This window comes from Sciurus vulgaris (assembly GCF_902686455.1).
Source record: "Sciurus vulgaris genome assembly, chromosome: 18".
NCBI lineage: Eukaryota > Metazoa > Chordata > Mammalia > Rodentia > Sciuridae > Sciurus > Sciurus vulgaris.
In genome coordinates, this window is record NC_136479.1 from 33,349,004 (window position 1) to 33,413,651 (window position 64,648).

Here is a 64,648-nt window from a genome sequence, read left to right on the forward strand (position 1 = left end):
CAAAGTTCCAATTCCTCCTTAAGTCCCAACCACTCAGAAGCAAGATGTCACCACAAGTCCCAGACTACTCACTGGGCCAATCAACTGGTTCCAGCTCCATTCTGAGACTTCTAGGGTAACATCCTCCCATCCAGATCGCCCCTGGAGGATGGTGGGGTGTGGAGAGTTAAAAGATGACTTTAACCTGGATGCCCCCACCAGCCAGAGAAAACCAGTGGTGTTCAGCATCCTTAAGTGTCCAGAGGATGCAGCAAAGTGCCCTGAACTTTGATACCAGCCAAGGTTGAGTGTGGGATGGGAGACGAGGGTAGGTGTGATTATGTAGACACTTTACAGAGGAAAGTAAGTTCTGAGAGGTTCGGCAACTTGGGTCAAATGCCTTCCATCGTTTCCATCTGAAATGTCCCCCAGAGTCAGTGCTTGGTCTCCAGCCTGGGATGCTACTGGGAGATGGTAGAAACTTTAGAAGGTGGGCTTAGTGGCAAGAAGTTATGCCATTAGGGCCATGCCCTTGAAGGGGATATTGGGACCCTGTTTTCTTCCTCTCTTTCTTTGCTCCCAGTCACCATGAAGAAAGCAGATCTTTTCTCTTTTTTAAAAAAATTTTTTTAGTTGTTGATAGACCTTTATTTTATTCATTTATTTATATGTGGTGCTGAGACTCAAACTCAGTGCCTTAAATGTGCTAGGCAAGTGCTCTACCTCTGAGCCACAACCCCAGCCCAAGAGAGCAGATCTTCTCTACCACATGCTCCTGCCAAGTCATCCCTGTGCTGCCACAGACCCAAAGCAACAGGGCCAAGCAACCACAAATGGAAACCTTTGAAACTGTGAGCCAAAAATAAACCTTTCCTCTTTTTTTTTTTTTTTTTTTTTTTTTTTAGTGCTAGGGATTGAAACCAGGGCCTTGTGCATGCAAGACAAGCACTCTACTAACTGAGCTATAGCCGCAGCCCAACCTTTCCCCTTTTTAAGTAGTTTATCTTGGGTATTTTGTTACAGTAATGGAAATCTGACTAGCACGATCCCAAAGCTGGTAAGGGACACCATCAGGTCCTCTGACTCCAAGTCCAGATCTCACTGCCTTCTCACCCATTAGAGGTTCCATGAGACAAGCTATGGGAAAGTTCTTTGAAACCATAAAGTGAGTATTGGTGCTGTGGATTCCGGAGGTGTCCTTTAGCTCCTCCGAATTTTGTAAATGCACTTTGCACACTTACCTTCGGGTCCTGCATGTTGGATTTTTACCCTTGGTGCTGGTTTATTTCAGTCTTTTGTTTGGGAGAGCCAATTGTTTGTCCCCTTTCTGGACCAGATATGCTCTATCATCAGTGGATGGAAAAGGGGATCCCCCTCGTCCTACTCCCCTTCTCCTTCTCTCTCCCCTTCTTTCTCCCCAAGCCGCCCTGCTGAGGATCATCAAACCCAGGGCCTCATGCCTGCTGGGTGAGCATGCTATCACTAAGCTGCTCCCCAGCCCCAGCCCCGTCTCTTCAATTTGGCCTGCCCTCTGCTAAATGCCCTCTTCATCCCCCAACTTGACCCTGCATCCCCAGGCTTCTGAAGATCCCTGCATCCTGAGATTCTGGGGACCAGAGTTTCCTTCTCCAGATTTTTGGTTCTCCTGCCACTCTCCAGCTGTGAGTCTTAAGCTGAGCCTGTGTTTCTCCCTCATCTATCTTCATCCAGCGACCCCTCCTCTAGTTGAGCAATTCCCATCCCCAGGAGTCAAATCTTGACTGTCTTTCGGTCTGTCTTCAGCTCTCTTCACCACATTTGTACTTAGAAAGAGGAACAAAATAAAAGACCAGGATGCTTTACAGGAACTGAGCTGGATAGTTCATTTCCTTACAATCTTCACAAACATTTGATTTTGCAGATAACAAAGGAGATCGAAGTTTAAAGGGTTAAATAACTGGCCCAAAGACACAGCTGGAGAGTAACTAGGAGCCTTACTCAGAATTATAGCACTTAAAGGAATCATCCAGATCATCCCAGAAGGCAGGCTGTACACAGATGCCACACATTGGCCGGTGAGTCATGATGCAGCTTCCTCAGTTGTAACGAGGACGAGCCCTTGACGTCCAGTAAGGACTGAATCAGATATGTATGTGAAGTGCCTGGCACAGCGTCTCTGGCACGGAGATTCAGTTAATGGTAGGAACCGTTATCTAGCCAACTGGAGCTGTAATTCTCAAGCGGGATGCCTTGCAGCTTGTTCTTTGGAATCCAGGCACAGTAGAAGCCTCTCTTCTTTACTCTGCAGTCGGAACTCAGATGCTAGGATCACCCACGGGAGGTTCATGAATCAGGGACAGAGAAATGGAAAACCATGGAGCTTGGCCATGAACTCTTTCAACCAGGATGATGTCACAGTTATCTCTATACCTCTGCTACCTTTGATCCTGGCACATAGTAGGTGCTCATTGAGTGCTATGAATGAATGAGTGAATGTTACAGTCTGAGGGTGGGAACAGCAAGTCCAGATTTACCATCTATCTAAAGTTACCCAATTGGGTAGAGAGAAAATCGACTTCAGTAATTATCCATGCCTGACTGATATTGCTTAATCTGTATATTCAAGCTACTTTCTACCTCCTCTAATATCTATCTATCTATTTATATGTGTGTGTGTATTATATATATTTAGTTGTCGATGGACTTTTATTTTATTTGTATGTGGTGCTTGAAATCGAACTCAGTGCCTCACACATGCCAGGCAAGCGCTCTACCACTGAACCATAACTCCAGCCCATCCTAATACCTTGAAATAATTTCTACATATCCTATCATTTCACTGGTAAATATTTTGTATGTGTTTCTAAAAGCTAAGGACCTTTAAAGATAGATAACTTTAATATCATTATTACACCAATAACAAGCAAGTGTTCAAACACCGTATAAATGCCATTTAAAAGGTGTTGTCCCTTTACGTCGGGATCCAAATGACACTAGACATTGGGGTTGGGGATGTGGTGGGCAGTGTCTGGGATGGCCCCGTGATCCTGCCTCCTATATTCACACCCCTGTACGGCCCCCTTCCACGTTGTACCTGAGTGGGTCTGTGTGACCAACGGCATCAGGTGGATGGATGCAGTCACTTCTAGACTGAAAGGCTGCAGTTTTGTGTTGGCATCTGCCTTGGTTTGCATGTAGCTTGTCTCCCGATGGCCATGTGCTGGAAGCAGTCAGTCTCCAGTGTGTTCCTGTAGAGCAGGTTGGCTTCTAAGAGGTGGGACCTCATGGAAGGTCACTGGGGCTCAACCCTCACGAATGGGTTAATGCTGTCTCAAGGGAGCAGATCAGTCTCCCGGGTCTGCGTCAGAACCCTGGAGAATGAGTTCCCCTGAATCTTCTGCACATGCTCCCACCGTGGTGATGCTGTTCTCCATGTGGTCCTCACCAGAGCAGATAAGTTCTTGGCACCAGGCTCTTAAACCTTCAGAACTATGAGCTAAATGAACCTTTGGTCTTTACAAAGTAGCCAGCATCCTATATTTTGTTATAGCAACACAAAATAAGACGGCTTCCCTCTCTGTCTCTGCCTTTTGTCTCTTTCTATCTCTGACTCTCTGTCCTGTCTCTGTCATTTCTTCGGCTCTGGGGAAACCACCTTCTTTGTGGAGAAACCCAGCCTGAGGGGAGGTCCCCCCTGTCAAGGAACTGAGGTCTCAGTCCAACCCTAAGAACTCAGTTCCTCAGTAACTACATGAGAGAACTTGGTAGTGGAACCTTTGGCCCCGGGTGCTCCTCGGGAGCCTGCAGACCATCTCAGCTTTGGGCAACTGCATAATGGCATCAGAACTCCCAGTGAGCCCCTCCCAATTCCTGACCCCCAGAAACTGCAACAATATATGTTTGTTGCTTTAAGCTTCTGGATTGGCAGTTAAGTTGTTACAAATTAACAGGTAATTGACACAGTTGATATTTATTTTAGGTTTCTATTAGTCTACTTTTTCCTTTTCTAACCCCACCTCTCCCCCCCCACTCAGAGAGCACAAGCTCTACCACTGAGCTACATCCCCAGTCCCTGTGTCTTTTTTCCCCAACTTTGTTGTAGAAATAAGATGATTTGTCCTGTAAATCTTCCCACATTTGTCTTTTTTGTAGTGCTGGGGACAGAACCCCAGCTGTCAAGCACACTAGGTAAGTACCCAGCTGCATCCGCCCCGCCCCGCCTGCGCGGTCTGGCCACGCCCCCAGGATGTCCCTACACACATTTCTCTTCCCTGTTTGTGCTGTGGACTGTGCTGTCCATTACGGTGGCCATTAGCCACACGTGACTATTGAGCCCCTGAAATGTGTGGTACAACCAAGGGACTGAACCTTTAAGCCAACTTTAACTAATTGAAATTTTTAAAAGAGGTCACTGATTTTAGTTATTGGAAAACTTTCAGGAATGTTCAGGATAACTTCATCAATGGTGAATTTTCCTTTTTGATTGTGAATTTAGCATATTCTGTGTACATATCCAGATGGTCTGAATGTTTACGTCCTCCCCAAATTCATGCGGAAATCTTCACTGTGAAGAGGAAGATGTCAGGAGAGGGCTTTGGGAGGTGATGGGGTCCTGTGGGCCGAGCCCTCACCAATGGGATTAGTACCCTGATAAAAGAGACCCAAGAGTCACACTTGTTCCCCTCCCACTGCGGAAGGTTAGGTGAGTAGGTGTTGGAAGAGGACCCTCACCAGACACTCAATCTGGTGGTCCCCTGATCCTAGATTTCAGACTCCAGAACCATAAGAAATCAAGTTCTGTTGTTTATAAACCATCTACTCTATGGTATTTTGTTATAGAAACCCAAATAGACCAAGACTGTGATCAAGTATTTCCAACAGATGTTTAGCATCTATACTGAAATGCATTGCCCGTGTAAATTACAAACCAGATTTTAAAAACCTGGTTTAAAAAGAATCTAAAATCTGGGTGTAGTGGTGCACACCTGTAATTCCAGGGACTCGAGAGGCTAGGACAGGAGAATCACAAGTTTGAGGCCAGCCTCAGCAACTTAGCAAGACCCTGTCTCAAACTAAAACCATAAAAAGAACTGGGAAAGCTAGGTGCAGAGGCACAGGCCTGTGATCCCAGTGACTTGGGAGGCTGAGGTAGGAGGATGGCGAGTTCAAGGCCAGCCTCAGCAAAAGCAAGGCTCTAAGCAACTCAGTGACATCTGTCTCTAAATAAAATATAAAATAGGGCTGGGGATGTGGCTCAGTGGTCAAGTGCCCTTGAGTTCAATCCTGGTACCTCCCCCGCAAAAAAAATGGACCGGGGATATGACTCAGTGGTAAAGTGCCTCTGGGTTCAATCCCCAGTACAAAAAAAAAGAAAAATATCTCTATTACAATTTTACATTGATCACATATTGAAATAATATTTTGGATATATTAGGCTAGATAAAACGTGTTATTAAAATCAATTCCACCTATTTCTTTTTAAGTGGTGACTACTAGAAAAGTTTAAATTATACACGTGGCTCACATTACATTGTTTTTTGGGGAAAGAATCTCATAGGTGGTATTGCATTTTTCAATCAGGGGCTAGTTATCTTGATGGAATCTTATCAGACATGGATTATCAAGACTTAACTCCGTACATCCAGAGAAATGAAAAGTTGTACTCCATTTGTGTACAAGGAATTAAGATGCATCCTGCTATCATGGATATCTAAATAGAAAAAACAAAAAATAAATTAAAAAAAGACAACTCCAGTTTTAAAAATATATGGGGCTGGGGAGATAGCTCAGTTGGTAGAGTGCTTGTCTTGCAAGCACAAGGCCCTGGGTTCAATCCCTAGCACTGCAAAAAAAAAAAAAAAAAAAAAATATATATATATATATATATAATTTATATTACATTTTTTTCAGTACTGGGGATCAAAAGCAGAGGTCCTCTACTCCTGAGCTCCATCCCCAGCCCTTTTCATTTTTTATTTTGAGACAGGGTCTCACTAAATTCCCCAAGCTGGCCTTGAACTTGAGATCCTCCTGCCTCGGCCTCCAAAGTTGCTAGGATTACAGGCATGTGCCACTGCACCTGGCCCCAACAATTTATCAGGGGTTGGAAAGTGGTACTATTATATTATTTTGTCTTCTTTTATTTATTAGTAACTGCAATACTTCCAGAAAGAACACGTGTCCTTCTTTACTGTAACTACCCTGAGACATAGTTGAGAAGGAAAGACAAGATGAATAGTTCAATGCTTCCTTTTGCTAGTTTTCAGAATTGTGTTGGTTGCTCAGGACCCTTCAGGAGTGATCAGCTATTCTTTTTAGTAGCATCGTGAAGTCAGGGATTGAAACATGTTTAATGCATTGCGATCCAATGCAGTTACTGTTCTTATGGACCCCGGGTTGGACAGACAGGTGTTTGAAAGCAACACAGAAGCATCACAAGAGGTCTTTAGGAAGAGCTATGAACAAGCAACAGAGGGCCCTGACTCATTTGGCATGTTGGCAGGTCAGGGAAGGTGTGGTGGATGGAAGATGAATCTGTAGACAGAGGGGCAGGAGGGAAGAGCCTGACCAACGTCCAGGGCTGAGCAGTAGCCTGCTCCGCCAGAACACGCAGCCTTGGCTGCACGGTGAACCCATCCTGTGCCCTGGGGCTCCCCAGCCAGGGAAGGGTTTCCAAGCCTGAGCCGTACCGATTTGCCTTGTGTGTAGAGACCGCCCTCTGGTGGTCACATGGAGGATGGCAGGAGAGAACTCGCCCTGAGGCCCGGTGACCAGCGGAGCTCATACTGCTTCTTTAATTCCTGTACTCAAGTTAGACTCTTCCAGATGGTAAGGAGAAATCACAGAGCCTTGGGAGGTCCTGTCCATCTATATGGGCGGAGAGATGGCACAAGGAAGCTTCTGCATAGTCCTGAGCTCTGGGGCCCAGGCCTCTTGAAGAGGAGAGAAAACTCAGAACCAGTACCTTGGGGCAATCTAGTCTCCAGCACCGCCTCTCTGCGCACCTGGCATCTGCACTTCCCCGGGAGGAGATCCCACAGGGAATGCTTGCCACCACCCAGCACATCGAGGGATGAACCCAGCGGTCGGTGGGGGGGGGGGGGGGGGCACTTCACCCCTGAGCCACATTCCCAGCCCCGTCGCCTTTTTTAATAAAAATTTTTTTAGTTGTCAATGGACCTTTATTTTATTTATTCACATGCAGTGCTGAGAATCAAATTCAGGGCCTCACACATGCTAGGCAAGCGTTCTGCCACTGAGTCCTGGCCCCAGCCCATCCCCAGCCCTTTTTAAAAAGTTTTTTTAAAATTCAGAGACAGGGTCTCACTGAGTTCTTTTGGGCCTTGGTTTAAGTTGCTGAGGCTGGCTTTGAACTCACGATCCTCCTGCCTCGGCTTCTGGAGCTGCTGGGATTACAGGCGTGCACCAACGTGCCCGACTACAGCATTCTTTTTCTAATTTGCCCAGAGACCACCTCTGGAGGGTGCAGCCCCCAAGTGCACGCACAGGGTCCTTTTGGGTGGTGGAGCCTTTGAGAGGTAGAGCCTCGTGCGAAGTTGTTGGGCCCCTGGGGGCGTGCCCTTGAAGGGGGTGGAGGACCCCAGCCCCTTCCTCCGCCCCTCTTCAGCTTCCTGGTCATGGGAGGCGCAGTTCCGATTCACCAGATTCTCCTGAGGCCATGTGCTGACTCACAGGTGCCAGGTAACAGGGACAACTGATCATTGATTGGAACCCCCAAAACCATGAGCCGAAATTAACCTTTTCCCTTTATGCCTCGATTATCTTCCCTGGGCTTCTGTGCTTCCACTTTACTGTCCCTGTTTCTTCCCCCCGTAAATATCCATTGTCACAGACCCGGAGCAGCCCCGGGGCACGTTTCTAAAGTTGGGCCCTGCAGGCTGGAACCAGTGGGGACCATACCCTGTCCCCAGGCCTGGGCTGGAGCCGCTCAGGGTTACAGTCTGGATTCCTGACAGGGTCTAAGGCCTGACTCATCAGCCACACCCAGCTCAGTGACCAGACTGACAGCCTCTGAGGGTTCAGTGCCAAGTGAGACCTTGACGGTGGCAGCTGGTGGGCAATGGCGGACTGAGACTGAGGCGCATCTTCAAAAGGCCTTTCTGAGAGCTTTGCCTGGCTCCTGTCCTGCAGGCTGGCGCCCTGGTGCTGACATGGAGGTCCGGTGTCCAGACAGACAGGTGGAGCTGTGAGACTTGGATCCAGCACGTGGATCCTCCATTCTTCTCTGTAGGAGCTCGAGCCCCTCAGACCACATCCCATCCAAGATGACATGGAAGGAAGTGGGGACCAGACCACCTTCACCCTCGGCCAGGCTGGGATCGGATCCTGGAAGCAGAGCATGCTGGGGAGGCACAGGGGGGCCACACGGGCAGACGAAGGTTGGCAGTGTAGAGGAGAGGACACGGGCAACCTGGTGCCAGTGGCCATGCTGGCCACGCTGGCGAGATGAACGGGGATGTGGTACTCGTCCTGCTGAAGGGGCCCCAGGAGGATCCTAAGGGTGAGTCAGGCCTGTGTTGTCCAGGCTGTCTCCTTGGCCCCAGTCTTTCCACAATCCTTGGCAGTGCCCATCCTAGCACCCGCGTGGGGACACCATGTGCCCCAGAGCCAGCCTCATCTGGGTTCCACCAGCACCCTCTGCTTCCTGCAGTCCTCTCTCTCCCCACCCCCACGCCTCCACATGGAGATGACTTCCCTGCCTGCTTCTTCCCCTGTACCCAGAGCAGACCCCGGGTCCTTCCCTGATCAACTTGCCCAACTGGCTTCACAGGTACCCAGGAGCAGCTTCTGCCTTAGGAGCCGACCTCTGTCTCCAGAAGCAACCCCTCTTCCCCTACTGGACAGACCGGTCTTCTTTCTCTCAGCTGGACCACGCGGCTTCTGGTCCTCTCCCACCTCCAGCCAGTCCCTCTCCATACCCCACACCCAGGACTCCTTGGTCCTGGATTGCCGAGAGGGCCTGCCAGGAAGTGAAGTCCCTTCCACTCTCCAGTCCCTCCAGGCCCATATGAAGACCCCATTCTGCAGGGGTGGTCTAGCGGTGAGCATTGCTGCAGTTCAAAGACCCCATTCTTCACCTACCCGCCTCCCTGGAGAGAGGCACCCCCAGCTCATGGGAAGAGAAGGAAGGTCAGGGAGCTTGGCAGAAGGCCCACGGGACCTAACCTCCACAGCCCCCTGTGGCCTTTGGTGGCCAGTTTTCCCTTGAACTTGGTGCCTCTGTCCCTAGGGAGAAAAGCCCAGAGAAACGCACAAGAGGAAAAGCACTACAGTCTACATTAAGCTGAGGCATAAGGGTACAGTCGGAGTCTCCCTTAGCTAAGATGCTTGGGATGTGAAGTGTTTGGGATTTCAGATTTTTAAAAAAAATTTGGAATTTTGCATGTGCATGTGAGGTATCCCGGGGATGAGACCCAAGTCTAAACAAAATTACATTTCACAGACATCTTCGACACATAGCCTACAGGTAATTTTATAAATGATTTTTAGTGTAGCTGTCTTTTGACTCTGACCCCCACGCATGAGGTTGGAGTGGAATTTTCCATCCATATTGTTATGTCCACAGTTGGAGAGTTTCAATCTGAGAGCATTTGGGATCCAAATTTTTGGATTACGGATGCCCAACTTGTACAGTAAGTGGGCCCCGCTTCCCAAAGAAGCCAGTCAAGACCACTGGCAGTATACTCACAGCAGATGGTTGAGAAGTGACCCTTGAGCCCCTTACCCATGGAAGGGATCATTTTGGAGATAAAGGAGATGTCAGAGTGCTATGAGGCCTGCCTCCAGGGCCACACTTACCCTGACAAGATCAGCAACAGAGGCCCCAAGACTCAAGGAGCTTGGTACAGCCAGGCACTCTTAATCCCAGAGGCTCAGGAGGCTGAGGTAGGAGGATCATGAGTTCAAAGCCAGCCTCAGCAACTTAATGAGGCCGTAAGCAACTCAACGAGACTCTGTCTCTAAATAAAATACAAAAAAGGGCTGGGGATGCAGCTCAGGGGTTGAGTGCCCCTGGGTTCAATCCCCAGTATGAAAAAAAAAAAAAAAAGATAAAAAGTTGGTACAGCCCCAAAATCTGGACTGACTGGCTGCTAACCTGGAAGAAAAAGGATGGCCCCAGAGCCACCAGAGAAACCTTATAGGGAGGCCTCCGAAGAATCCATGAATGTCCCCTAGAAGGGGCTCCGGCACAGCTCAATGGCAGAGGGCTTGCCTGGCAAGCACTGGGCCCTGGGTTCAACCCCCAGTACCACACACAAACGGGTTGGGGAGAAGAACAAGAAAAGAAAAGAATCCATGAAGAGAAGAAATCAGCCTTCGAGATCTGGAGGCCCAGAGGAGACGGGCGATCTTGTGTTTGCTGAGAACTTTCTGGCTGCCTTTCTCCATCTCCCCCCACATGCCAACCACAGGTGGGGCTGGTAATGGCAGTCGGCCGGGGAAGAGAGGAAGTCATCAACTCCACGCCTTTCCAGCTGTCCCTCCTGGCAGCCAGCTCTGGGTGAAGATCGGAGTGTTGGTGACCACCTCCACTGATCCTGATCGCTTCTCAGCACCAGCTGAAAGTGAACGTAGAACTTAGTGCCTGAGGATGAGCAGATGAGTCAGGGACCTGCCAGATCCCCAGCCAGGGACAAGGGGAAATTCTTCCATGAATACATATTAGAGGACAGTAAACCAAGTTACAGTTCTGATTACATTCCAACAAGTCATTCTTGATTTAGACCTGGCTACCCGCACAAAGCCAGTCAGCAAATAGGACCGACAAAAGTTGATAGCCGGGAGCCGCGTTGCATACCTACAATTCCAGCAACTCGGGAGGCTGAGGCAGGAGGATTGCATGTTCGAGGCCAGCCTCAGCAACTTAGCAAGACCTTAAGCAACTTAGTGAGACTCCGTTTCAAAATAAGATGGGGCTGGGAATGTGGCTCAGTGGTTAGGTACCCCTGCATTAAATCCCTGGTACAAAGAAAGAAAACTATTAGCAGATGCTGAGGCCACGCAAGGACTCATAAACCATGAAGGATTTGTTTGTTTGTTTGTTTTTGTGATACTGGGGATTGAACCCAGGGGCACTGTACCACTGAGCTACATCCCCAGCTGCTTTTTTATTTTGAGACAGGATTTCACTAAGTTGCCCAGGCTGACCTTGAACTTGTGGTCCTCCTGCCTCAGCCTCCTGAGTTGCTGGGATACAGGCATGTGCCACCACACCTGGCTAGACCATAGAGCCTTCATGGTGATGGTTATAAGGATGAGAGAAAATTCACTGGCTCTTTTTGTATGCCTGTCTCTGTTCTCGGACCTTAAACCTTAATTCGTTTGACCTTCACAGTCCATACCACTGAGCCTAACGCTCTGCAGGAGAACAAAGCACAGCGAAATTAAATCCTGGCTTCACCTGAGCCACAGCTCCCAAGGAACTCTAGAAGCAAGCTCCATGCCTGGTTCTGTCCCTCGACCCAGGGGTCATCCCACGCCTCCACGCTCCCAGGTGCCCTTGCATGCTCAGTTCTGCTCATGATATCCCCCCACACACCCTGACTTCTCCCTCTCCCTAAATCCTGCTCACCCTTCAAAGCTATCTCCCCACGCAGCCTCCAGCTCCAGTGCTGTCCTGATGCCTGACAGCTCTTAGCTGAGCAAATGTCCTTATTTACAGAGGGGGTCAGCAAAGTTGAGAGACTTATCCAAGGTCACACAGCAGAGTCAACCCCCCACCCCCAACCCGATCCGGGAGGAGAATCCAGTGTCTGAGCTTGGAAGATGGTGGCTGTGCAGCCCACGGGGAAGGGTCACAAAACTGGACACGCTTGCTTCCAGAACTGGCATTTATTGGGGGACAGAGCGTGGCAGGAGGTGGAGGCGTCTGCGCCCGGGGCTCAGGGCTCAGCAGGACTCCACAGGGAGGCCAAGGCCAGGGTTAGAGGATGGTGAGCCGGGTAGATGCAGGGACACCACAGCGTCCCTTGTGGTCCTCAAACAGCTGCTCCAGAGCCTCGATGAAGAGCCTGTGGTAGTGGTCCACCTGTTTCTCCGTGGGGCTGGGGCACTGGGGCACGGGGATGGGCTGGCCCACTGCAGGGAGGGGGATCCCGGTGAGCAAGGGGCCTCCGCTGCCCACGCAGCCACGGCCACCCTTCCCTGCACATGGCACTCACCCACGGTGGTGATGGGCACTGCAAAGGGCAGCAGCCCCCAGGAGCTGGCCGAGAAGAGGCCGCGGCCCCAGAAGATGCAGGGAGAAAAGCCCAGGAGCCTCTTGAAGGTCACCTGGCACAGGTGCTGCCAGGAGTCCGTGGCAAAGGCCTTCAGTCTGAAGATGTCATTCTCCCCAAAGGAATACACGGGGACCAGGGAGGCCCTGGGGAGGGTGGCAAGAGCGGGAAGGGGTCTCCCAAAGGCCCGGGTGTGACAGACTCCATCCCCAGAGCATGCTGCTGAGAGGTGGGGAGGCCTGGTCCTGGGGGTGGCCTTGAAGGAGATAGAGGACTCTAAGCTCTTCCTCTCCCTTTCTCTTTCTGGTGTCTGCACAAGGCAAGTGGTTTTGTCCCCCGACACATTTCTGCCATGATGCGCTACCTTGCCACTAGCCCACAGCAGTGGAGTCAACCTATCACGGACTGAAAACTCTAAAACTGTGAGCCCAGATATTCTTTTCTTTTCTCTTTACAAGTTGATTATCTCAGTGATAATTTGTCACAGCAATGGAAAGCTGACTGTCCCAGGGGTGGTGTTCAAGCTCCCGGACAGCTCCCAGGTCAGCACCTTGAGGGTCTGCAAGGCCCTCGCCATGCTTCCTGAGGCCACTTTCCAGGGCCTTCTGAAGCAAGTGACTGCAAAGAATGAGTTAGAAGAAAGGGCTCACGTTTCATGACATGTGACTGTGGGGTGGGCCTTCTCATAGGCACTTTCCCCTTTGGTCTTTATGTCTACGACCTGGAGCAACATCCCTCCCTGTTCACAGGTAAAGAAAAAGCCCGGGGTCTGACCTTTGAGACAGGTTAGGGCTTCTGAGCCACAGGGCCCCTCCACTTGCACTATGACCCAGCCCGACTCGCAGGGGGCAGCCCGGGGTATCAGAACAGCACTGGGAGAGAAAAAGGGCTGAAGGAGCCTCCAGATTTGGGACATGACCTTCAGCTACAGGGACCTGGATGTCAGGGGCTGAGGAAGCATGGGGTCCTTCGGACGACCAGGGGCTCCCGCTGGTCACTCACCCATGCCTCAGGGCCAGGCGCACAAAGCCTTTGCGTTTCCTGAGTGTGATGCAGTGCTCCCCTGGGACCGCATGCAGGGCCTCCTGGGCACCCCCGATCAGGATGACCACCGCCTGCCCAGGCTGGGGCTGGGAGAGGATGAAGTCCAGGCTCTGGCGGCTCACGGGACACACTCCTGTGGACACGAGCGGCCAGAGCCATCACCACCTCCCGGTGACTCCCCAGCCCCTCACCCCACCCTCCAGTATGGGAAGAGTGACCCCACATTCTGTCCCTTCAAAACCCCACCTCCTGGGCTGGGGAGATAGCTCAGTTGGTAGAGTGCCTGCCTCGCAAGCACTAGGCCCTGGGTTCAATCCCCAGCACCACCAAAAACAAACAAACAAACAAACAAAACCCCACCTCCCCCAGCCCCGCACCAGCTTGCCCAACTGGTGCCCACGGCAACCCTACGCCCATGTCCGGGCCAGGTCCCCCTCCTGCGTGGGGGCCCTGGTGATGGGGGAGTTCTGGGGCTGGCAAGGGGCACTTTGGCCCAGGCATGGGTGCCTCCTCCCCTGAACCTCAGGCTCACCATTGAACATGATGTATTCTCGGAAGACTGGAAGGCGGAAGAGGCCAGCCAGTGCGGCTATCCGGGGTTGAAGCCCGGGAAAGAGCCGGGAGAAGTCGTTGCTGTCCGTGGAGAAATTACAGAAGATCCCCGTACCCATGATCCCATGTGGGTGGGAACCTAGCACATAGTTCCGGTCCGGGGGCAGCTCGGCTGTTTTCACTAGCTGTGGGGTATTGGGCAAGGTGAGGAGGCGGGACACCAGCCAAGAAGAGGTGTCCTTCCCCCAACAGGCTTCAGAGGTCAAGGTCCTAGGATGGGGTCAAGGACATGGGGGACCCACCCTGCTAGCCCCCAGCCCCACTGCCTGAGCTTAGGCAGCAGGGCACAGGTTCCAGGATAGGAAGGGTGAAGAGGCAGGACCGGTTGTGGAGAGTGGGAGGAGACCCTCCTCTGGGTGGTGACCCATCACCTTGATTGGAAAATAATCTCTCTGTTGTTTCCAAACAGTCCAGTTCCTCATCCACAGGCAGCGCCTTCCACCTGCAGGGTGGAGATGGGGGTGGCAGGGTCCCTGGCAGCACCAGCTCACCTCTCACCACTTGGGCCCCTCTCCCCAGCTCACCTCGGTTGGGTGTGTCCCAGTCCAGGTAGAGCCACACCAAGTAGAGGACAGAGAAGGACCAGAGCGATGTGAAGAGGAGATAGAAGACAAGAAGGGTGAAGAACAGGCCTGGGAGAAGGTGACCAAGAAAACCAGATTGGCTTCTGCAATTCGGCCATTAAGTCCAGCCTCTCCCCTCCCCACCACCCCACCCCCAATCCCAGCATTTCCACATCAAGCCATGGCCACCTCCTCTGGCCCTTTCCCTGTCCTTTGGCCCTCAGGCATCCAGACCAGCCACCTGGCCATCCTCCCTCAGGTCCCTTCTCCCCTGGCTTCCGGCGCCTGCCCCACCCTGTCCTCTCACCCATGAAGATGAAAGTCAGCACATACTGGTAGGCACCCAGGACTTCCAGCGCCTGCTTCTGCAGGGTTTTCACCTGCAGCGGGGGCTGGGACGGAAGGACGGTGGAGATGCTCATCCTAGCAGGACTTCAGGACCCAGAGATGAAGAAGGTATGGGCACTCTGGCTGGTGGCAAGTGTGTGGAGGAGTGGGGAGATGGATCTTTGGACCTGGAGCCTCAAAAGTCTCTAGGCTTCTTGGACTGATCTTTGAACTTCTTGGGTCAGTTGGTCTGGGCAGGCCCCTGGGCGGGGCTGGGAGTCGGGGAAGTGGGTGTGCAGGGGAGGGCGGCACCCGGCGCCGGCGCCGAGGAGTTGAGGTAGGGAGTGGACAGGTAGGAGCCCGCCAGCCCCTCACTGGGTCCCAGGCGACGTTGGGGGTGGGGGCTGGGTCCCAACCAGGCTTTCATCTCCACCACAGCCAAGCGGAGGCCCTCCACCGGGTTGTTTGAGGTCTCTGGAAGAGTCAGGGCTCCCCAGGAGTGCCGGGCGCGCCCCGAACTCACACACCAGGCACAAACACACAAACGCCGCGGCTCTGTTCCCATCTTTAATTCCACTCCCCCACCTGCGGTCACTGAGGGGAAGGGGCAGGGCCGGGAGGGCGCGCCTAGGTGAGGACCAGGTGCCTGTCTGCAGGGACTCCGTAGCGCTCCTTGTGTTCCTCGAACAACTGCGTGAGCCGCTCCACGTAGAGCGCGTGCAGCGCGTCCACCTGCGCCCGGCTGGGCCGCGGGCTTCGCTGCACCGGAATTGCTGCACCCACTGCGGGAGGAACACGACGAAGGGCCGGTCTCTAGGATGCTCGGGCCCGCCCCCCGCCAGCCGGCCGCAGGGATCTGCCGGGACAGAGTTCAGGGCTGGGGCGGTTGCAAAAGGCCGGCCTGGAAGACGAGGCCGGACGTGCCAGACGCGTGGCGCGGAGCCGAGACACCAGGCCCTAGGCAGGGCGCGGCGGGGAGGGCGCAGGGAGCAGGCGTTGGGGCCCGGGAGCGCAGGGGCGGAGGCCGGGGCTCACCGACGGTGTGGATGGGCGAGCGGAAGGGCATCAGGAGGCCCAGGCGGCCGTGGAACAGCGGCAGGGCCACGCTCAGCAGTGATTGCAGCGCCTCCTGCGCCCTCCGCACGCAGGAGCCCGGGGGGTTTGGCAACTGCCGGAAAAGCTCATTCTCCCCAAAGGAGAAGACAGGCACCAGCGAGGCCCTGGGGGAGCAGGGGCGCCGCTGACTCCTGGCTGCCGGGCGATCCTCCCCCGTGGGGAGCCCCGGGGACCCCTCTGGCCACCCGGGGCTCCTCACCCGTGTTCCAGGGCCACCTTAACGAATCCTTTCTGATTCCGGATCCGCAAGCTCAATGCTCCGGGCTTTGCCTCCAACGCCTCCAGGGGCCCTCCCACGGCCAGGACAGCCACCTGGCCGCCCCCAGGACAGGACAACAGATAGGAAATGCTGGCCTTGTCAGATGAGACCAAACCTGGGGGGAGGGCAGAGGCTAGGGGACCTGAGGCCTGGGTTTTCAGAGGAAGGCCTGAGAAGGGGGAGCCGGGCCTAGGAGCCCCAGCAGGAGAGAGACTGGTAGGTGACAGCGAGGGTGGGGAGGGTGGGGAGGTGAAGGGGTGGGAGTCCGGGGCCTGGACTCCTCTTCCTTACCACTAGTCATGATGTAGTCCCGGAAGATAGGGATTTGGAACCAGCAAGGCAACATGAGCAGGTGTGGCCTGAGGCCGGGGAAGAGGCGGGAGAAACCAGTGGCCTCGGTACAGAAGTTGCCAAAGGCCCCCACGACCAGGACGCCGTGAGGGTGGAAGCCAAAGAGGTAGTTCCGGGAGGGATCCAACTCTGCGGTTTTAACTAGCTGGGAAGCAGAGGGCACCCCCATCCAGCTGGTGAGATTGGGCTTTGGGGATGACTGTCCCAAGAGTCTGTTCTGAAGCCCCCTCCCCACCCAGTACGCCTTGCCCCGGGCCCTCACCGATATGGGGAAGTAGTCACGGAAATGTCTCCAGATCGCCCAGTTTCGAACCCAGGCAGAGCGCCGGCCTCCAACCCTGGGCGTGTTCCTGTCCCCATAGAGCCAGAGCAGGTAAAGGACCACGAGGATCCAGGCCTGGCTGAGGAGAGCAAGGAGCAAGGCCACCAGGCACACGGAGCCTGGAGAACAGGGAGGCAACTCAGGGCCCAGGTGTTCAAGCGGGGCTGCCCTCGGGCCCTTTCCTGGTTCCTCGGCATTCAGGCCCTTCCCTCCACCTGCTCCTAGACTCCTTAGCCTTTCCTAGGCTAAGGACCCGAGATCCATAGCCTTCCTCTGGGGAAGGGGGAAGTAGAGCCCGGGCGCCAGGTTTGCCTGGATCCTCAGGCTCTGGGGACTCACCAAGTCCCAAGAAGGAGAAGACCCACTGCAGGACTGCGAAGGCTTGGAGACCCCCACAAAGGAGCCTGGGAGAGGCCTCCATGCCGCAGCGGGGAGTGGGACGAGGACAGTCTGCACTCGCTTAATGACCCCCCTTTTGGCCCAATCCACTGACCTTGACCCCTGCCCTGGTTCCGCCCCTGTTGCTGACCTGCCCACTGAGCCTCTGAGCCTGAACAAGGCAGATGATCACTCACTGAGCTCACAGGCTGTGACCAATCAGACCACACCAAATTGACTAGGGGTGTGGCCAGGAGCCTGGAGAAGGGGCTTGAGCCCCGTGGTGGGCAGAGCCTCTGGCCTCTGCTAGGACAGGGCTCTCCGCACCAGGGAGAACAACTCAAAAATCCAGTTACGAGGCCGGATCCTGGGGGCCAGGACTGTGGGAAGGTCTATTCCTTAAGGAGCAGCTCAAGCCTCTGGGTGGGGGTCACCCCAGGAAGGAGGGCTTTGTGGTGAAGCCCTGGAGACACCCTATCACCATGGCCTCCCTGGCACTGACCAGAGCCCTGGGAGGTGTGTGAGGGAATGTCACTTTTTTTTTTGGACAGGGCTCAGTCTGGCTTTGAACTTGCAATCCTCCTGCCTCAGCCTCTGGAGCCACTAGGATGAATGTCACTTCTTTAGGGATGGATGATCATCCCTCCCCCATGGGTGTCTCTGTGACATGTTCTGGTACCATGAAATACTTTACCCTCACTGGGGCGGTTCTCTGAGTAAGGTCATCTCCTCCAGACTGTTAAGTGACAAGTGGACAGGACAGCTAGCCTGCCCATCATGTGACTCACACAGCACCTGCAGTTCAGATGTCAATGAATGGGGAAGACAGGCACAGCCAGCTCCATCACGAAGGCTGGGCACACTCTGTCCCTGTCCCTGCCTCACTCTCCTGCAGGTTTCCCCATCCAGGGATCTTGCCACGAAGTGTTTTCTCCTGTCCCCAAAGGACATGGCAAAAGGGTGTTGGCAGCTGAGGTGAGAGGGATTTGAAAGTCTGGCTGGAGATGCTCAACCCCGGGGGGACGGGTAGTGATCAGCCCCACTGACCAGGAGGGAAGGCTTCAGGAGGAGGCTGTCAGGGAGGCCGGGCAGGGGAGGGAGGAGGATTCCAGCTGCGGGCAGGGAGATGCCCCAGGCGGGGATGTCCCAGGGAAGGTTTAGTTTTAAAAGGCCTCCCAAAGGCAGCAGTTGAGAGATGAGTTCAGAGTTAGGTGTAGGGCTGGGAGGACTAAGTTGAAGGACCATGAGCTCTGTCATCAGGGTCCCCCAAAGGCTGGAAGCAGGACCTCCCCCATCCCTCCAAGCCCCTATTCCGGGAAGCTCCCTGGGGAGGACTCTCGACCTTCAGAGGGATCTCCAGATCTTGCCCCAGGAAAAGCAGGTCGCAGGCAGGCTCACCCCGCCCTTCCTCACCAGAGCACAGGCTTCCAGGGCACTCGCCTCGCCAGCATTGTCCCTGGAGGCTGGTCAGGGCCTGCCACCCCTGCCACTCAGGGCTCCCATCTGCACCTGACCCTGAGGTCCTGCCTGTGCCGCAGCCTCTCAGGCACGCTCAGCTCAGGCGGCAAAGAGGATGGAGGAGGGGGCCCAGGAAGCTGTGTGTTCTTCCCGGGCCAACACTGGCTTCTCGTCCTCCTGTCTGAGGTAAATCAGGGCCTCCCCTCTCCTCTGGGTGCCAGGAAGGGGGCCAGGGTCAACAGGTAGAGGACAGATGACGCGTGGACTAGAGAGTTACAAATCCTCCTTTACTGGGAGGGGCGGAGAAGCCTTAATAACTTATCACATTGGACAACACGGAGTCCTTTCCCAGGAGCCCCTGGGGGCTGCAGAGAGGGGCGGGGCTCCAGGAGCTTCCTGAGGGCCTTGGGTCAGGGTGAGGTGGCATATTCCGTCCCTGGCATACGGGACAAACACTCAGGAAGAGAGGAGATGGGCCAAGCCACCTCTCCAAGGATGGGGAGCTGGACCCCCCAAGAAGGCACGAAGGCAGGGAAGGTTTGGCCCAGTGGTTGTGTCAGGGGTCGACAAAGGACACCATGATGTAGCGAGTGCCCCGCGTGGTGGGCAGCCCCTCGTGGTAGTGGGTGAGGCGGCCAGGGTGCAGGAGCCCCCAGCCCTTTCGTGGGGAGGAGACCACACAGTCGTAGCGCAGGAAGCGGCAGCCACCTCCCTGGGGAGAAGGGAACCAAAAAGGAGGGTGAGCGGCATGGGGTGGGGGGCAGGCAGGATGTGGGGAGAGGCCAGCCGAGGGCGGGTGTGGAGGGGAGCCAGCCCCCCAGAAGGCATCCAGGAGGCGACACTCACAAAACCTGGCAAGTGCCGAAGGCCCAGCCAGGGGCCAGGAGGGTCCCAAGGTGAGGCTGGCCGTGTGCAGCGGTGGGCTCACCTCATAGTCCAGGCCCTTGTGGTTGAGGGCGACGTTGAGGGTGAAGGTGGACGAGTCGTGGTGTGGCCGCAGGGAGGGCTGCTCATCCGGCCGGTAGCGAACCACGAAGTTCATGACCGCCCGGGTCTGTGGGCACACCAGGGAGAGGCTGCAGGGAGGCTGGGGGCCAAGGGCTCCTCTGACTGGAGGGGCCAGGGAAGGGACCACGGCTGACCAGCGTCAGAGCCAGCCCTGGCCCCCCTCCCACAGCAGCTCCCAGCTGGGACCCGAGTCCCTGGAGGGGGCAGAGTGGCCCTACGTGGAGACCAGCCTGGGGCTGGGGGAGGCGTGGTGGTGGAGCCCCACCTTGGTGTAGTAGCCGGGGAACAGGCTCTCGGTCATGGGCCCCACGTACGTCCTCAGCAGCTGCAGCCACTGGTCCTCGTAGCCCAGCTGCTTCATGTGGATGTCCACAGTGGGGACGTTCTCATAGCCTCCTGCCAGCCTGGAATCCTGCGGGCGGTGGGCACTGAGCCTCTGGCAGGCCCCTGGGGGCAGCCCGGGCGCCCTTCCTTCCCTGGTCCCCAGCCCTGATGCTCACGCTCCCTGCACCTCGACAGTTTCGTCTGTCTCTGAGCTTGACTCATGGGCGCATGAAGCCTCAGGAAGCTGTGGCCTCTCCTGGGAAGCCCTGGGTTCCTCCCACATCTGGGCCAAGGACCTGTGGGCTCGGCCCAGAACCTGCACAGCCTGGGCCAGCAGCCACTGAGCGCCCTGAGTGAATGTGCTATACCCCTGGGACCTCCCTGCAGTGGTCCCCTCTCCGTACCCACTCCCAACGCGGTGGTCTCTCCACAGACCCCGTGTCCGCCCCGGGAACCCTGCCCCACCTCATGCCGGCCGCCCGACCACTGGCCGTAGCTCTCCATCTCCTCCACCAGCTCGTCACACATTTGCTCTGACAGCAGTGGGAACCAGTAGACATCCGGGCACGGCTGCAGAGGAGGGCTGGGCTGGGTGACTCGCGCAGGGGATGGGCAGTGAAGAGGCAAGACAAAGCGGGGGGATGAGAGGGCTGGGGGCAGGGCCACCCAAGTTGGGGGACAGGCCAGGCCAAGAACCAGGCCCAGGGCTGCAGCAGGTCTGCACAGAGGGAGGTGCAGGGCACAGTGGCGAGAAGGCCAGAGCCCCAGTGCTAGCATAGCCGTTTCCCACGGCGAATCTCCCACTTTTTCTTTCTCGGTACTGGGGATTATTTAACCCAGGGGTACTTTACCACTGAGCTACATCTCCCATCCATCCACCCATCCATCCCCATCGATCCCCACCCATCCATCCATCCCATCCATCCCCATCCATCCCCACCCATCCATCCATCCCCATCCATCCATCCCACCCATTCATCCATCCCCATTCATCTATCCATCCATCCCCATCCATCTATCCATCTATCCTCATCCAATCCCCATCCATCCATCCCATCCATCCCCTCCATCCCATCTATCCCCATCCATCCATCCACCCATCCATCCCCATCCATCCATCCATCCATCCCATCCATCCATCCCCATCCATCCCATCCATCCCCATCCATCCCCTCCATCCCATCCATCCCCATCCATCCATCCATCCATCCATCCATCCATCCATCCATCCATCCATCCCATCCATCCCCATCCATCTATTCCCATCCATCCCATCCATCCCCATCCATCCCATCCATCCCCATCCATCCACCCACCCATCCATCCCCATCCATCCCCATCCATCCCATCCATCCCCATCCATCCACCCATCCATCCCCATCCATCCATCCATCATTTGAGACAGGGTCTCACTGAGTTGCTGGGGCTGGCTTGAACTCGTGATCCTCCTGAGTCACTGGGATGACAGGCCTGGCCGCGCCCAGCAGTGCAGCCCTCTTAAAGGTGTCATTTCACCCACAGCACCAACACGGAGGGTCCATAACTTACAATGGAGGACTTTATGAGGGGCTTACTAGAATGCAGCCCCAGCATAAGTTGAGAGGACAAAAGGGCGTCCCCTGTGATTAAGGCCTGAGCTGGGCTACAGCCCCATCTGCTCAGCCTTTGCCTCCCTCTGGCCTGAGCAGAGCGCCCAGAGGCCCCGGGAAACTCAGTTTGAGAACTGCCAGTCCTCGTGGAGGACCTGAGAAGCATGGTCTCCAGGCGGTCAGTCCCAAGCAGCTCACCTGTTCCACCAGCCCCTCCCCGTCCAGGGCCCGGCTGTAGTTCTCATGAATGTACTGTTCCCTCCAGTCCTGTGGGGAGCATTGGGGACAGCTGAGAGGAGCCTCCTTCCCCCCTGCCTGGGCCGAGCCTCCCCAGGCAGCACGGGACCCTCCCCAGGCACCCCTCACTTGCTGGCGTCCTCCTGAGCAAAGGGAACCTGCATTCCTGAGTGAGGGGCCCCCACTCACGACTGGGTTGTCGAAGATCTGCCAGAGGTCAGGATGCAGGTGGTCTGTGTCATACCGGGAGGTGGCCAAGAGCCGGCCAAACTCGTGCTGATTGCTGAGGTGGAGGAAGATGCCCTGGCACGGGGGTGGGTGGGTGTGAGAAGGGCAGAGATGACGCCAGGTGGCTGCCCCTGACATCGGGTGCGGCACTGAGCCCCAGGATCCGGTGCCCCAGGCCCCGCTTGCTCACCTTGTCTCGCAGGCTCTTACAGAAGGCCATGTCTGGGTCAGTGTCACTGCCTGAAAACACCTCCCTCTGGGGCAGCTCCGTCCTCAGGGTGTCCCCACGGATCACATATGCCTGTGATATATAGGGCACATTCCACACGCCCCTGCAGGTGGCGATGCCAGGGTCAGCTTGGCAGGAGACCCCCGATTCTGCCTAGTTCATCCCAGAGGCCCCGTTCCCAGGAGCCCCGGTCCCAGAGCCTGAAGGTCCCTCACGTCCCCTGCCAAGCACCGCTGGTCACCACCACCCGATCCACAGCTGGGACCTACCCCAGGGCCATGGCACGTCTGCCTGTGGCCACAGTGGCCCCAAGTCTCCTCCCGCCCGGTGAGACTCACACTCGCTTCCGCTGCACGAGCTCCACGTAGTCCTCGGAGCGGGCATAGTACTCGTCGGGGCTCAGGGCGCCCCAGAAGTTGGACCACAGCTTGCCGTGCCGGGACAGCATGGGTGCGATCACCTTCCTGTGGACAAGGCTGAGGTGAGGGCCGGGCGGAGGCCTGGGGCCGGAGCCTGTGTGGGGAGGGCAGCCCACCTGTTCTGCTCGATGAGGAGGCGCAGGGTCTGCATGTTGGTGAGGACGGCATCGGCGTCCAGGCTGAAGTAGAACTCACACTCGGGGTCCTGCCGACATGCGTCCCTGGGGCGACAGACGACACGGATGAGCTGGACAGGGGGGAGGGGACGAGGGGTGTGAGGAGATGGGGTGGTCCCACCCCAGGGTCTGCGCTGTCTGTGGAGGGCCAGGGCGGGGAGGGTGGCCGCGAGGTCCGGGCCCCTAAGGGTGGCGGCCAGCACCCTCCCGCCTGGCACTCACTCACTCACATGGCCATGTCCCTGGCCTCGCCCGGGCTCAGGGCCTCTTCTGGCCCCACCAGCTTCACAGCCGAGAAGTGGTCCTGGAGCTGTGGCCAGGAGTCAGCCACGTGAGGCTCATGGTACACCTCCTGGGGGGCGGGGAGGCCGACTGAGCAAGGGCAGCGCCCAGGGGGCTGGGGGCCCGGGGAGGGGGTGCAGGCAGGGGCTGCAGGAGGGGCTTGGGCTGTCTCACGTTGTTGTGCAGAAAGAGGGCGACCCTGTCGGGGGGGTAGTCCAGGAGCAGCAGCCGCTGCAGGAAGCGGGGCAGGAACGGGGTGGGCTGTTCCACAAACACGGCCAGCAGCACCCGGGGGGGAGGCTGGAGGACACGACAGCAGGCTCAGGGGCGGCCCAGGCCCCCTCCACCCTTGCTGGCCACTGCCCTCCTGCCAGGCTGGGTACCCAGGAGCTCTGCTGCCCAATGCGCTCTCCTGCCCCACTATGGCACCCTCTCCTCACCTGCCCCCCCGGGAGTGTCCTCCGGTCCCGGTTGCAGAACCCACAGCCTCCCTGGGGAGTCCAGCCATTGGGGACATAGTTTCCCAGGTAGTTCAGCTGCAGCTGTGAGGACAGACAGGGAGTGGCTGAGGTGGAGGCATCCAGGGGTGGAGGTCAGGCCCGCGGGGACAGGGCAGCAGGAAAAGGAAGAAGTTCTCCCAGCACCTCAGTCACTCGGGGACTTGGAGGGGGCTGGGGGCACCCAGGACTTAGGGCAGGCAAGGGCAGAGGCCACTGGGGGCACCTTGGTGGGACCGTTTCCATGGACCACAACAGGGAGCGTGTCGTAGGCCACGTTCCGGATGCGCACACGATTCCGATCGAACTTCAAAACCACCTCATCTGGGGAAGGCCAGGTTTTAGACTCCCTCTCTGGGAGATGCCAAGCCAGCTTCTTCTAGATGTGGGGGATGAGGGTGCCTGGGCTGCAAGACCCCAGTCAGTGGCTCTACTGGGACCTTGCGCTCTACAGTTCTGCCCAGCTACTGTCTGTCACCCTGGAGAGCTTCTCCGCTTGCCTCCTGCATGACCTGGGGTCAGCCACTAGCCCTTGGGGGCAGTGTCTGCCTCTGGCCAAGGACAGCCAGGCACCTTTCCCTTGTGGGATCACAGAGGCAAAGCCCAGGCAGGTACCTGGGCACAAGCCCGGCTGCCCACTGCTGCCTCCATTACTCTGACTGGCACAGTGCGGTTTACTCAGGTGTCTGATGAGGTCAACGCCCAGGTGACCCACAAACCAGCCCAGTCCCACCAGGAGCCCCTCCCTTTCAGGACCCCCAGCAGCAGGGCCCCCCGTGGCCCCCCTGAGAGTGCCTTCCTCCTCACCTAAAGCCCCATTGAGGTTCTGGAAGATCCGGGACTTGTGGTCCAGATTAAGGCTGAGCCTCTCCTGGACGGATGAGCAGGGGAGGGTGAGGAAGGGGGCGGGATGGCATCATCCCCACCCTCTTCTCCTTACGTCTCAAGCCCCCTTCAGTCTTCTCTCCCATGCAGGGTACAGGTTGTGTGCCCCCCGCCATGCACCTACCCTCAGCCCAGGGTCCAGGTAGAGCCGCGTGTAGAAGAGCTGATCGTCATCATCGTCCTTGTACTTCCACTGGCGGACGATCTGGTGGATGGTGGGGGCGAAGCCAATGAATCCTGGGGGGGAGGCGGTGACTTCAGAACCCCAGGTTTCCAGCGGCCAGGCCCCGCTCTGCCCCAGCCCTCTGGCACCTGGAACACTGTAGCCCCACCACTCGGCCCCTCTGCCTTGGGCACTCTGCCACTCACCACCAGAGTTGAGGAAGCGCTTGCCCGTGCCCACCTCAGGATACTGTTCTGCCAGCCCCCACTCAGGCCAGCAGAAGCCTTCTGCAGAGAAGAGCAGGCGGCTGCCACTCTGGACAAATTTCTTCAGCAGCTCTGAGGGGCTGCCAGCCAGAATCACATCATAGCTGAGCAAGGAAGGCGGAGATGAATAGAAGGCCACTAGGAACCTCAGCATCCTTTTCCCTCCTCATGTTCTCCCTCTCCTTTCTCCCTATCCCTAGCCCCTTTACCTGTCTACAAACATGATGACCATGTCCTCCCGGTCTGCATATTTTTCCATTTCCTTCTTTAGCCACCTGACCTTCTGTCCTCCACCAACTGTTCGAGCCACATCACCCCCTCTCCAGTCCTCTCCCAGGCCCAGAGTCTGTGGGAAGACCCACATGCCAGGGAGGAGTCCAACCAGCCAAGAAGTGACGGCTGACCAGGCTCACTGTGGGGACCTGGACACCCAGTTCTCAGCCCACTCCTCCTGTGGCAACCCTCACGCAGGGGCCCCTCCTCACCCGCACAGTATAGTTGAAGAACTCCGCAGACTGCAAGAAACGCCGGTATCCCTCTGTTTCGGCGGTGGCCACGGTGATCACCAGCAGCTTCTCTAAGGTCAGCCAGGAATTGGTACTTGAGATTTCCCGGCTGGCCCCTGGTCCACGTGCTTGGCTCTCTGCAGGACCCCATCCCTTTCCCAAACTCCACTATGTCCTTTTCCTCTTCCTTCCAGTACCCTCTTAAATTCTTCCCGCCCACGAACATTTCGACCCCAGTGACAGCCACGTGGGAGTGACATCCAGAAATTCGGGGTCAGTTCACCTGGAGAGGCTGAAACCCCAGTTCAAGGAGGGGAGTGGGCGGGGGCCACGTGACTCGGCCCCCAGGAGCGTGCAGGGCCAGGGAGGGACTCGACACCCCCTGGAGCCCCCGAACCTCCCTGACCAGGCCAGCAGATACGTCCGCCCGGCGTCCACTGGCCCAGCGGCTCCTCGGGTCCTCACCTGGGTTGACCGGCTTGCTGCCCCGGGGCCGGTCGGAGGCGGAGGCCGCAGGAGGCAACGGCTGCAGCAGCAGTAGCAGCAACAGCAGCAGGAGCCGGGGTCTCGGGCCGGTCCAGGCCATGGCGGGAAGCAGGCCCGGGCCGCACGCGGGCCCGCGCCGGACTGGGCTGCGCGTCCGGATCCCAACTCGGGAGAAGGTTCTGGGAATGGGGAACCCCGTCTGCGGAGCCTCCCGCTGGGAGGAGGAGCGGCGCTGGGGCTCCGCCCTGGAAAAAAGACGTAACCCGAGGCTGCAGAAAACTCGAGATGCAGGCGCCGAGACAAGGCGAGGATTGTCCCGGGCGCGGGGCGCGGGGCGCGAGGCGGGGAGGGGCCGAGGCTGCGGTCTGCGCCCGCCCGACACCGAGGAAGCCGAAACCGCCGAGGGGAAGTGATCCGGCGCGGAGGGTCCGGCGGGGCGCGGGGGCGGGTCCTGGCCACAGCCCTGTCCGGGGCCGCCGGGCGGAAGGCGGGGGCAGCGAGGCGGAGGGGCGGCACGGAGGGAGAAGGTCGAGGGGCCCGCGGCGGGACTGCGGCGCGGGGGAGCCGGAGGCTGATTTGGGACAGGTCAGCAGGGACCCCTCAGTCTGCCCACTGGAGCCAGGCCGCTTTCTTCCGCAGTGCAGCCCGCTCCATCTACCGCCGCGGGCAAATACTCCAGAACATGTCCTTGGGATGATGGCACCTTCAGAGGGACCCAAGGACAATAACATTTCTCGAAAGACCCGCATTTCGGGTCTCTCACCAAACTCTTACAACTACACTGAGGGCGGAAGTAGTTTTGCCCCTATAAAACATGGCGGAAAGCTTGCTCTTCTCCAAGAGAACACCACGTAAAGATTCCAAGTGGTGGGGGCCGATTCTGCGCACGCGCACAAGCGAGCGCCGCCGGAAAGGGCGGTTTTCTACCGCGGCTGTGGATTTGGTGCGCGTGCGCAGTAGGTTCTTCCGGCTACTGTGTTGCGCAAATGGTGGAGAAGAAAACTTCAGGTATGTGAGACCCCAGCGGTTAGCCCCCTTAGCTTCCCAAGTCAGAACCCGGCCTAGGACTCACCCTGTTATTCGTCTCAAATCCCTTCACTGACCCTAAGGTCTTAGCTTTGGGGCAGCCCCTAAACCGTTCATTCACGTTTTATTGATACTTGCCCCAAGCCGAGCGCTAGGGATGGAGAAGAGAAACAGCCCTGTTACGCAAGAACTGGCTTTGTGGCGGTACAGACCCCCAGACCTACCTTGCACTTCAGAGTGCCTTGCATTTCAGAGTGATACGTGGCCTTGGCAGAGCGGGGCACAGCGCCTGGGCGCAGGCACCCACCCCAACTACTAGGAAGGGGAGACCTAAAAATCTTGGAAGGAAACATAAACGCTTGAATTGAGTCTTGAAAGTCGGGTTAAGGTTTCGCACTGTGCAGGTGCGGGGCACTCCACGAGCACAGGCAGGAAAGCAAGTAAAAGCAAGTCACTTAGGAATCCCGTTCATAATTTGGAGCTTGCAGGCCAACAGTAACGGTCCAGAGGAATGGGGAAAGGTGAAGTTTTGAAAGGTATTCTTCTGCCGAGAAGTTTGAACTCCACGGAGAAGTAGTGGAGAGCCTTAAATCAAAAGATTTTAAGACAGGGGCGTGACCAAGCAGGTTTATCCTTTAGAAAGGCAATTCTGGCTGATTCAGCGGGGCGAATGGATTGCAAGCGCTCGAACAGTACTATCCAGGAGAATCTTATGTGGTGACGAGAGTGTTCATGATCTGTACTGTTGAGTGTGGGCTTTGGGCCAGACTCGGTGGTGGCATGCCTGTAATCCCAGAGATTCCAGTGACTGAGGCAGGAGGATCGCAAGTTCGAGGCCAGTTTCAGCAATTTAGTAAGGCCCTAATCAACTTAATGTGACCTTGTCTCAAAAAGAGCTGGGGATGTACTCAGTGGCAAAGTGTCTGAGGTTCAATCCATAGTACCAAAAAAAAAGGACTTTCATCACATATGGTTACTGGACACATGACTTGTGGCTAGTACAACCAAGGCACTGAATTTTAAATTTTATGAACTTTTAATTAAAAGTTTTAGTTACAAATAACCACATGTGATTTAACTTTTAATTAAATATAAGTAACCACATGTGATCAGTGGTTAGCTTATTGTTTAAAGCAAATCTAGAGACTGGAAAGTCACTGAAGGAGATGCTGAGTCGTCTTGAGGAAAAGAAATCAGGGTCAGAACTCTGCTAACTTGACTTGCACTTGCCACTGGCTTTCCCTGTTTTTCCAATAAAATCTTCAAGTCTAAATTCCTTTAAATACATAAACGTGGAACTCTTGAGGATCTGGCCTGTCTTCATCTCAACCTCTGCCCCACTTGCTACACTTGCCATTCATGCTGAACTTCCCTCAGTTCGTTTAAGCTCCCCTCCCCCAGTCTCCCACCCAGGCCTTTCCCATGCTGGCATCAAGGCCTAAACCACCTTTCTTGGTCCCTCCCACCCGGCTACTCATGACTTGGGCCTCAAGCTAGACTTACCTTCCAGGAAATCGTCTCTGACCTCCCCAAAGCCCCAGTGGGTGTGTCTGTCTTGTGCTCTGTGGCCCTTAGTCCTTTCCCAACCAGACACGTGCTTGCTTATTTACTCCTTTGTGCTCCCACAAGACTGTATGCCCTTGCTCGGGCACTGCCCAGTACTCAGGAGGGAAGCAGCATTGTGCAGTGGTCAAGACCCAGTGTGTTAAGCCAGGCGTGGTGACACACACCTGTTCTCGGCTACTCTGGAAGCTGAGGCAGGAGGATCACAAATTTCAGGTCAGCCTGGGCAATTTGCTGAGACCTTATATCTAAAAACAAAAGAGGGTAGGAGGGTATAGCTCAGTGAAAAGCACCCCTGGGTTCAGTCCTCAGTACCACCAAAACCAAAATAAAACAAACAAAATGCATGTTTTGATGCTGGTTGGTTCTGGGATTGGGTTCTGACCTGGCCATTTACTAGTTGTGCAAACTTTGGAAACATTTTTTAACTTTTGAACAATAAACAGTAAATTGACATGAGCTTATACCTATCTCAAAGGGTTGTTGTGAGGATTAAATAATTTAGTTTATGGTAAGAGTTTAGTAAGTCACCCTTCAGTATCCGGGGGATTGGTTGCAGGACACCCCCTCTGTCTGGATACCCAAATCCATAGATGCTCAAGTCTCAAATGTAAAATGGTGTAGTATATTCACATAACCTATGTGTCTCCTCTCGTATACTTTAAATCAATACAATGTGAATGCTATTGAAATAGTTGTTGTCTGTATTGTTTAGGGAACAGGTCTGTACATGTTCAGTGCAGGTGCATTTAAAAAAAAAATTGTCTGGGGGTCGAATGAATCCATGGGTGTGGGACCTGCGGATAGGGAGGACTAACCTCAGAGTATGTGCCCAACAAGTGGTGGCTACGGGCACTGCTACCAGTATTATGGTTTTAACACACACTCAGTAAGTACTCGTCTAAGAAACAAAGATATATTTTGTAGAATTAACAGAACCTGGTGAGTAGCTGATGTGCTAATGGAGAAAGAGTGAACGTAATTTGCTAGGGTTCAGGTCTGGATGTCTGCAGGTGCTTCCATTCATTCAGGCTGCAGGGAGAAGCAGACTTGAATGGGAAAACATTGCGGGGCAGCAATCAGTGGGTCAGCCATGATGTCCTGGAGCCAGTTCTGGAGCTCAGGAAAGGATTCTGGGCCAAGATAATCATGCTTGGAGTTGTTCGTGTGTGAGTGGTGGAGTCCTGTGTTTGGCTAGTCATGGCGGGAAGAGGGTGTAGACTGAGAGAGCAGGGGCAGGCAGAGAAGGCTCAGGGACGGAGGGCAGCCAAGAGGGAAGCTGAGAAGCCAGAGAGGGGGAAGGAAGGCTGGAGTCACCAGGAGAACAGTGACTCTGACCCTCAGGAAGCGGGCAGCACAGCCACAGGGCATAGAAATGCACGATGAAGAACTAGTCTAGAAATGCACTCTGGATTTGGCCCTAGGCGGTCATCAGTGGCCTATGCGGAATGGTCAGGCGGGAATCAGGTTGCTGGAGGCTGAGGAGCAGGTGGGAGGTGAGGAAGTCAGACACCACGTGGACCCTCTCGAAGGAGTCGTTAGGACATGGGCAGACATGTTGGCAGTGAGTTTTTCTCCTGAGGAGAAGGTTGAGCTGAGGAGGGTTAGACGCACTGAGGTTGGGGATGGAAGCCAGCTGCAGGGAAGCCTGGGGAGGCACGCACCGCAGGAATGGAGAGGGTGGCCTGAAAGGGGACGTGTGTGCCTTGTTTCTTCAGAGGTGGCCGTGAGGCTGACCCGGGGCATGTCCCAGTGCACATCCCAGTGCAGCTGGGGGACCCTGGCGCGTGGTGCCTCCACGTGGGCACCGTTGCGTGGCTTCTGCACCAGTGAGGGGTCTCACTGGCTGGAAGCAGGAAATGCTAGGGAAGTGCTCGCGAGCACATGAGGAACGGAACTGGTCTTGGCTAGCTGGAAGGAAGCAGTGCCAGAGGACTGACGCCGGGAGATGGGGCACACGGCGTGGCGACTGGGATGAGACCAGAGGACGTGGCTCCCCACCTGCTGCCCACACTCAAGGCACCCAGCTCCCTCTTCTCTGACCCCATGACTCTTCTCGCCCTGCCCCATCCAGTTCGTTCCCAGGACCCTGGACAGCGGCGGGTGCTGGACCGGGCTGCCCGGCAGCGCCGGATCAACAGGCAGCTCGAGGCCTTGGAGAATGACAACTTCCAGGATGACCCCCACGCAGGCCTCCCCCAGCTCGGCAAGAGGCTACCCCAGTTTGACGACGATGCAGACACCGGTGAGGCAGAGTGAGAGAAAGGGAGGGCAGGGCCGAGGAAGGGGAAGAGCAGACCAGGTCAGGCCTGTGGAAGGACACTGGCCCTGGAGTGCCCTCTGGGCCTTCCAGCGATTGGCTCCTCGGCCCCCAGCCGCCGTCCTCCCTTTCCGTGTCTCAGTTTTCTCGAGTACATAGGATGAAGGTGGAGTAGAGGAGCTGACGCGGGCCTTAGATTTGAGGTGCATGGAGCTAATGGGGCCTGGATTGGTGGAGGCGGATAAAGGGTAAAGGCTGGTATGCGGGGCAGACCCAGGCCCCAGGCGAGGGTGTGGCCAGGAGTGCTGCCCTGTGGCGAGCCAGAGAAAGCTGCTGTCTTTCTCTGCAGTTGTCAAGCTACTCACATCTTGTGACTCCTAGGAAAGAAAAAAAAGAAAACTCGAGGGGATCATTTTAAACTTCGCTTCCGAAAAAACTTCCAGGCCTTGCTGGAGGAGCAGGTGAGAGATGCACTTTCTGGGGGGACCTGAGGGAAGGGGGAGCCCGTGGAGATCCTGCCTGGTAGGTGTTGGCTACGTGGGGGAGTCACGGAGCCTGCTCCCCTGTCTCTGCAGAACCTGAGTGTGGCGGAGGGCCCCAACTACCTGACAGCCTGCGCAGGGCCCCCATCCCGGCCCCAGCGCCCCTTCTGTGCTGTGTGCGGCTTCCCTTCCCCCTACACCTGCGTCAGCTGTGGAGCGCGGTACTGCACTGTGCGCTGTCTGGGCACCCACCAGGAGACCAGGTGAGCCTGCGGCCTCCCCGTCCACGCCCACTGCCTCCTCCATGGCCGCCTAGACCGCTTCGTCTTCCTGACCTTCCTGTTCATCTGCAGGTGTCTGAAGTGGACCGTGTGAGCCTGGGGTCTTCAGAGAGGAAGGCCTCCATGCGTCACTGAAGGATGCCTTGACGCCTCCTGGACAGAGGGCGCTGTGCTCTGTCTTCCCGTGGGGACAACCAGTCTTGCCCCTGGGGCCGTCCAGTGGCCGAGCCCAGCCTGCAGAGTGCTATGGTAATAAAAGCCCTAGTGCCAGGAGCCAGCTGCTTGGTCCTGGGGTGTTTGGGGGTGAGGGTCATAGACCACCTGTTGCTCCTACTCACTGCTCTCTCTTCCTCTGACCTTTCACTTACCCCTGCCCTTCTGTGTCCCTGACCATGAGAAATTTTGTCCCACTCTCCTGCCACTCTTGTCTTGTCTCTGCCTTTCTTACCTGGTGCTTTATGCCTTTTCTTCCATATTGATTTTTTTTGCTTTTCATTTCTCTGGTTCCTCCTAGTATTTTTGAAATGCAGCTAGGTTCCAGGGCCGGGTAACCAGGAAGTGGGTGAGGGCTGGAGCGTGGATGCAGAGTGCTACTGTGCAGGAGCCAGTCCTGTCTTATCATCTGGCACTTGGCCAAATGGGAGTGGCCAGGTGAGCCTTTGTCCCTGCTGCCACCAGTCTGAGGGAGCAGTTGTCTTTAGAAGCCCCTGTTGTGAGGGTTGGTATTTTGTGAAATTATCAGCCTGGAAGACACTCTGGCCTTGTGGCCCTGCATGTGTGGGTCTAGACCTTCTCAGCCCCCACCTTGTCTGAGGATCACAAGCCCTAATCCCTTAAGCTCCTTAGAGTTGAACTGTTGAGCCATGCAAGGCAGGGGCTTTGGGAGTATTTGTTGAGCAAATGACCTTAATGAGATGGCAGCCAGGACAATGCCAGGCACCTTTTTAGGCTCTTCACTGCTTTTGGGACAGTGTTTCCCTTTCTCTGAACACTTGTGGCGGGCCAAGTGGTATTTAGTGACAGTGTCACAGGAGCTGGTGTCCATGACAGGGTTTAGAGAGTTCTGGTGTGATTTTTTAAAAAATGATATTAGATTCTTTATCCTTGAATCGAAAGGTGGGGTGTTCCTCTGGAATCAAGGCAGGCTTATGACCGCTCCAACTGTGACACCTATAGACCTGCCCTGTGGCTAGCACACTTGCTTTTGGGTCCCTGAGGCATTCCATAGGAAATCCAGCTACCCTGAAGCAGAAGCCACCATGCTGTGAGGAAGTCCAGGCGGCACAGAGAGGCCTGTGCAGGACCAGGGGAACCAGGCCTTCAAGTCCCCCAGCCCAGCTTCAGTCACAGGGGTGGGATGCCTCCAGGTGATTCTGCCCTGCGTCAAGTCACCTTCAGCCTTCCATCTCCCTCACTGTGACCTCACAACACAGAGAGACGCTGCCTCGCTGTGCCTGTCTAGACCCGAGTTACAGAGTCTGTGTGCGTAATAAAATAGTGGAATTATGCTGTTGAGTCTCAAGATGGTTTGTTAGCAGCAGTAACGGGACACCAGGAGTCTCAGTGTGTGGCAGCAACTCCTGCCTGGGCCTGTTGTCTCTTCCAGGAAATGAAACTTGATCTGAAGCCTTTTATTCATCTTTACTCTTCACCAGGAAGTACACAGACTGGAAAAGGGGAGTAGAAAAGCCCTTCTTGACTAGAAGGTGCATCAGACCCCCGTGTCTGCACGGCCTCCTGTTTGCGCATTCCGACCTTCAAGGGCCTTGTTTCATATTGTTGTTATAAATGGAGTCACATAGGTTCTGTTTGGTGTAAGATCTCTCCTCACAGCACCTTCCCAAATGACCTTGAGAGGTCGGTGCCTGACCCCGATAGCCTCTCGTTGCTCTGATGCTGATTGGCTCCCCTGGTCATTCACGAACATTCTTGTTAAGAAGCATAGATCCCGATTTAAAACCAGAACTTTCTAGGGAGAGGCCTGAACAATTTTTGCCAGCATTCTTTGTGCCACGGGAAACTTGTTTACTCTCTTGGGAGATGCCTGGTCTTTGGGAAATGTACACTATTCCAAAAGTTTCTAGAAGCTAAACCTAGTGTCATGATGGAGTAGCACCACGCTTCCTGGGAACGCAGGAAGAAGAGGTTGGTGGGAGCGTCGGGAAGCCTAGAGACTGGGGGCTTGTTCCTAAGGAGCTCAGTGGGCATTGCATTTAACTGAACTGGGAGGCAGGGCGGTTGCTTCTTCAGCCCTGGAGGAGTCCTGGCCCTGCTGCTTCCTGCCTGTGCAGCTGGGGCAGGAGCCTTTGCCCCTCAGCTTCGGGTGCAGCCACCTCCTAGGTGTTCCCGGTGCCCAGCAGCCTGTGAGCGCCCAGTATGACAGCTGTTGCTACCTCACCCAGAGCCAGATGGCAGCCTGCGGTTGACATTCCTCTTTGCCCGAGTTTGAGTTCTTTGAGGGCATAGTTCATGTTTTGGTGCCCACCCCAGTGTCTGGTGAGAAGAAACTCAAGTGTAGTGTAAAGGGGTAAGTGTGCCCAAGCCCCTCAGTCGTGTGACCACGTGATGGACAGAGGGATGAAAAGTCTCGGACTGTATTAAGGCACACACGAGCCTGAGTGCTCAATTGTGGAACTTGGTTTGGGCTCATCTTCCTGAAAGGAGGGGACGAGAAGAGGCAGGCCGGCCAGAGCCGGTGCAGGGGGGTGTAAGGTTGAAGAGAAAGGGTGAGGGTTGCTGTATGGACGGGGCACCCCCAAGCCTGTGCTGCAGGGGACGCATGTTGGGCTCGGCCCTCATCCCCTCTGCTGTCAGTGGATGCCAGGATTCTGTCTTGTGGCCTCATTTTCCTGTCTTGAATGGGTGCCAGGTGGAGCTGGGCCCGTGCCACACCTACCCCAGCCTGTGCTGAAACAGGACACCCTCAAGCCTTGCACATAGTAGGCCTTCAGAGCCTTTTCTGGAAGCTACTGACGCTTCCCCAGAGAGATGTATAGGCATCATACCCAGCTAATGACCCAGAACTCCAAAGGGGCTGCCTGTTCCTGATGTCCCCACTCAGGCCCAGGTAAGAAACTGCTCTCAACCAACTGTCCCCTTGGGCAGCTCTGAGATATCAGCAGAAGGAGTGGCTTCTTGTCACCAGCTGATCCCGGGAATCTGCTATTTCCAAGAACCTGGAGGTGGGGCTTCCCATATCTGGTCCACGATGACTCTTAGTAGTAATTATGTGCCACCCTCTGGAAGTCACTTGCAACGCCTCTTTTGCTGGACAAGACAGCCCAGAAGTGGTGGACAGAATGACAGCCTGGGGTCCAAGAAATGAGTCACTCCCTGGCCCCAGCCCTCCCCTGTGCTGGGCCGCCCGCTTTCTGACACCCTCAACCGCAGCACAGTCGCAGGACGCATTTATTTATGCAAGTATTTATGTAGAACACAACGGGCGCCCTGGCCCACACGCCCCTCTGAGGACCAGGTGAGTTCTCTGGAGCTCCTTGGCCTGGGAGGGGCCTCCAGGCACAGGGCGGAGCCTGGAGTGTAGCCTGCCAAGATGGGTCCCGGGTCCTAAGGACCCTCCACTGGCCAGTGGGAGAGAGATGGGGTCCACGGGTCCAAACTCACACGTAGGCATTTTTGCCGTATTTTCCAAAGCTGCTGTCACCTTCGTCCGAGACCGTGGTGGGCATCACGACTGCAGAAGCTGCGGAAGCCTTGTAGGGAAGCTGGGCCCTGTTGGGAGAAGGGGGCTGGGTCACAGGGAGCTACGACCCTTGCCCCCTGCCCTCCACCCTGTCCTTCCCCTCTCTCACCTTGCAGTGGGGTCCTCCTGGGAGGCACAGCAGCAGGTGGAGCCGAGGCAGATGCCACCCAGGATGGAGAGCAGGGAGGCGCTCCAGCCCAGGTAGAGGGCAGGGCCCAGCTCGTACCTGGGTGCAAGGGGGACGCAGGGGTGGGGGCCAGGAGGTGAGTGCCAGCCGGGGCTGAGCCCACCGGCGCTGCCCCCGAGGGCGGGCTCCTCACTCACTTGGTTCCAACGTAGAGGGGGTTGAAGAAGTCCTGCGTGATGTTGACGGCGTACCAGGAGATGGCTACCATCCCACAGGCCCCTGGGAGGCAGGAGGACCACACTAGTGTCCTGGGTCAGCGTGGCCCAGGCAGGGGGTGGCAGGGGCGTAAGAAGGGGCATACAGAAGTCACCCAGAGTAGGAGGAGGGCATCACGTTCAAGGGCAACCATTTCATTCAGTCCCTTTCTTCTGCTCCAGCCTACAAACCTTCCCCTTCCTGCGTCAACTGTTCACTTAACCTCCTCAGTCCAGCCTCCTGACACAGTCCCAGCCCTCTTCCGTCTCCTGCCACTCTGTCCAATCCCAGCCACGCTTGCCCCAGACCTGCCTTGTTCCCTCTGACCCCCAGGGCCATCACTCCTGTCCTCCCCTGGAATCTGCCCTGCCCGGCCTGCAAAGCTGAGTTGTCCAAGTCTCCCCACCCATGCCCTGGCAGTCCTTTCCTTGGGAATCCCAAATGCCATGCCAAGCCCTGAACTGTCACCACTCCACTTGCTGGGGCCTGTGCCCCAGGAAGCCACCTGACCTTTCAGAGCTTTTCACATCTGGAACAGGACAATTCCCACTCTGCCTTGCAGGCATATCGAGAGGTGATGGTGTGGAGTGGCCAGTCAAGGCGTTGTTACTGTACAGTTTGGGGGGCGGGGAGGGGTCCTGACTGGAGGAGCTCACTCTGCTCCCACGTTCCTTTCACTCCTGGCTCAGTAGGAGCTCAAGAATCTGCTGATGGACTCAACTGTGGACAGGACTGGGGGGCTTCAGATGGGGGGTGGGCAAGGAGCCAGGGAAGAGCCCAGCAGGGAGGGTGAAGGGAAAGGAGCGGCAAGCACCAGGAGCGGGGAGCTGGAGATGGGGCAGGAAGACCAGGGTCTGGCCAAGGGCTGCCCCAAGTCCACCCAACACCTTTCCCCTAGTACCAGCCAGTATGTAGAGAGCTCCTGCAATGGCTGCCAGCTTGGCTTTCCGGGAGAGGTCCATGCCCCCAATGGTGGTGCAGCGCAGCCCCAATATGCCTAGAAAGAGGCCGAGGAAGCCCAGGAGGATGGCGGTGATCATGAGAGCGCGGCAGCCCTGGACGTACCCTGGGGAGGGGCGCAGGCGTCAGCCTTTCCCTTCTATCTCCTCTTCCCTTGACCCACAGCAGCCCCCAGGGCCCTTGCTCAGGCTCAGTGACTTGCTGTCCCTCGAGGTTCTTGAGTCTCCATCCTTGTGCATCAGGACCCTTCCTCCAGCGCACTCTGCTGACGCCCCTTTAAGGGCTGGACGCCGGTTCCCGGGGAGCGTCCCATGCATCGCAGAGCATTTTGCAGCGCCCTGGACCTCTAGCCCCCGGAGGCTAGCAGTCCCCCTCCTCCCAAGCTGAGGCAAAGGACAGCGCCAGGCTGGTTGAGACCCGCCACTCCACCTGCTGCCCCGAGCCCCGCTCCCTTTCCCTGCAGGGTTGCTCTCCGAGTCCAGGCCTCAAGCACTAGCCTGACACCTCCAACTGAGTTTCTTCCCAGAGTAACCTGAAGGGGGCAGCAGTGGCCTGCGGCAGAGGGTCAAGGGCAGTTTCTGACCTGGAAGGTGGGATGCCTGGGTCCAGGATCATCCAAGTTTATCTAGTTCACGTTCTTTGGTGCCTCAGTTTCCCCTTTTGCAAAGCTGGGGGAAGCTGTGGGCCCCTCCTCCCCTCTGTCTTCGATAGTTGCTAAGCACTCCCAAGGACCTTGCACCCCTTTCCCGGGTGGGGCACCAGCATGGGTGCTGAAGGAGAAAGGCTGGGTCCCTGCCAGGAAAAGGTAAGTGGCCTGAAGTTGGGGACCAGGGAGGAGGGACAAAGTTCTCTGAAAGGGCATTCTGATTCCCAGCCACTCCCTCCCTGCCCCCAACTCTCAGTCCTTGGGGAGCTCTGGTGGCCAAATGGAGGTTGGGGGTGCACTGTTGGGAGGTGACTGAATGATGGTTGGGATCCCTCACTGGACCATAATGCAGGAATCAACTGGGCCCTGGGCTCGGATCCTCCGCCACCTCTGTGACTCTAGGCGGGTTTCAAACCCTGCAGAAGTTTTTCAGCTTTTGTAAAATGAGGCTAAAGCCACCAGCCCAGCAGCAGGCTACTGCAGACGACTCAGATCGCACAGGCAGAAGGGAAGCCCAGGGGCTCTGCAGGCCCTCTGCTGCAGGGCCACGTGGGGCCCTCTCTGGTGGCCAGGCTCACTGCACCAGGGGCAGGTACAGTGGGATGGCTGGGTTGCTGAGCCAGTTGCCCCACTGCCTCTCCTGGCCACTCAGACTCCAGGCTGCTGGTCCGGATTGGACGCAGCTTTTACAAGTCTCTGCATAACACCTGCCCTGCGCGCGGGCCTGGAGAGATGGCTGAAAAACACGAAGCCCTACAGCTGCCTTGAGGGTCTGGGAAGAGCCGGGCACTGGAGACCATCCAGGCTCAGCAACTGCTCTTCGGCATTCTCGGGGACAGTTTTGGAGCCTGTGCTGGCCTCAGTTCCTCCCCGCCCACCCATCACCTGCCATTCAGTGCCTGGAAGGGGGCTCGCAGAGGCTCCATGCCATCAACTCTTGGTCTCTGGCACGGGGGGGGCGGGCGGCAGACTGAAAGGAGGCTCTAGGGGAAGATGACTGAGGCCAGTCACAGGAGTGAGCAGGCAGCAGGCGGAGCTGTGGCCATCAGGAAGCTGCAGGCTGAGCACATAGTATGGAGAGCCCCAGACACGTGCAGGTGCGCACCCACCACCGTACAGTCAGGCTGACCTGGCACCTCCTTCACTCACCTGGCCTTGCTGAGGCCTCTTACGGTCGGCACAGCAGGGAGGCCAGCTGCCCAGCCCGTGGATGCTGGGAGGTTAACAAGGCCTGTTCCTATCAACTGCCAAGAGGCCAAGATGGGGCCTCCTCCTCACCCCACCAACCCAGAGACCCCACCCAGAATAAAATGTACCGTGTGCACACACGACAACAGAGAGCCAGGGTCTGCAGATCCTCACCAGCACCTGAGGGCTGGTGCTATCGGCGTCCCTACAGGTGGCTGACACCAAGCTCACTCTGTCCTCACCCTAGGCACAGAGCTAGCCGAGGCAGGAGTTGACCTGGTGCCTGCTCGAGTAACCACTGAGGGAGGATCACACTAGACCAGGGGCCAAGTGTAACAAGGTCTCACTCCTGGACCAGGCTGGAGTGTCCAGCATTCTTAGCTACAGCAGACCCAGAGACTGACCCCAGTCTTCCTGCATCCTTTGGCGCCCAAGGTCAGACCCAAGGCAGCCGCCCCTTCCCTTGGGGCTCTCCAAGCCTGTCCTCCCCTTCCCGCTGCTCCCCGAAGCTCTCCTCACCCCCGTACCAGAGAGGGCCAGCATGGACGGGAACTCCCAGCAGTTGGAGACTCCCATGGAGTCTGTGGCACAGCTGTACCAAAGGTTCTCGAAGATGGTGCTGGTGGTGATAACATTCCCGTGCACGGAGGACACGCGCCAGTAGCTGTTTGGCAGGGTCACCCCCAGCATCAGCAGCCCCAGGGCTGCCATGAAGAAGCCAAAGGTCTCCACAGCTATTGACATCCCGGGACACAGGCCCCCAAGGGGCTGGGGCCCCCTGGGAACTGGACAGGGCTTGGCTAAGGAGCGGAATCCGGCCGCGGCCTCTGCCTGCCTTCTCGGGCTCAGGTCCGTGTCCCTCCTTTCTGGGTCTCTCTGCTTCCTGACAGGTCAGAGGAAGAAGCCAAGCCGGTGTGGCAGTGGCTGTTGACGATGGCGGGAATAAACGGCCAAAAGTCCACCCCCTCCCCCAGCCTCCAGGCTGCCCTGGACTCCCCGCCCCGCCAGGGTGGGGGAGAGGACTTAGGAGACTAACGGATCCGGCCAAGGAGGGGCCGGGAGGATTCAGGAGCCAAGGGGAAGCAGCTCTCTCTGACTCAGCTTTCATCTGAGGCCAGAGGATGGAAAAGGGGCAAGGAGAGAAGAGGTGACTGAGACAGGAGCCCGACAAGGGGCAGAGTGAACCCTGACGTGCCGTCCGTGGAGGATCGGGGACAGAGCTGCTGCTCCCTCTGCATAGGGAGAACCACCACCACGAAGGCCTAGGGGTGGGGACACCTGTGCCTCCGAAGATGAAGGGGAAGGCAGTGGGAGAGAGCAGCTGCTCTGGGGTCCAGCCCACCCACCGTCACCAAAGCAGCTGGGGTCGAGGTGTCAGCTCCACTAGGCGAGTTTCGGCTGGAGACCCTGCTGCTGGCTTTGTAGCTGTATTAAGAACGGACCACAGGTCACAGCTCCCCACACACACCAACTGCTGCGTGCCTGGGGACCATCTCAGATCTGAGGGCTGCAGGACCGAGGTGAGGCCAGCAGTTACTCTCCTCCAAACTTCCTGAACTTGAATTTCCCCTTTTGGGCTGACCTTTGACTCTCGGCATCGAGTTTGATCCTGCTGCCAAGGGGCCCCAAGAGGCAGATCACAGGCCCAGGACATGATCCTGTGGCTAATCTCTCCTAGCAATTGAGAGTTACCAGGAACTATCACCAACTCAATTACGATGGATCAAAACCCCTTGAGTTCCCACCTCAAGCCAGGCAGCACCTGCTCCGAGGCCTGGGTTTTGATAGCTCTAGTCCACTCCTGACAAGTGGTTCAGTCCCAGGCAGAAGGGACACTGCTGGCCTGGAGGTGCATGCCCTGTGCCCCTTTCCCGCGCCAGGTCCTCCTACTCCCTCAGGTGCCTCCTCCCCAACCCAGCTGGCCTGGCGGGGGCTATGGAACGAGAAGTATGCAGGCAGCAGCACAGGCCCACGCGGAGCCTGGCACCGTGGGGCGTGGGGCAAACTGGGTTGGGTGGAGCCTGGGCTCCTGTTCCATGGGACTGGGACTCTGTGCCCCGAGCCTCCCCGCAAGCCCCTGCCTCCTCCATGCCAAGCGAGCTTCCTCTCCACCAGGGCCCCCCTTTCCCTAAGGAGAAGGATGGGGTAAGGAGGAAGGGGAGGCGCAGGAAGACAAAGGGAGGGAAGGGCGGAGGTTGTGGAGGAAGCCCGTGGGGGCCCCGCAGTGGAAAAGTCCGCGTGCTGAGAGGCAGCTGAGTGGGTCAGAGGAGACCAGAGTCGTAAATCCCAGCCTTCCCCTCGGATGCCCTTCCCGCTGCTGGCGGCTTTCTCCCAGGATTCTGGGGCCACGGAAAGGCCATGTCCTGTGCTGTCTGCTGCTGCTCAAGGACATGGCTTCAGGGGAGGGGAGGAAGGAAGGGTGTGGACTGGACTGCTCAGTGGACAAAGGAGACCCCCATATGGGCCTGGAGGGCAAGAGCAAGAGGGCGCAGGGCAGGAAGGGCCTCGCATGAGCCCCACTCTGCACAGTGAGCCCCCTCCCTCAACACAGGCACCGAGGTTCCCAAGCCACAGCCCAGTTTTATTTACACTCATAAGTGGCACATGACTTGGGGCTGAACAACAGGTCTGGGGAGACAGGGTTGAAGGCCACAGAGGACGATGACAAGGACTCGAGGGAAGAACAGGGAAGGCCTGCGAGGATGGACGGGCCCTGCTGAATGTCCATCACAGCTCCCGGTGCCCTGGGCAGAGGAGCGGGTGTGCTCTCCTTCAGGATTTGGACTTGGACACAGCAAGCCCGATGAGTCCAGCCAGTCCTGCCACACCCAGGGCCATGCCTCCGACGATGGCCATGCCCACTAGTCCATCTAGGGAATGGAAAAGGAGGAGGAGGCTGTCAGAGCTTGGCCAGCCCACAACGACCCCGGCCGCGACCTCCCTGGCCCTGTAGCTCCACAGAAGACATGCGCATCTTGCTGGAGTTGGGGGTGCAGGCTCTTGGTGGGGAGTGGCTGCTTGGAGGGGTCCTTACGGACTCTCCGCGGGGGAGGCCCCAGGAAGGAAAAGGCCCTAGCCAGGCGAGACGTTCACCTTTCTTCATGGCCTTGTCGATGAGCCGTTCCAGCTCCTTGGCCTGGTTGTTCTGGGGCTCCGTCTGCAGCAGCCCGCGCACGTACTTCAGCGCCTTTTCATACTCCTGCACTCGGGGAAATGTACCTGCTTGTCACAGGCACCCCGCGACTCCAGCACCCCTCCTGCGGGGAGGGGCCTTCCCTCCTCCAGCCCGGTCTCCTTCCTCAACCTCCCCACTCTCCCCAGCCCCACCCGATGGAGTAGAGTCCACAAACAACCCAACTGTGTTGGGGTGATAAGCCAGGGGAGATAACAGCCCAAGCCTGAGGCTACACCCCAATCTTGACGTCACCTTGGTCCCCACACCCTTGGCACCTGATCCCTCTGAAAACTGTCCTGGTATCAACTTGCCTGGGTGACCTGACACCACTCCCAGCCTACTGCCTTTTTCAGTCTTCTGGAGGCTCAGGGCTCCACCACGGGAAGAAAGGTGGGTGGGAAGGAGGGGCCCTGCGGCCTTACCTTGAGCCGGTAGTTCCCCACAGCCAGGTAGAAGACATAATCCCGCTGCTCCTCTTTGCTCCCTTTGGGCAGCAGTTCTGGGGAGGCAGAGAGAAGAGGGTGAAATGGTGTCTTTCTTTCCTAATACTGCACCCCAGAGACACTGCCATGCTCCAGATCCCTCTAAGATCCTGGGAAGGGCCTGGGCCTCCATGTCAGCTGCTGTCACTCTCAGCTTCCCAGCCAGAGCTCTGGGGCACCATGAGTGGGGGCACCCTGGAATCAATGTTACAGTCAACTCTGGTCCATCTGTGAGAACCGACAGGAAATCAAGGCACAGGGACAGTTGAAAGGCAGCTCCACTTAGTCCTGGCACCTCTGTACTCCATGCACTTACCTACTGCTCAATTATTGCTAAAACAAATTTTTATAAACTGACGGTGTGATGGCACACACTTGCAATCCCAGAGACTCGCAAGGTGGAGGTGTGAGGATCACAAAGTCAAGGCCAGTCTCAGCAGCTTAGCAGGGCCTAAGCAATATAGTAAGACCCTGCATCAAAATAAAAATAAAATAAAGCTGGGTGTGGTGGCACATGCCTGTAACCCCAGCAACTCAGGAGCAAAGCCAGCCTCAGCAACTTGGTGAGGCCCTAAGCAACTTAGCCAGACCCCATCTCAAAATGAAAAATAAAAAGGGCTGGGGATGTGGCTCAGTGGTGAGGTGCTCCTGGGTTCAGTTCCAGAACCAAAATAAAAAAAAAAGGGTATGCACTCCCGCCTCTTGAACTCGCCTCCCTTGAAAACCCCCACCTGACTACATGTCAATTCAGTGACTTCCCAAAGGACTGAAGCTTGGCTGTACTCACGCATGAGCATCTGCCACTAAGTAGTTCTGCAGGTGCTTAAAATTTTCCAAGCGTCAAGCGTCTACTGTCTCCTCAACTACGCTAGCAATGCCCAGCGACCACTTCCACCTCTGTGCCTTGGTGTAGAATAAACCTGAACAATCGGAACGGGCAAACAGACAAATAGAGAGTGACAGTCTTTGCATTAAGAAAGACTCTTAGGGGCTGGGGATGTAGCTCAATTGGTAGAGTGCTTGCCTTGCAAGCACAAGGCCCTGGGTTCAATCCCCAGTACTGCCAAAAAAAAAGACTCTTAGGACTGGGGTTGTGGCTCAGTGGTTGAGTGTTTGCCTAGCATGTGTTGAGGCACTGAGTTCAATTCTTAGCACCACATAAATAAATGAATAAAATAAAGGCCTATCACTATCAACATCTGAAAAATATTAAAGAAAAAAAAAGAAAGACTCAGTTTACAGATCTACAACAAGCATCCTTTACTGGTCAAGTTGTCTGTCCCATGTTATTCTTGGGGGATTGGTTCCAGGAGCCCCATCAGATTCCCAAACTCACAGATGCTAAAGTTCCTTACATAAATTGTAATATTTACATAAAACCTACACATGTCCCATGTACTTTAAATTATCTCTAGGTACTTATGATATTTAACACACATAAATAGTTGGTATACTGTATTGTTTCAGGAACAATGGCAAGTAAAAAAGGTCCGTACATGTTCAGCAAACATTTTTGTTGCTTTGTTTTTATCTCAAATGTTTGATCTGGATGAATCCATGGATGTGGAACCACAACAAGGAGGGCCAACTGTGTAGCCCTCTGCTGCGGTGCATTTACTAGAAATTACTATGAAGTGACTGTACTGGAAGGTAAGTCCCATGATGCAAAGAATCCCAGTGCTGGGACAAAGGGGGCAAACGGGGCCAACGGCAGTAGAGAAGGGTAGACCGATGCCGCAGCGCACAGTGACAGCGGCCCAGTGCCTCACCCTCGAGGAGCGCGATGCCTTTCCGGATGTCGTCGTTGTACTTGCTCCGCACTAAGCACCAGGCATACTCAAACTGCGTGCCTTTGGACACCGAGCCTGCTGCCTTCTCAGACTGAAATTTCTTTTCAAACTTCTGCCATGAGAGGGGAGAGGAATCACTTAAAAATCAAGGGTGTCACCCCACTCCATCTGGACCTGCTGCCCATGTCCCAGTTCCACTCCATCTTCCTGTCCCTGCCTCTTTTCTCTCGCAGGTCTTGGTACCTAGCACCCCAGCTTCTGCCATCTCCACCCCATGATCCAAGTACTGTGCTCTCTGGGCTGCTGGACGACGTCCCCGGAGGGAGAGCCCCTTCCTCTACCCCACCCCCCACTGGTATCTAGTGGAGATGCCACCTGGTGGCAGCTCCAGGCACCGCTCCAGGAGCAGCTGACCCCAAGCGGCTGAACAGTAAACACACTGTCCGAACTGCCCAACAGCCTACGCACTCCTAGCCTGAGGCTGCTGGCCCCACGCTGCCCCGCCCTGCCGGGACTGGACCTTATCCTATTTACAAAACAGGATTAAAAACGGCGCTTATCTCCTAGAGATACAAAGATTGAGATCTGGCACCCTGTGAACTTAGCCCCATGCTGGATTCAGTGTTAAAGCTTATGAGAGTCCTTGTATTCCCCCGCCACCGAAGGAGCATCCTGAGCTACAACTCTGCACGAACTCATAAACTGTCACCCTTTCCATCGTCAGACTCCAGGCCTATGTCTGAGGTGAGGAGACTCAAGAACTACAACTCCCATCAGCCTCTGGGACAAAGAGCGATTCGGAGCAGGAGCTGGGTGCCGCAGAGGCTGCCGGGAGCCGTAGTTCGGCTTCCTTCGGCGACGCAGACGCCGGAGAGAGGGTTTAGCCTCTGCCCTGTTCTCCTCAGGACCCGCCCTCCGACGTTTCCCTCTACCTCCCTCGGGGCCAGGCCTCACCATCAGATCATCCACAGACACCAGCTCGTTCAGCACGGCCTCCATGGCCACTGCCCCCGCAATCCTCACACCGGACTCTACTGTGACACAGTCTCCATGGTCTAGTGGCAGGGGCGGAGAGGCACTTCCGGCTTTCGGCGGATGCGGCCCCCGACTGGGCGAGGCCCCGCCCCTCCGCCCCTCCTCGTGCAGTCGGCCGGAGGGGGCGCTAGTGCACACACTCCGACCTGTCCCCGCAGCCTCGAACCACGAAGAGGGCAAATCGTTTTCCTGCCATCCGCTCTGCAGAAATCTAAGACTCTGCCCAGCGTGGTGACAGGGCGGCTGAGGCAGGAGGGCTGCAAGTTCGAGGCCAGCCTCGGCAACTCAGCGAGTACCTCAAAACTTAGCGAGACCCTGTCTCAAAATAAAAAATAAAAAGGACTGAGGATGTAACTCAGTGGTACAGCGACCCTGGGTTCAGTCCCAGTACATATGTATATACACACATAAATCTAGGACTTTGGAGGCTAAGTGACTTCACTGTCTGCAACAAACTCGCAACTAGTACTAGGGCTTCTAGGGCCTCTGCTGGTCCTTATAATGCAAGAGGACAGAGAACTGAATCAGTTAATCCATGCCCAGAGACTGGGTTCATAGTCACAGCAGACACTACCAATGGGAACGTAAAGAAAAGCTATTGTTCCACTACTTGCAGGGTGCAGACTTTCAAATATTATTTAGCTCAGCCATCCTCTGGGTGTGCCTGAGTGGGAAAAGCTGCCACCACCTGGGGTCACAGGCAGTGAGAAGTTAGCCGAGGAGCAAGGTCCCATGCTGCTAAATCCATGGGCCTTAGGGTTCTGTGCACTGATGGGTAGTTAGTGACTTTCAGATTCTTTTCACCTTGACCCACAGGGCTCTAGAACACAGTGGAATGTAAGTTCCATGAGGGCAGAGACTATCTTGTCCACCCAGCACCTAGCACAGGCCCACAGGGAATGCTCAATAAATAGCTGAATAAGTACAAAATAAAACGAATAATACTAAAGAGTCAGTACAAGCACGGGGTTACCGCCCACACACCTTTCACGTTTGCAAAGCCCCTTTACTATTTTTTCGTTCTTTTTTGTATAACTCTTAGACTAGTCTTTTGAGTCAAGTAGGCAAGGAATGTTCTCTTCTTCCCTATTTGGCTAGGATGCCATAGAGGATGTCCACAACTTTGACATCAGGAGCTCGATAAACCTTGGTTTGGGGAACTGGCTCCCCGAAGCCCACTAGCATAATACTTGAGAAAAATTAACATTCAAAGATGTATTGAGCACCTGACCTTGGCTAGGCACTGGGACCAGCAGAGAGGATATAAGGTGCACTCAAGATGGAGCAGAAGAGCAAAAACAAGATGGAAGACAGGAGGGCAGCATTGTCCAGGCAGGGAGTATAAAAAGGCCCAAGGAGCCCTGTTCCCTGTAAGGATGCTCCTTTAGGGGGTGGCTGCACCTTTATTCATCTTTCTATTTGCTGCACCTCTTGTCACAGGCCTGGTGCATGGCAAAAGCTCCATCACGATTTGTTGAAAATATATACAGGGGAAGAAGACTACCCAGGCAGTTGGTTCAATGCTGTGTCTTTTCCAGTGCAGCTAGCACAGCTGGCCACGTCTGGTCATGGGAGGGGAAGCAGCCCCAGTTTGTTTTACATCCAGATCATCCTCTTCAACAGCTCCCATCCCCATCTCTGCTTGGATGACTCCAACAACTACCCCACAGTCCCCTCCTGTCATGTACCCCACTACCAGTGATTTACCACCCACAAGTCAGAGGATCTGTAGAATAAGTTCTCAATTGATATCAAACCTTCTAATGGCTTCTCTTTGCCCTTAGAACAAAGGCCAACATTTTTAACACAGTTACGAGGCGCTCTGTCTGGTCCATGATCTTCTGCCGCCTCTGTCCGTCACTGCCTCTCCCTGGCTGTACTTCACCCCACAGGCCTTCTTTCGGTTCTGAAACCCCCAGTGGCTGCAGGCCCCTGCATGTGAAGGTCCTGCTATCAAGGACATCTGTCCCCTTCTTTTCTCATCTGGCTCACTTATTCATTCAGGATTCGATTTACTCAACACCCACTGAGTCCCTCCTATAATTAAACAGGCACTGTTTAATTATATAGATAGCACTGGTAAAATTCCTGTTTGAGCTCTTATAGTTAACATTTTTGAGGGGAAAACAGAAAAGTTCAACAGTAAATAAATAAAAATATTATGACAAAATGAGAAATACATATTTGGTCTCTGCCCCATTTCCTGTTTTCCTGGAAGTAATAAAAGCATCTCACACAGAGCTCCTAAATGCCCTGGAGCTTCCTGTGTGACAGGAACATCTTTTGTTCTAATGAGGTGACTCCTGGACAGCTCTAGGATGGGGGCTGGGCACTGAAACAGCAGGCGTGATTAAATGCTCAGACTGGGCTGGGGTTGTGGCTCAGTGTGCTCGCCTAGCATGCCCTGGGTTCCATCCTCAGCACCACATAAAAATAAAATAAAGGTATCATGTCCACCGACAACTAAATATATATATATATATATATATAAAAAGCTTGGAACTTGCAGTCCCACACCTCTGGTGGGGAGGGAGGGAGCCTGCAGGCTGAGTTAATAATTCATCACACCTACATGGTGACATCTCCACAAAAATCCCTCCACTGCAGGGTTCAGAGAGTTTCCGGGTTGGGGAGGGCGTGGAAGTGCTGGAGGGTGCAGCGTCCACAGATGCCCTGGGCATTGCTCCCATTCAGCTGCTAACTAAACGGTATCCTTTATAACAATCTGGTAACGGTAAGCAAAGCGTGTCCCTGAGTTTTGTGAGCCATTACAGCAAATTATCAACCCTGGGGAGGAGGTTATGGGAACTCCCAATTAACAGCTACAGTCAGAAGTAACAGGTAGCAAACCTGGATTTGCAACTGGCATGTGAGGGGAGGACAGTCTTCTGGGACTGAGCTCTTTGTGGATCAGAGGCTAACAGTGGATAGCCTGTGTCAGGACTAAACTGTGGGGCACCCAGATGGTGTCCTCGGGGAACTGGAGAACGGAGAACTGCCTGGGGTCAGAAGTGTTTTGAGTGGGCTGGGCTGTGGCTCAACGGTAGAGCACATTCCTAGCACGTGACAGGCACTGGGTTCGATCCTCAGCATCGCATGTGAATAAATGAATAAAATAAAGGTCCATCAATAATTTTAAAAATATTTAGAAAAGAAGTGTTTTGAGAGCAGAGACACTGTCTTTTCACTTACACATAGTGAAGCCAGGAGCTGAACATGCTACAAGAACAGGGAGGGGAGAGGTCGACGAGAGGAGGATGCGGCTGCACAGGTGCCCAGCGAAGGCGGCCATGCAGGTGACCCAAGTAGAGTCCCAACACGAGTGAGTGAGGGAGCTGCCAGGTAGATGGCGGAGCATTACAGGTGGACAGGTGGGGGCGAGAGCCCTGTGGTGGGAGCACACGAGGGCTGTGTGAGGCCAGCCAGGAAGCCAGTATAAGAGGAGGGATGAGCAGAGGAAAGGGTGACAGAGAAGTGTCATGGGAGGCCCAGGGAGGGCCTGGAGGTGCTGGGCAGGCCTGGGATCGAAGTCTCCATCTGGGGGGTTTGAAGCGAGGGGGTGAAACAAGCCACCATTAAGGAAGGCTCCTCTGGCTGGTGTGAAGAAAGGCTGCCGGGGCCAGAATGAGAGTAGGCCATGAACAGGACCCTCCCTGAGGCCAAGAGCTGGTCACAGCTGAAGTGACAGAGGTGAGGAAGTCTATTCAAGAGGGAGAGAGGCAAGAGAGGAGACCAGCACACAAGAGGCGTTGCCCCAGGACCTGGTGAACTTCCGCTCTAGTCCAACTCCTCAGCCCAAAGGCTCCTCCTGGGGAAAGGCCTGCACTGACAGGTGGTCTTGGTGAGACCAGGCGCCATCCTCTGCACATTCCTTTCTTGGCCACACTGAGTGGCTGGGAGCCACTCAGTCCTGTTAGGGTGTGGGAGCCACAGACCCTATTCTGCTGTGTATTTCTTCCCACATAACGGAATGCCCACACGTGCGTGATGTGTGACCAAAAATCACACCCAGGAAGGCGCTGTTCTTGACCCATGAGGAAACTAAGGCTAAGTTCTGTCATCTGCCCACTGTCACAAAGCTAGACGTGGAGGAACTGGGATTTGAACCTGAGTGGCACTGTGTACTAGATTCCTGCTGCCTTTTCAGGTAAGAGAAAAGAGATGGGGCTGTGTGCTCAGCAAGGAAAACTCAAAGAAAAAGTAGCTGGGTGCAGTGGGCATGCTTGTAACCCTAGTGACCTGGGAGGCTGAGGAAGGAGGATTGCGAGTTCACAGCCAGCCTCAGCAACTCAGTGAGACCCTGTCTCTAAATAAAATTGAAGGGCTGGGGATGTGGCTCAGTGGTGAATTGGGTTCAATTCCTGGTACCAAAAGAAAGAAAGAAAGAAAAAAGTAGGAAGAAAGGTTTGGATGAATTCTTGATTATACTCTAGTTATTCATCTGTGAAAAATTTAGGCCTATGTTGGCCCTTTTTTTGTGGACTAGGGCTATCTCCCACTACTTCCCCTGAGCAGTAGGTGAACCAGGAAGGTATAATTCAGGTTAGTCTAAAACCAAAAGAGGCAAAGCAATCCTGAGGAACCATTTTTTAACTAGTAGAGTAAGATTAAAAATGAACTCCCAACCCCAACTACCACTAGTTCTGCTGAAATTATTACAAAACGGATTTCAACTTCTTGGATGATGGCCTATATTTTTCCTTCCCACTCTTTCTCGGTGTGTAACTATATACTTGCGTGAGATGGGAGTAAAGCTGGCCTCCTGTCCCAGATTGGAGACTACATGAGGGCCAGCTTCTTGTCCACTGCCCAGCTCAGTGCCTAGAACCAGGAAATACTCAATTCATAATTGTTGCGTACATAGACATTGCTGCTGTCATTATTAACACTTTGGAAAGCAAAGAAGTATACAGGAAGAGCTACAAGGAAGATGTAATATTTGGTCAGGTGCGGTGGCACATGCCTGTAATTCCAGCAGCTCGGGAGGTTGAGGCAGGATTGTGAGTTCAAAGCCAGCTTCAGCAACAGGGAGGCACTAAGCAACTCAGGGAGAACCTGTCTCTAAATAAAATACAAAATAGGGCTGGGATGTGGCTCAGTGGTCCAATACCTCTGAGTTCAATCCCTGGTACTCCCCCCACCCCCCTCCAAAAAAAAAGATGTAATATTTGGCTAACTTATCTACTCCTTTGTGAAAATAATCAGTGAAAAAAATTTAAAAAGAGGACGACATGAAGATAATAATTCCTGCAGTTTCTAAAAAGGCAAACAAACAACAAAAATGCCAGGAAATGGTTTTATTAAATGATTATCAATATAATGGAAAACTATACAGCCTTAAAATCATATTGATCCCATGCACATAGATGGAAGGATTCTAAATAAAATACAACAGGTATGTGGTTCTCAAATTGAGTCATGTGGGAAGTTAACATTTCAGTTGGTGAGACTAAAACCTAGAACTGATACTTGTTTGGGTACTTGCACATTCTGGGCTCTGGGCTCCTCCTTGGAGCCCACCAGCAGCTGGAGCCCGTTCTGCCTGTTGTCCAGTGGGTGGCCCAACACAGAGCTCACCGAATCCCCACTCACCAGGCTTCCACTATGTGTTCTACCAATTTTCAGTAATCTGTTCCCTCTGCTTCCCAGTTGGAATTTGAAGTGCAAATTCCTTCCTTCATTCATGTACCTACCCAGCAAAGGCCTTACTATGTGCCAGGCATTCTTCTGAGTGCTAGACAAGAGGAATGAATGGAGGCTACATCTTAGGGAAGAAACAAGGCTGCTAACCAATACATACTGTCGGGCCGTCCCCGCCTCCATTCTGTCACCACGCTCCAACAACCAGCCTGCACATCTTTCCGCCTCGACCCTGCCTGGCTGCCAGCTGTGTTTCCCAGTGAAAATCAAGAGCCGCTATGTCCTGATTTAAACGCCGTCGAGGCCACTCGGGGCCCCGTTTGATTTTCCCACCACGCACACGAAGCCCTTCGGGATCGCCCTGCTTACCTTTCCAGCCCCATCGCCGGGCCCACGTTTTCGTGACGGCCGCCCCTCTTCGACTCGGAACGCGCCCTGCCCGTCCGCCAAGGCCCGCGGGCCAACAAGGCGGGCGACGGGAGGCCGGGGCCGCTGCCCTCCAGGAGAGCTTCTTCCACCCCGCTCCGGGGAGGCACAGCGGCCCGCGCCCCGGAGGACGGCCCTCTATGCGGACGCGCACTGCGCCCCGCTCGTCTCTCTGCCAAAGGACGGGCCCCCGGGAAGCGTCCGTCGGGTGAATGAAAGCCAATGCAGGCCTTCCCAACGGACCCTCGGTGTCCGGGATGCCTGCACTTCCGGGTGGCTGATCCGTTGGCTCCCGAGGGAGGGAGAGAGAGAGAGAGAGAGAGAGGCGAGGGGCGTCCCCACAAGGGATGCTCTAGGAGGAGGGCTCGGTGGTCTGGAGGACCCGGAGCGACCCGTGGGGAGACCGTCGTCTGCGTCTGCGTAGTAGCTGCCCTCCACGAGGAGGCGGGGCCGAATGAAGCTTGGGGCGGGCGCCGGGAACCCTGCTGGCCAGTTAGCGCGCGCGATTTGGCGGAGGGGCGGGGCTAGGTGCGCCCGGGAGGCTCGTCAGATTCTCAACGTGGTTAGCATTGGGAAAGGGCTATTTTGACCAAAACAAACAAAACCACACACACACACACACACACACACACACACACACACACACACACACACACACACACACACACGTGTATGTGTAGTTTTATATTTGCCTTAGGCAAAGATTAAGAGGAGCATCATGCATCATCTCGTTTCTCCCTGCCATCTCCCCTTATGCGTCTCCACTAGTTGACTTAAACTCCTTTCAAATGGTCTCCACACGAGCCACTCACCTCAGACACCACCCTCTTAACATTTGCTCGCGAGCACCATTCTTTCCGTTCCTCAGAATGTCATCCCATTTCTGGATTACTCTAAAGCACAGTTTAAAGAAGGTGCATTCCGGTCCTGAAGATCTGCACAGCAAATTTCTGGGCCTTTATATCAATACGAGCTTCCAAGACCCTCCTATATTCACTTTTCCAAGTTTAAGTTAAAAACGAAAGTGAAGCAGGCAGAGCAGAATGCTGTTCTGAAGAGTGCTAATTTCTGTCATCATACATAAATGTTGCATAGAGATAAGGTCACTGAGACCCTGGCCTCCAGTCCTCAGTCCATAGGAAAGAAACGCTAACAGGCAAGTCATCTTATGAAGCCTGATTCCTTTCTTTTGTGCTGTACTATTAGTTGATGTCATTATTTATGATGCTCTGTCTCTGGTCTGGAGTGCAAATTTACTAATTGGAAAACTACGAACAACTTTGCATCTTGATTCTTAGGAACACATTGCAACATAAAGGAGGATATATTTGAATTCACGTATTATTTTCAACTGCTATAACAAGGTAGTAGAGTGAATAAGCATCACAGTTAATATTCTATTTCCTTTCAATTAAATAAGCTTTTCTATAACTTTTACTCTTTTTTCCCTCTTGCCTGGTATTATGGTTGGAATATAAGGTGTCTCCCAAAAGTTCCTGTTAATACAGGAATAGAGATGAAATTATTAAATGATGAAAGATGTAACCTAATTAGTCCATCCTAGGTTGAATGGACTGACTGGTGGTAACTGTAGTCATGTGGGGTGGCTGGAGGAGGCAGGTCACTGGGGGTATACCCTGGGAGGGTGCATCTTCCATGAAGCTTAAGGCCCTCCCCCCATTCTCTTCCTTTCTTATTGCCATGAGGGAAACAGATTTCCCCTACTGGGCCCTTCAACCATGATGAGCTACCTCACCTTGGCCCTAGAGCAACAGAGTCGCTATCTGTGGACTGAGACCTCTGCAGTTGTAAGCCCCAAATAAACTTTTCCTCTTCTAAGTTGTTCTTGCTGAGTATTCTGGTCACAGCAACACAAAAGCTGACTGAAACAAAATTCATGCCCAAAAGTGGGGTTGTTGCCCTGTCTAATCAGACCATGTTGTTCAGAAGCCTTTGGAGCTGGTTTGTGGGAATTTTGAAAAGTTTAGAGATGCAAGCTGGAAAAGTTTTAGAATGTTGTAAGTGGAGCTTAATGGGCGATTCTGGTGGGAGCTCAGAAGACGAGAATGCCAACAGGAATGTGGATTGTGCTTATGTGGTTTTAGAGGGAGATTAGGACTCTTGGGAATTAGAATAAAGGCCGCCATGTTATATTCTGGCAAAGAACTTGTCTATATGTTGCCCATGTCCTGAGACCTTGTGTGAGGCTGAATTTAGTTACTCTGGTAGGGGATATTTCAAGGAATTACACCATTCCTTCAGTGGCACGGATATTGCTGGTAGTTTCTAGCCAGGTTTACTGTGAGAAGTCGGAGCAGAAAATGGAGCTAAAGTTTGATTTAAAAAATGTCAGAACAGCACATGTGAACCTAGGACCAAGAAAAGTGTGCTTGTTGAAAATATTACAACCACTAAAAATACACTAAGTACTTTGCACAGAGACAATAGGAAAGATGGATCGAGGGCATCTGAAGAATTTGCAAGACCATACCCACTATAGGCACCAAGGTATAGAAGAGAAAATTCCTTTGAGAAGAGATCATGCGGGTGTCCTGCCTTCACAGGGGCACCAAGGAAGTTATTTCACTATGCTGAACTGTGCAGGCACTCAGAGGCCACTGCAGCTGTGATCCCAGGGGAACCAGGTATTGTGTGAACTGGCAGCAGATCTTGAGTTGACCACACATGCTGCTGGTTCTCCAGGAATGCAGGATTCTGGAGTTAAGTGGTCACTGAAATTTCAAAGGAAGGCCTGGGAATTCAGGCAGAGTATAGCAGGGTCAGAGTTCCTGAGGGCTGTCCCTGAGAGGGCAATGCATGAAGCTGTAAAAGTGAATCCAAAGCAGGAATGAGACACCAGGAATTAAGAGATGCCAGTAATGTGAACCATCTGCTGAAAGAAGCTGCTGGGTACAGAGAGAGCCAGGCTAGAGCCCATGTGTACTGAAACCAGCAAGATTAAACGAGCAGGGCTACCCAAATCCTTTAGGAATAACATCTCTTAGCCACGTGTCCTAGCTGCTATAGGAGAAGTTAGGCACAGAATTCCCAGACCTGTGTTGTCCAGCTGAGTTTTGGTCTTGCTTAGGCCTCATTTCTTCTTCCCATACCCAATTCTTCCATTTTGGATTGGGGATATTCACTTGCGCTACTGTATATTGGGCATATGTAACTTGCTTTTCAGTTTTTATAGGGGTTCACAACAAAGAATTTGTCTTGGGTCTCAAAGAAGACTTTGGACTTGGGCAATGCTTGAATTGTTAAGACGTGACTCTTAGAGATGAACCAATTGAATTTTGCATTGAGAGATGGACATGAGCTTTTGGGGGCCAGGGGCAGAACATTATGATTTGGATGTGAGGTGTCACCCAAAAGTTCCTGTTAGTGCAGGAATATTCAGATATGAAATTATTAGAAGAGCTATAATCTAATCAGTGTTTTCTAGTTTGGATGGACTGACTGGGTGGTAACTACAGGCAGGTGGGGTATGGCTGGAGGAAGTGGGTCACTGGGGGCATGCCCTGGAAGGGTGCATCTTCTCTGTGGCCCTTTTCCCTTTCCCCCTCTCAGCGCTTCCTGCTGTCATGAGGGCAGCAACTTTTCCTCACTAGGCCCTTCTGCCATGATGTGCTGTCTCATCTTGGGCCCAGAGCAATGGAGTTGACCATCTATGGACTGAGACCTCTGAAACCATGAGCCCCAGATAAACTTTTCCTCCTCTAAACTGTTTTTATTGGGCATTTTTGTCACAGCAACACAAATCTGACTAAAATACCTGGTCTTGTACCACATGGGATGAGCACCAATGATCTAACATCCTCCTTAGACTGGTTTCTTAACCTGACTTCTTGGTGTTTTTCCTGAACTTCCCATTTCTGTTTCTTCACTTCCTCTTGGTCATCCTTCCTGCTCTACACATTTGGCTCCATTGTTTTCTTTCTGTTTTGCCTTTGTGACTGACAGTCAGAAGGATGACAAAAACATAACAGCTCATTTCTCGTGGTCAAGTGCCAATAAGGGGGCGCTTTCCTGGCCAGGATGGGTAAAATAGGTGATTCTTTCCATTGCTATCCCTGAGCATGAGTGGTTGGAAATCAAAAGCTGTCAGCATATTCCATTTTATTTTGTCCTTCACTTTTTCCCTTAAACTCAAACACAGTCAGCAATGTTTTTACCAAGCATAAGTATTAAGCCACAAGAGAGAGTCCAGATGTATTCACTCACTCACTCACCTATTCATTTAGCTAATATTTATCCAATATGTGCAGATTAGTGGTGGAAAAATGAGTCCAGAGTTGACTTAGCTCAGTTAAGTACAGCATTCTTGGTATCTGCCTCCCAAAAATCGAAAAGAAAATAAAAATATCTAAAAGGTAATAGTGATAATCCAATTATGATCATTATCTTTGATGGTATCACCGCATACTTAGTGGCTTTGTGTATAGTTTTTAATGTCTAAAGCTACTAATAATATTAAACTATTTCCCCCATTTTGCTTTTATAAGAAAGGAAAAAATACTCTTACTGAATGTTTTGCTTCTGGATCAGAATTTAAATTATCATTGTGATGATGCAGACCTGTGGCAGCATCAGGAATAGCCTATCAGGACTAGCTCCCCGTGGGCTCTATTAGCCTCCCTTCCCCAAACCACCCCAAGAAGTCACATAATAGTCTTCCTAAAGTCTAAAGGTGTAGTGTGTAGATAAGGCTAGCCAGCTTCACTCACTTCCAACCAGCTCCCCAGCCCTCAATCATTTCTGTATAACTATTCTGTAACCTCCGCTGGTCCTCCCCCACTTTGTCTTCATAAGGTTCTCACTCCAATTTCCTAAGTATCTGAGACAGCCAATTTTAGTCAGTTGTTTCAAGGTCATCCTGAAGAAAGCCATGACTAGATGCCATCGATAAATAGATCAACAGAAAAATCAACAGACCATCACCACCACCATCATGTATATCCATGATAAGTATATTTGTCAACTAGAAAACTTGAAGCTATTTTTACAGGATGCCCATTTACCTATTATGTTCAACTCACAAATTTTCTGTTGCTTACTGTAAGTAAAGTTGCTTCAGAGACAAATACTGTCATACTATATTGACATCCCAAAACAGTTAAACTTGTATCTAAAACTCCATGGATATCTAATCAATATGTTATGGTTTAACTATGAGGTGTCCCCCAAAAGCTCATGTGTGAGCCAATGCAAGAATGTTCAGAGATGTAATGGTCAGATTATGAGTTGGAACTTAATCAGTGGATTAATCCACTGAAATGGATTAACTAGGTGGTAACTGTAGTCACATAGAGTGTGGCTGGAGGAGGTAGGTCATTGGGGCATTCATTTAGGGTTTATTTTTTTTTCCTGGTAAGGGAACTCTCTCTGATTTCTGTTACCATGTCCTGATCTGCTTTCCTCCACCATATCCTTCCACCATGATGTTCTGCATCACCTTGGGCTCAGAGCTATCAAGGCAGCTGACTGGAACCTCTGAAACTGTGAGCCAAAATAAATTTTCCTCCTTTACATTGTTCTTGTCAGTTCTTTTGGTCACAGTGACGACAAACTGATTAAAAGAACAGGCACTGATGATATTTACATTTTATGCATGGGAGGCTGGAAGTGAGAACAAGATGCTGACTAAGAAGCAGAATGAAATCACCCATTACTGCTCTGAGATGACGTCCACACAGCCATGTCTGAGTTTGAGCATGTCTGTGATTTGAGAAACAACTTGGAGCAGCATTGGAAAAATTTGGGGGTAGAAATTGCAGTCTGAGCTCAATGATTATTATACATCAGGCAGTTTTTATGGAAAAGAAACCCCCAGGTATTTAGCAGCATTCAGAACACAACATATGATTCATGCAGAAGATAAAAATCTTTGAATGTAGTGAGTATGGGAAAACTTTTACATCTTATACAAGAGAATCCACATCAGAGCAAAGCCATATGAATGTAAGGAATGTGGGAAAGCATTTCAGTGAAACTCAGAGCCTATCAGACATAAGAATGTTTGAGGTAGCAAAATTCTGTGAAGGTGATAAACATGGGAAAACCTTCAACCAGAGACCAAACTTTGAATGACAGTATGTAATTCACACAAGAGAAGAATGTGATCAATGTGGAAGAACTTTCAGGGCAATAACAACTCATTCAGTATATGATAATTCATATCAGAGAGGTAACATTTTAATATCTTGAATATGGGAAATCTTTCATTTGATTTTTTTTTTTTTTTTTTTTTTTTGCGGTACTGGGGATTGAACTCAGAGCCTTGTGCTTGTGAGGTAAGCACTCTACCAGCTGAGCTATCTCCCCAGCCCCTCATTTGATTTTTCTACTTTCTTCCACATTGATCAGAGGATTTGCACTAAAGAGAAACAAGATGACTGTAAAAGAGGTGAAGGAATCTTCAGGCAGAACTTGTAATGGTTTGGATCTTTAATGTCCTCCATAGAACTCATGTGTTAGGTAATGTAAGAGTGTTCAGAGGTGAAGTGATTAGATTATAAGAGTTGTAACCTCATTAGTGGATTGATTCATTTGATGGATTAACAATGTGAATGAACTACTGGGTGATAACTGCAGGCAGGAAGGGGCGTGGCTACAGGAAGTAGATCACTGACTGGCACTTGCCCTTGGAGATTATATCTTGTCCCTGGCTCCTCCCTTTTTCTCTCTGCTTCCCAGCTGTCCTGAGCTAAGCAGCTTTCCTCCACCATGCCTTTCTGCCATGATCTTCTGCCTCACCTTGGACCCAGAGCGATCATAGACTAAATCTCTGGAACTGGGAACCCCACATAAACTTCTCTATACTGTTCTTGTCAGGTATTTCGATCACAGCAACAAAAAGCTGACTCACGGGTTACTTGGGAACCACAGAATTCTCAGTGGAGAGAGGCCCTGTGTGTGCAATGTTTGTTGGAGGACTCCAACTGGTGCTCAAATCTGGAGCAACATATGGTCACTCATACAAGAGAGAAACCATACAAATGTAGCATATGTGTAAATGCATTCTGAGAAAGCATAAAACTTATTCAGCACCAAATAATTTATACTGGAAAAAGTATTGGTGCGAAGCATGCAGGAAATGTTTGGAGAAAGTTCAACCCTTTCTCGCCATCAAAAATTTCCTACTGAAGAAGAAAGGTTACATGTGCAGGGAATGTGGGAAAGCCTCCAGTTCATGATCCAGCCTGATCCATCATCTGAGAATTCCTATTGGAAAAAACCCTTAGGAATGTAAGGAATGTGAAAGAACTTCCCATTCAAGCTCACCTCTTATTAGCTACCAGAGAATTCAGAGTGAAGAAATGAGTTTGGAGGGGAAACTGAAAGTTTACAAACATCAGAGCATTTATATCAAAGATTAGTTTCAAGGACTAAGATTTTTAATGTGCCTAGTCATCTCTCTGAAGTGATCTTCTGCCTCTCAGAAATCTCTTAGTACCTTGTAATTCTGGAATGCCATTTAATACGTGGTCTTATATTTTGACTTGTATGAGAATTTCTTCCATACCAGGCCATCTTTAATCCATATTTATTAAATCTAAGAAGTAATAAATATAGGGGTACATGGAATTTTGCAAGTTCAGAATTACATAGGACATTGAAGAAGCCCAAGGGCCAACTCTGAAGAATGTGCTTTGAATACTGCTGGGGTTCACATTTGACCTGTCCCCCAAAGGTCCATGTGCTGGAAGCTTGGTTCTCAATATAGCTGTATTGAAAGGTGTCGAACTTTAAAATGTGGGGCATCATGGGAGGTATCTGGGTAAGACCACCCTTGTAAAGGGATTAGTGCTGGTCTGGCAGAGGGAGTTAGGTCTAGCAATAGTGTGTTAGTTCCCTTGAGAGAGGGTTATTACAAGAGAGTGAGTGTGGTCCCTCCCGACTCCCTTGCCATGTGACCCAAATACCTGTCATGTGATACCATCTGCCATATCAGAAGGCCCTCAGCAAGACTGTGAACCTAATAAACCTCTTTACTTGATAAAATACTGAGTCTCAGGTATCTTCCTATAGCAACACAAAATAGAAGAAGACAAATGCAAGAGGAAGTCTTGTGGTTCAATTATATCTGCTAAGTCTGACATTATTGCAGCTTATTTGTGCCCTATAAATCTGGTCATTTCCATGGGCTTCAATTCTGCATCATTAAGGATTACTTCACATGGGTATTGTTTGGGCAATTTTGCTTGAGTTGAGTTCAGAGCTTCATGGAATATTCTTTATTTGATGTGTAAGTTAGGAAGATGCCAGTGTAATGAAAGGTGTGTTGTTTTATATTAAAATCTTAGAATTTTACAGCAGGAAGTGATCAAAGATCCCTAATTCAGCTTCTCATTTTTCAATTGATGAAACATGATCAGATGGTTAGGTAATTTTCTCCCATTTTACTAGCTAGTAATGGAAGTCCTCCTTGGTCTCTGACTCTTAGCCCGCGGACGTTTTCCTATGCACCATCATTTCTCTTGATATGTGGCAGATCAACTTTTTCCAGAAGTAATTTTGATGCAAAATCATCTATTTCTGGCAAAAAAAAAAAAAAAAAAAAAAAAAAAATCAGGTAGCTCAGTCATTTGTAAAGAGGAATGTCTTTAGAACCAGATCACTCAAAATGTCCCAGTATATAAAAGACATCCCCTCCCACCACTTGGAAGTATTCAAATGCTAGAAAGGATGTTCCAGAAGGCCAGCTGTGACTAAGAGCTGAGGAGGCTGCTTTCTCTGAAAAACAAGATCCTATCAAGCTGGGCGAATCTGAGAGCTAACTAAGGCATTGAACCCTTCCAAAATGTCAAAATTGTTAAGGTATTTTTAAAATGTGAGACTTTTGTTGATTTAACAGCTGAAATAGGATAAAAGCAGAGGAAAAGGGTGAAGAAATCTCTCACTTAGATAAGTTTTCTATATTTGGAAGGTTTTGTTCAACAGCGAACAAAGAAGCCTGAGCTCTATGTATGTGATGGGCTGAGTCGTGTCCCGCCCCCGGCTACCTTCAGAGGTGAACCCCTCACCTCCAGAACCTCAGAATAGACTCCATTAGAAACAGAGTCTTCAGAGAGGAAATTTAGTTAAAATTAGGTCATTAGAGGGGGCTTCGTAAGAAGAGGAGATCAGGGCAGGCACACAAGAGGCAAGGCCCGTGGAGGCACAGGGAGAAGATGGCCTCCGAAGGAACCAACCCCGCCAATACCTTGATCGTGACTTCCAGCCTCTAGAACTTTGAGGAAATAAATTCCTGTTGTTTACATCACCCCGTCTGTGGCCCTTGGTTGTGGTGGCCCTCACAAACTAACATGCCTTGCAAAAGTCAGACAGCTCACGTCTTACAATTATGCAGGGACATCTTTATGAAGTCCTGGTGAGTGCACAGTGCAGTCCTCCTTTGGCTTCATTTTTCCTATTGCAGAACTTTCTGGATCTGACTCCCAGGCAAGCCTTGTGCGTTCCTGGCCCCTTTGCTTCTGCCAGTCACTTGGGATGCAGACACGGTTTTCCAGACATGGGCCTGAACTCCCCAAGGTCTTAGCACATCTGTGATCAGGGAGGCACTGAAGAGGGCTCGGCTTGTTCTGTACTATTCTCGGAACATACTTGGCATTCTGGTGTGGGGGCCTGGGGAGTCTGGAAAGAAGTCAGAGGTGGGCTCGGGGCTGAGCTTTGGTGAACTTCACCCTTCAGAAGCAAGCGGGTGGTGGTTCTCTAAGCTCAGAAAGGGGCTAGAGTCAGAGACCTGTGATCGACTAACACTTTCCTTCCCTTCTCTGTCCAGGCCTGGATTGTCCCACACCCACATCAGTCAACCCTGCTGACCCTTCAGGAAGAGCTTTTTTTTTTTTTTTTTTTTTTTTTTAGGTACTGGGGATTGAATCCAGGGGCCCTAAACCACATCCCCAGCCTTTTAAAAAATATTTTATTTAAAGACACGGTCTTGCCAAGTTGCTCAGGGCCTTGCTATGTTACTGAGCTGGCTTTGAACTCACAATCCTCCTGCCTCAGCCTCCTGATCTGCTGGGATTTCAGGCATGTGCCACCGCACCTGGCAAGATTTGGGGTCTTTACTCTGGTCTTATGCCCACAGCCTCACAGGGCTAGAAACAGGTCCCGGTTGACCCTGATGAAAGATGTTTAGTCCAAAAGGCAGAGTGGAGAATAAGTACCACTTATTTAGTACTTACTGTATGCTGGCATGGAGATAAATTCTCCCTTCCTTCTCACAATAATTCTCCATAATAGCTATTATACCTGTTTTATATATAAGAAAACAGGTTCAGATGAGCCTGTATAAATGCACTATAAAATTTCACCAAGGAGGTGAAATAATTTTAAGCTTACACAAGCTAGTAAATCAACAAAACCAGGAATTCAACATTCAAATTAACCTCTATTCAAGACCCACCATATGTCCGCATCATATATTAAGTATGAGGATGACGAAGATAAAGGAAGCCTGCCTGTCCCCAGCACAAGCTTATTGCGCAGCCAGGGGAAATGGTTAAGAAAAGCAGGCGTGAGGGCTGGATTGTGCTGGAGGCCTGGTCCTCAGTGTGGCGGTGCGGGGTGGGGGTGGGGGTATCTTTAAGAGGTGGAGCCTGGTTCACTGGGACCACTGCCCTTGGAAGAGATTAAAAGGTAGTTCTCATGGGACCCCTGACTGAGTGGTTATAAAAAGAACAAGTCTTCAAGTGACCAAAGTTTGCCAGTTGCATGTATGACTCTACCCGCAATGCATTCCAATTATATATATATATATAAAACTGTAATGCATCGATTAAAAATAAATAAAGGGAAGACCAACAGAGCAGAGGGAGAGGGGAGGGGGACTGAAATGGAGAAGACTATGTATGTGCATTTATGAATGGTCACAATGAACCCTGAATTATGTATAACTATAATGTACTATAAAATAAAATTTAAAAATGTACTAAAAAAAAAAAGAGTGAGTCTGGCCCAACCCAGCTTTTTGGCTTCCTGTTTTGTGATGAGCTCTCTCAACTGGGCACTCAATTCCAACAGAAAATGTCCCCAAACGATGACAAATGTCCTCTGGGAGCAAAACTAGTTCCAGGTCCCAGTATTTTCTTCTAAAAGGTGGATGGTTTTGCATTATTAATGAAGTCCACGGTCCACTTTAATTTGGCATAAGGTCTGAGGTTTAGGTTTGATTTTGGTCTATAAAGGTCAAATTGCCCAGTACCGTTTGTTTTAGACTATAATTTCTTTATTAATTTCATTTTGTAATTAAAAAAAAACTAGTCAGATATATTTATATGGGTCTATTTCTAGGTTCTCTATTCTGTTGAGCTCTGTGTCTGTCATTTATGTGTCTGTCTTTCCACCTATTCCATATGGTCTTGACTACTGGAACTATGTAGTAAGTTTCACTTTTGTTTTTGGTACTAGACATTGAATCCAGGGGTGCTTTACTTACTGAGCTATACCTCCAGTCCTTTTTATATTTCATTTTGAAGCAGGGTCTTAGTAAGTGGCTGAGATTGGCCCAAATTTGCAATCCTCCTACCCAGCCTCTTGAGTATAGATTATAAGTGCACCACCATACCCACCTACATAGAAAGACTTACTGTAAGGTAGAGTGAGACCTCCTGTTTTAATCTTTTTGAAAGTTTTGTTGTTGTTGCTGTTGTTTTTTTTTTTTTTTTTTTTTTTTTTTTTTTTTTTTTTTTTTTTTGCTATTCTAGGTCCATTGCCTTTGTGGATGTTTTAAAATAATTTTGCCAATATCTACAAGAATTCTTGCTGGGATTTTGGCAAGAACTGCATCAAGTCTACAGGTCAGTTTGGGAACTGACATATTTACTGTGTTAAGTCTTCCAGTACGTGAGTATGGTTTGCCTCTCCATTTATTTAGAGCTTCTGGTTACCATTTCTAGTTTTCAGCACACAATTCCTGTATGTTTTTTCAGATTAATATCTTAGTATTTGAGTGCTTGTAAAAGTTGTTTTAAATTAGTTTCTACATGTTTGTTGCTAGTATGTTCAATTACAATCAATTTTTGTGTTGATCTTGTATACTAAGACATTGATACATTGATGAACTCACTTATCAGTGCTAGGATTTTTTTTTTTTTTTTTTTTAGTAGTTCCGAGGATCAAACCCAAGGCCTTTCACATGCCAGGCAAGTACTCTACCACTGAGCTATGCCCCAACCCCAGAGGAGTATTTAAAAATGGTTGATTTCTTGAGATTTTCTATGTAGACAATCATGTCATGTGAAAGCAAGGACAATTTTATTTCTTCCTTTTCAGTATGCTTGCTTTTTATTTCCTTTTCTTGCCTTATTGTGCTGTCTCAGACCACCAGTACTGTGTTGAATAAGGGTCATGAGAGCAGAAATCCTCACCTCATCCCTAATCTTAGGAGGTGCATTAGTCAGCTTTTCACTACTATGACAAATACCTGAGATAATCAACTTCTAAAGAGAAAAGGTTTATTTTACTTACAGTTTCAGGGGTTTCAGTTGACCCCATTGCTTTTGAGCGGGTTGCAAGGTGCTCATCATGGTGAGAGTGTGGATAAAGTCACTCACTTCATGGCCAGGGAGCAAAGAGACGGAGGGGCCGGGACCCCGCAATCTCTTCCAAGGGCATACCCACAAAGATCTGAATACTTCTCACTCTGAAAGTTCCCACCATTCTCAATAGCACTTCCCTTGGGACCATGCCTGTAAGGGACACTCAGGAGGAAGCATTCAGCCTTTTACCATTAAGTATGTCAACTGTTATGTATGATTATGTACCATTAGTTATAAGTTCAAAAATCCATATTTGCTATAGTTTTTTTGTAGAAACACTTTTATTAGGTTGAGGAAGTTCCTTTCTATTTCAAGTTAGCTAGAGTTTCTCTCTTTAAAACAACACAAGGGTGCTGAATTTTTAAAAAAGTTTTCTCTGCTTCAATTAATGCAATTTTTTCTTCTCTAGCCTGTTGATTTGGTGGATTATATTGTTTGATTTTTGAAAACTAAACCAACCACGTATTGTTGGAATGAACCTTACTTGAATCTGATGTAAAGTTGTTTTTATATGGTGCTAGGTTTGATTTGATCATATTTTGTTGAGGAATTTTGCATCTTATTTATGAGTGATATTGGTCAGACAGGCTAGGGAAGTGGCTCAATGGCAGAGTACTTGTGCAGCATGTATGAGGCCTGCTTTAGTCAACTTTTCCATCACTGTGATCAAAAGGCACTGATAAGAATGATTTTAGAGGAGAAAAAGCTTATTTGAGGGCCCCGGTTTCAGAGGTCTTAGTCCACACATGGCCGACTCCATTCCTTGTGGCCTGAGAGGCAGAACATCATGGTGGATGTGTGTGACGAAAATATCTGGAAACATGGCACCAGGAGGGAGGGAGGGAGGGAGGGAGGGAGAGGGAGAGAGAGAGCCACTCCACTCACCAGGGACAAAATATATTCCCCAAAGACGTGCCCCCAATGACCCACCTCCTTCAGTCACACCGTACCTGCCTTCAATTACCACTTAATTAATTCCTATCAGGATTAACTCGCTGATGGGGTTAAGACTCGCATAACCCGATCATTTCACCTTAAACCTTCTTGCATTGTCTCACACATGACTTTTTAAGGGACACCTGATATCTAAACCATAACAAGGCCCTTGGGTTTGATCCCCAGCACCCCACAAAAGAAGAAAAAGT

General features: G+C 52.7%; 6 protein-coding genes and 1 long non-coding RNA gene across 9 annotated transcripts; 2 read left to right on the top strand and 5 right to left on the bottom strand.

Annotated features, from left to right (window-relative positions):
• The first annotated feature begins 674 nt into the window (after positions 1 to 674).
• On the top strand, positions 675 to 2,613 carry LOC306650096. The gene is made up of 3 exons (XR_013760804.1): positions 675 to 830; positions 1,003 to 1,144; positions 1,880 to 2,613. It is a non-coding gene; the product is annotated as an uncharacterized lncRNA (long non-coding RNA).
• Positions 2,614 to 11,740: 9,127 nt separating this feature from the next.
• On the bottom strand, positions 11,741 to 15,109 carry MOGAT3 (monoacylglycerol O-acyltransferase 3). The gene is made up of 7 exons (XM_079121824.1): positions 14,724 to 15,109; positions 14,378 to 14,485; positions 14,225 to 14,295; positions 13,774 to 13,978; positions 13,200 to 13,374; positions 12,141 to 12,343; positions 11,741 to 12,057 (listed from the first exon to the last, which is right to left on the bottom strand). Exons 1-7 carry the CDS (start codon positions 14,836 to 14,838, stop codon positions 11,903 to 11,905), a joined length of 1,032 nt encoding a protein of 343 aa, XP_078977950.1. The 5' UTR covers positions 14,839 to 15,109; the 3' UTR covers positions 11,741 to 11,902.
• Positions 15,110 to 15,296: 187 nt separating this feature from the next.
• Positions 15,297 to 17,290, bottom strand: LOC306650077 (2-acylglycerol O-acyltransferase 2-B-like). The gene is made up of 6 exons (XM_079121825.1): positions 17,131 to 17,290; positions 16,732 to 16,910; positions 16,410 to 16,614; positions 16,059 to 16,233; positions 15,779 to 15,963; positions 15,297 to 15,525 (listed from the first exon to the last, which is right to left on the bottom strand). The coding sequence occupies exons 1-6, from the start codon at positions 17,210 to 17,212 to the stop codon at positions 15,371 to 15,373; spliced, it is 981 nt and encodes a 326-aa protein (XP_078977951.1). The 5' UTR covers positions 17,213 to 17,290; the 3' UTR covers positions 15,297 to 15,370.
• A 1,603-nt stretch (positions 17,291 to 18,893) lies between these two features.
• Positions 18,894 to 26,248, bottom strand: PLOD3 (procollagen-lysine,2-oxoglutarate 5-dioxygenase 3). The gene is made up of 19 exons (XM_079121817.1): positions 25,902 to 26,248; positions 25,416 to 25,507; positions 25,140 to 25,276; positions 24,871 to 25,034; positions 24,626 to 24,738; positions 24,424 to 24,487; positions 23,843 to 23,940; positions 23,560 to 23,661; positions 23,294 to 23,419; positions 23,068 to 23,189; positions 22,778 to 22,882; positions 22,581 to 22,706; positions 22,204 to 22,345; positions 21,975 to 22,088; positions 21,747 to 21,815; positions 20,425 to 20,529; positions 19,901 to 20,047; positions 19,556 to 19,681; positions 18,894 to 19,339 (listed from the first exon to the last, which is right to left on the bottom strand). Exons 1-19 carry the CDS (start codon positions 26,020 to 26,022, stop codon positions 19,184 to 19,186), a joined length of 2,229 nt encoding a protein of 742 aa, XP_078977943.1. The 5' UTR covers positions 26,023 to 26,248; the 3' UTR covers positions 18,894 to 19,183.
• Positions 26,249 to 26,767: 519 nt separating this feature from the next.
• On the top strand, positions 26,768 to 33,120 carry ZNHIT1 (zinc finger HIT-type containing 1). 2 transcript variants are annotated; one of them, XR_013760800.1, is made up of 6 exons: positions 26,768 to 26,930; positions 30,586 to 30,756; positions 31,153 to 31,232; positions 31,347 to 31,516; positions 31,607 to 31,783; positions 32,651 to 33,120. XR_013760800.1 is itself a non-coding variant. In XM_079121834.1 (5 exons), the coding sequence occupies exons 1-5, from the start codon at positions 26,909 to 26,911 to the stop codon at positions 31,626 to 31,628; spliced, it is 465 nt and encodes a 154-aa protein (XP_078977960.1). In that variant the 5' UTR covers positions 26,768 to 26,908; the 3' UTR covers positions 31,629 to 31,807. The 2 variants fall into 2 exon arrangements, 1 of the variants encoding a protein (XP_078977960.1); XM_079121834.1 differs by lacking the exon at positions 32,651 to 33,120 and having other exon boundaries at positions 31,607 to 31,807.
• Positions 33,121 to 35,087: 1,967 nt separating this feature from the next.
• On the bottom strand, positions 35,088 to 39,182 carry CLDN15 (claudin 15). 2 transcript variants are annotated; one of them, XM_079121831.1, is made up of 5 exons: positions 38,938 to 39,182; positions 36,518 to 36,613; positions 35,559 to 35,640; positions 35,344 to 35,460; positions 35,088 to 35,263 (listed from the first exon to the last, which is right to left on the bottom strand). In XM_079121831.1, the coding sequence occupies exons 1-5, from the start codon at positions 39,152 to 39,154 to the stop codon at positions 35,152 to 35,154; spliced, it is 624 nt and encodes a 207-aa protein (XP_078977957.1). In that variant the 5' UTR covers positions 39,155 to 39,182; the 3' UTR covers positions 35,088 to 35,151. The 2 variants fall into 2 exon arrangements, with proteins under 2 accessions (XP_078977957.1, XP_078977956.1); XM_079121830.1 differs by having other exon boundaries at positions 36,518 to 36,682.
• Positions 39,183 to 40,970: 1,788 nt separating this feature from the next.
• Positions 40,971 to 44,970, bottom strand: FIS1 (fission, mitochondrial 1). Its single transcript, XM_079121835.1, has 5 exons — positions 44,812 to 44,970; positions 43,837 to 43,969; positions 42,008 to 42,084; positions 41,504 to 41,609; positions 40,971 to 41,280 (listed from the first exon to the last, which is right to left on the bottom strand). Exons 1-5 carry the CDS (start codon positions 44,854 to 44,856, stop codon positions 41,183 to 41,185), a joined length of 459 nt encoding a protein of 152 aa, XP_078977961.1. The 5' UTR covers positions 44,857 to 44,970; the 3' UTR covers positions 40,971 to 41,182.
• Between the last annotated feature and the right edge of the window lie 19,678 nt (positions 44,971 to 64,648).

Excerpts from the sequence above, each read along its gene's own strand:
- MOGAT3 (XM_079121824.1), bottom strand. The coding sequence starts at position 14,838 with ATGAGCATCTCCACCGTCCTTCCGTCCCAGCCCCCGCTGCAGGTGAAA. Across the intron at positions 13,979-14,224 it reads GAGATTATTTTCCAATCAAG|CTAGTGAAAACAGCCGAGCT; the intron begins GTGATGGGTCAC and ends AATACCCCACAG. Across the intron at positions 12,344-13,199 it reads CGCCTGGCCCTGAGGCATGG|GGCCTCCCTGGTCCCCGTGT; the intron begins GTGAGTGACCAG and ends CACCCTCCCCAG.
- LOC306650077 (XM_079121825.1), bottom strand. The coding sequence starts at position 17,212 with ATGGAGGCCTCTCCCAGGCTCCTTTGTGGGGGTCTCCAAGCCTTCGCA. Across the intron at positions 16,234-16,409 it reads GGACTACATCATGACTAGTG|GTTTGGTCTCATCTGACAAG; the intron begins GTAAGGAAGAGG and ends CCCTCCCCCCAG. Across the intron at positions 15,526-15,778 it reads CTCGCCCATCCACACCGTCG|TGGGTGCAGCAATTCCGGTG; the intron begins GTGAGCCCCGGC and ends TTCCTCCCGCAG.
- PLOD3 (XM_079121817.1), bottom strand. The coding sequence starts at position 26,022 with ATGGCCTGGACCGGCCCGAGACCCCGGCTCCTGCTGCTGTTGCTGCTA. Across the intron at positions 23,941-24,423 it reads GAACCTCAATGGGGCTTTAG|ATGAGGTGGTTTTGAAGTTC; the intron begins GTGAGGAGGAAG and ends GGCCTTCCCCAG. Across the intron at positions 21,816-21,974 it reads AGATCTTCGACAACCCAGTC|GACTGGAGGGAACAGTACAT; the intron begins GTGAGTGGGGGC and ends TGCTCCCCACAG.
- ZNHIT1 (XM_079121834.1), top strand. The coding sequence starts at position 26,909 with ATGGTGGAGAAGAAAACTTCAG. Across the intron at positions 30,757-31,152 it reads TGACGACGATGCAGACACCG|GAAAGAAAAAAAAGAAAACT; the intron begins GTGAGGCAGAGT and ends TGTGACTCCTAG. Across the intron at positions 31,233-31,346 it reads AGGCCTTGCTGGAGGAGCAG|AACCTGAGTGTGGCGGAGGG; the intron begins GTGAGAGATGCA and ends CTGTCTCTGCAG.
- CLDN15 (XM_079121830.1), bottom strand. The coding sequence starts at position 39,154 with ATGTCAATAGCTGTGGAGACCTTTGGCTTCTTCATGGCAGCCCTGGGG. Across the intron at positions 36,683-38,937 it reads GTCCATGCTGGCCCTCTCTG|GGTACGTCCAGGGCTGCCGC; the intron begins GTACGGGGGTGA and ends GCCCCTCCCCAG. Across the intron at positions 35,264-35,343 it reads CAGGAGGACCCCACTGCAAG|GGCCCAGCTTCCCTACAAGG; the intron begins GTGAGAGAGGGG and ends TTCTCCCAACAG.
- FIS1 (XM_079121835.1), bottom strand. The coding sequence starts at position 44,856 with ATGGAGGCCGTGCTGAACGAGCTGGTGTCTGTGGATGATCTGATG. Across the intron at positions 42,085-43,836 it reads AGGCATCGCGCTCCTCGAGG|AACTGCTGCCCAAAGGGAGC; the intron begins GTGAGGCACTGG and ends CTGCCTCCCCAG. Across the intron at positions 41,610-42,007 it reads TGGGGAACTACCGGCTCAAG|GAGTATGAAAAGGCGCTGAA; the intron begins GTAAGGCCGCAG and ends CCCCGAGTGCAG.